Source organism: Danio aesculapii, chromosome 21 (genome assembly GCF_903798145.1).
Source record: "Danio aesculapii chromosome 21, fDanAes4.1, whole genome shotgun sequence".
In the NCBI taxonomy this organism is placed as follows: domain Eukaryota; kingdom Metazoa; phylum Chordata; class Actinopteri; order Cypriniformes; family Danionidae; genus Danio; species Danio aesculapii.
The window spans coordinates 5,199,259-5,266,952 of NC_079455.1; the positions used below are offsets into that span (position 1 = coordinate 5,199,259).

Here is a 67,694-nt window from a genome sequence, read left to right on the forward strand (position 1 = left end):
CGTACAAAGGCGGAGTTTTCCTGTCAGGTAAAGAGGAGACAAGATGCTTTCTTCCCTTACATTTGTTTTGCTATCGCGCTTGATCAACTCACTAAGAAGAAGAAAAAATGGATAGCAGACAGTACTGGTCAGTTGAGGACACCAGGGCTCTTCTGAACATTTGGGCCGAGGAAAATGTTCAGAGGCAAATAGACGGCGTTTGCAGAAATGAGGACGCCGAACTCGAATGTCCTTATCCAGGGATCGCTGTCTGGCCTTACACCAACAAACCACAAACAGTAAAAAAGCAATCGCTTCAGTGTTCTCCATCTTCCTGCTCTCGTAGTGATGCCAGGTTGTGTTTGTGGTTATAATTTGAGTTTTTTGTTTCCGCTGAAGTGGGCGGGTTGTGTGACGGGTTGTGTGACGTTTGATTCGGGGGACGTTCTGGGGGCGGTGTTTGCGTGACGCGCTGCGAGCAACTAGCCCGACAGTGGAAACGCGACATGATTTCGGCCTCATTTCTCAACCTCCCGGGCTATTGGCCCGGCCTGGCCCGATTAAAGCCCTGGCTCGCACTGGCCCGATAGTGGTAATGCGGCTATTGCATCCATATTTCCAATCAGTTCTTTTTTTTTCACCCTTAAATATTTCACAGTAAAAATATATCACTCAAGTAAATATAAGCAAGCAAATGCCGTTTCATATGGGTTTTAAACTGAAACATTTGATATCACATGCTACACTTCAATATTTCGCATTTTCACACACTTTAACCGTGCTAAATGCGAAACTAAAAGCACTTAATCCACTGTTAGTTTGCGCAAAAGAACACAATCACCTCTTTCTTGAAAAGTTTCTTGAATTAAAGCTGCGCAACCACATACAAATTACTGTCATTTTATAACCAAATTAGGACATCCCTCAGGGTCAACTGCGACCTTGCAGACGCCACCCTAGTGTGGCAGAAATGACCAAACAAGAGACGGCCAAGAGAATAGTCCAGTGTACAAGTTGCTTTGAATAGCTTCCAGCATTGTCCTTTTGCCTGTAAAAGAGCTCTCTGTTCTTGCTACTGCAACAAAATGGTGTGCTGGCCCTGGCCGCCAGACCGCTCTCACAGTGAACAGTAGAAAGGAGGAGGCTGCCAGAGCCATTTGAACACCAGCGAGAAACGCTCCATACCAGCCATGATGTTTCCTCTTATTCTTCCACTACTAGAGGCTAAATGAGAATGAATGCCAGTTCAGCGTGAGAATGAATGTGATCTATATCCTGTTGAGTATTGTGATATGTCTGGAATGTGTTTTGATTTGTAATAGGGCTGAGTGATATTAGAAAAAAATAGGTATATATTGTGACTGTATATAGTTGAAGTCAAAATTATTAGTCCTTTTTTTTCCAAATATTTTCCAAATTATGCTTAACAGAGAAGAAAAATTTTCACAGTATGTCTCATAATAATTTTTCTTCTGGACAAAGTCTTATTTGTTTTATTTCAGCTAGAATAAAAGCAATTTTAAAAATAATTTTAAGGTCAATAGTATTAGCCTTAAGCAATATTTTTTTTCAGATTGTCTACAGCAAGGGTTCCCAAGCTTATCAGCTCACGACCCACAAAATAACCAATTCCAATGACTTGTGACCCCCTTGAAGGTGGTTATAAAAATACAAACATGCACACCAGTAAGAACTATATAAACAAGCTCAGTGTTGGGGGTAACAGATTATAAGTAATGCGCGTTACGTAATAATACTTCTCCAAAGTAACGAGTAAAGTAACGCATTTTTAAAAATAAGTCATATTATTTGAGTAAGTAATGCGCGTTACGTAATAATACTTCTCCAAAGTAACGCATTTTAAAAATAAGTCATATTATTTGAGTAAGTAATGCGCGTTACGTAATAATACTTCTCCAAAGTAACGAGTAAAGTAACGCATTTTAAAAATAAGTCATATTATTTGAGTTACTTAAAAAAAATTTAACCCAAGTTACTTTTTACCTTGTTTAATTGCCTTTTACAAAATGTATTGCGGAATAAAAAGACCTTAGTCAGATCGAATTATACACTCAGTGAGAGGGAATAGACAGTCGCACTCATCGTCATCATCAGGTCTTTTTCACAGCATGAGTCCGTGTACTGTTCTAGTAACTGAATAACTCCGCATATTGGTTTATTTCGAGTCACAGGGCATATCTGGTATGTTAGTACTGAAGACGCAAACCATTTCACGACAACTACGTTCAATTTAATGAACTAGTTCGACCGGTTCACTTAGAAGATCCGGTTAACAAACACATTCATTCACGAATCGCCCATTATGATTACAGACAGTCAGAAACAAAAACAATGGCAGGCCAGAGACTTACATATTTGCAATGGATTCTTGTTATTTTGAACTCATCTAAGATAACAATGGATTTATCATTAAGTGTAGATTATGTGTAAGTAAAACTCTTGACAACTGTAAGAAACACGACGTCAAGGAAAAAAAAAAAAAAAACAACTGGATGCAAAGCACTGCACCTCCAGCTAAACAACAAACGATTGACATCAGTTCACGTTCTCCAGGTAAAACAATTAATTCGACTAAGATGAAAAAAAAAAGTTATTGCTTTTGTTGTTGAGGAGATGCAGCCACTGGCTACTGTAGAAGCGACTATGTTTTGTAATATAGTAAGATTTTTTCTCTTTTGGGAAACGATTTACACATTCGTTAAGGCCAGGTGAAGCAATTTATTCAATGTTTAAAGCTCAAATATTTATTTTGATTGATTTATTTTTTATCATCTTACTGTTTTTTATTAATAAACATTTTAAAGGTTTAAAATCTGTTTTTGCCCTAATATATTTTTCTTGTTAGTACTCTTAGGCTTTCTTGCAATTTTTATCTCAATAAACAGTGAATTTACTTAACTAAACACAAAACATTCAAAAGTAGCAAACACATTACATGCTTTCAATAATCTTTATATACAGCATGTGTAGCTCTGGTCTCAGAAAGTTCTTAAAATAAATTCTATTCTACATTTTCCAAAAATGAAACTGACCTGTAATGTGGACTGTAGGTTTACGAGACTTGCATTAGTCTTTACTGAGTGCTGTTTATATGACAACATGTAAATCAAGAGGCGTACTTTATAAACTGCATTCCATTAGCATTGTTTTACAAATAAAATGTGACTGGTTGTAGATTAACAACATACTGTATAATTGTCTGAATCGGCTTTGCTTTATTTCATCTTTTCAAAGTGATTCTTTAATTACGGTGTACATAAAAACAAAGTGTGGACATGGATTGTTTTCGTGCCCTTTTAAAACTTGGATGTATCAGTGTAAATAGGGCCTTGTGTATTTTTCGCGAGTGGTTCGGGAGTGCTGCTGAGACGGGGGCGGGGCGGAGGATCACAATGCCGGCTCAGCATCGTGATGGCTATTGGCGATGGACGATGGCATCATCTATCGGCCCGATCCTAATTATGCTTAAAATAACAAAAACTGCACAGTATTGGGATCGGATCTGTATTGGTTGATACTCAGAATATCAGTATCGAGATCGGATCGGTTCCAAAAAATGGTATCGGTGCATCCCTAATTGGAACCAAATATAAATCAGATGCAAGACTTTCTCATGCATAACCGTTGGCTAGAATTCTGCATTATAGGCTTCACATTATAAAGAGAAATAACAGATTAATTAGGACTGCAGTTCAGTTAATTTTCCTAACGGATAAACCGCTCTCGGTAATATTTCAGAATGCTTTCACTTTCGTATTTGACATTAAAACGCACATTTACCGCTAGGAATGATGACATCCGCCCTACTCATAATTCTCTCTTTATTATATATCCAGAATTAGGGTTGGGCGGTACACCGGTGTCATAGTCATCACCGGTGTGACATTGCGCCACGACATGGATTTTCTAATACCATCAATACCGTAATAAATCAATTTTGCGCGGCTTAAACGGCTGCATTTACATCAATAATAGCTAATTCTAAATAATAAGGCATTCAATTTTCTTCAAACGTTCAGTTGTGGTCTGAATACATGTCCTTATACTACAGGGCTCGAAATTGCAACCATTTTGGTCGCATGAGCGCCCGAAATTTAATCTATGCGCCCTCATAATATATTTGGGAGCATTTGTGTGTCTGAATATAATGGTTGTAGTGCAATCTGATTTGATTTTCTCTAAAAACTTGGTGAATCGCTCTACCCTGCTGCTGTATTTGTTCATATTAGCTGTCAGTCACTCAACGCTTCCCGCTGTCAGATAACAGGGAGCTTTTGTTACTGCAGGAAATGCAAACGGCTGAAGAGTGAAAAGTGCACAGGTTTGCAAACCTCACCTAAAGTTATAATAATAATAATGGCGCAGATGACAGCGATCATGACATGAGGTAAATGTTGATCCGCCAGCTGAGATCAATCGAGTGTTTTCGGAGAAGGTGCCCGAATCTCAATGCGTTGCATTCACCGCGTGTTCAGCGCAAATGTCCGCTAAATATAAAATCTAACACTGTACACATCATCGCCAAAGAAACTCACCTTTACTAAGTTTACACTGAAACTACAGCTCATAACAAAGAGCGGAATTGCGCTGGTGGTCATCGCGAGAATCCTGCTCTGTCTGCTCATAAATTGGTGCGGCTGACTCGCCTGCTTTATTCCACCAACACAGAGAAATGAAGATCAGCTCATAACGAGACTGAGCATTTACAATGACCCAAACCAAAACTTTTAAAGAGTGATAGAAGTGAGACTTTCTTTTGTCCGTTCTTCCTTGAGATGTATTATTTTGCTATTGAAAGTAATACCATGATATTATACCGTCACCGTTCAAATGAAAAATACCATGATATTAATTTTAGGTCATATCGCCCACCCCTATCCAGAATACACTGTGATATCGCCTGGTTTGTTACTTCGTTGGATCACTTTGCTTTCTGTCTAAAATAGATCGCTCCAGAGTTTGTTTCAATCGAGCCGAGACCACCTTATTCAGGCGATCTCGAACCGATTGTTTTGGCGTGGATCCGAGCGTGATTGCTGGATTCACATATGCCAGACGAACCGCTCTAACTGGGGAAACGCGCCAGGTTCCGAAACAAAAGTCCACGTGTGAAAGCACACTCAGATCTTCTTGAGGTTGTCACTCATTCATAGTGTTTTAAAGACTAAATGTTTGCACCTTGAACGTTTTGTTTTACTCTGAATTAGAAAATATCCTGAAATAAATAATTTAAAAGTAAATAATTTAACAGATAGATAATCTATCCTTTCTATTAAAAGTAGCATTTTACTAGGAGATGTTATATCATCTCGCAATGCTCAACAACAATATTGCATATTTTTCCAGTATCGCACAGCCCTAATTTACAAGATGTTTTACATAATAGGCACGGATCAGATCAACGTTATTAAGTGCACTGCAGTGCAAACTGTGTGAAGGCACGACGGCTAATTCCTATCTCCGCATTGAATGCCTTGAACTGCATTATGCAAATGAAAGCGCACACACACTGCAGACATGCTGTAAGGCTGAACAGTACTAGTTCCTTGGTTTAACATGTCTACTGAAAACACACATCAAGTCCACACAGTAGAGTCTACACAAAGTAATGTTAGCATGTTAGCATAATCTGTGTGAATGCTATTTAAAAAGAAGACCTATAAAGTATGTTGACTGTAACTTTATATAGTTACTCTGTCTCCATATCTGTCACTACAGACACTTGAATATGTTGTTTACAGGGAATATTTTGGTTTAGTTTGAATAATTTATTTTTTTGGCTTGGGTTTTTATGGCTTGGGTTATTTAGGTTGTACTAAATAGCATTTATTTAATGTAATTTGAAAAAGATTATCCATTTGTATATTTGTATTTTGTAAGATGGAAATTTAAAGGACTAAATATTCTTTTTTATATTCTATGTATCTGTCCCCTTTATATTATCTGTCCGTATGTCTGTCTGTCTGTCTATCTATCTATCTATCTATCTATCTATCTATCTATCTATCTATCTATCTATCTATCTATCTATCTATCTATCTATCTATCTATCTATCTATCTATCTATCTATCTATCTATCTACTATCTATCTATCTATCATCTATCTATCTATCCTTTTTATTTTATCTATCCTTTAATATTTTATCTATCCTTTTAATATTTTATCTATCCTTTTAATATTTTATCTATCCTTTTTATATTCTATCTATCATTTTTATATTCTATCCATCTATATTTATATTCTTTGTATCTGTCTCTTTTATATTCTATCTGTCTATCTCTCTATCCTTTTTATATTTTATCTATCCTTTTTCATATTCTATCCTTTTTCATATTTTGTCTATCCTTTTTCAAATTTTATCTATCCTTTTTATATTCTATCTATCCTTTTTCATATTCTATCTATCCTTTTTCATATTCTATCTATCCTTTTTCATATTTTATCTATCCTTTTTCATATTCTATCTATCCTTTTTCATATTCTATCTATCCTTTTTCATATTCTATCTATCCTTTTTATATCTATCTATCCTTTTTCAAATTTTATCTATCCTTTTTATATTCTATCTATCCTTTTTCATATTTTATCTATTCTTTTTATATTCTATCTATCCTTTTTATATTCTATCTATCCTTTTTATATTCTATCTATCCTTTTTCAAATTTTATCTATCCTTTATATCTATCTATCCTTTTTCATATTTTATCTATCCTTTTTCATATTCTATCTATAATTTTTCATATTCTATCTATCCTTTCATATTCTATCTATCCTTTTTCATATTCTATCTATCCTTTTTCATATTCTATCTATCCTTTTTCATATTTTATCTATCCTTTTTCATATTCTATCTATAATTTTTCATATTCTATCTATCCTTTTTCATATTCTATCTATCCTTTTTCATATTCTATCTATAACTTTTCATATTCTATCTATAATTTTTCATATTCTATCTATCCTTTTTTCATATTCTATCTATCCTTTTTCATATCCTATCTATCCTTTTTCATATTTTATCTATCCTTTTTCATATTCTATATATCCTTTTTCATATTTTATCTATCCTTTTTCATATTCTATCTATCCTTTTTCATATTCTATCTATAATTTTTCATATTCTATCTATAATTTTTCATATTCCATCTATCCTTTTTTCATATCATATCTATCCTTTTTCATATCCTATCTATCCTTTTTCATATCCTATCTATCCTTTTTCATATCCTATCTATCCTTTTTCATATTTTATCTATCCTTTTTCATATTCTATCTATCCTTTTTCATATTCTATCTATCCTTTTTCATATTCTATCTATCCTTTTCATATCCTATCTATCTTTTTCATATTCTATCTATCCTTTTTCATATTCTATCTATTTTTTTTACATTCTATCCATCAATCTCCTATGTTCTATCTACTCTCCCTTTTATATTCTATCTATCCTTTCATATTCTATCTTATCTATTTACACTCAAAAAATTATTTTTGCTGCTTGTTCAAGCTACTTATTTAAAATGAGCTTAAACACAATTTCTGAGATTTGTTTTTGAGTACTTTTATGTTCAGTCCACTTAGTTTTAAGTTAACTTAATTGATTTTTAATTCTGTGGAACCCTGCATTTTTTTGCAGTCTGTTTATCTGATATATGTCAATTAATTCTTATTATTTTATATGCATGTATGTAAACAGTATGTGCATGTATACGTATATGTATATGTTGTTTTTTTTCCTGTTTGGCATTGGTCTTATGCTGTTATTTTATGCATTTCAGCACTGGCACAGAAACTATGCTTTTAAAAAAAAATTACAGAATATTTTAAATTTTTTATTTGCAGCTTAGAATTAGGTAAAAGTGAATTTGGTTTGTCCTTGACCATATCTCTTTATTTATTCCAAATGTAATTTCTCTTGTTTTATCGTACATAAAGAACATTTATTTAGACAATTTGACATCTGTTGTAGCGTTGTAGCCATCATGCATCTCAGGGCTTAAAGAAATCCAAAGAAATTTCTTATTTTTTTCTTTACTTTTCCTTATATTATATGAATGCAACATTAATTACGTTTCAAGGTTTTGTCAATCTTCATTTTAATTTAAATTATTGAAACTTCAGGCGGTCGTCACAGTATCGCAGTGGGTAGCACGATCGCCTCACAGCAAGAAGGCGCTGGTTCGAGTCCCTGCTGACCCACTTGTCATTTTTGTGTGGAGTTTGCATGTTCTCGTGTTGGCGTGGTTTCCCCACAGGTGCTCCGGTTACCCCCACAAAGACATGCGGTATAGGTGAATTGAATAAGCTAAATTGGCCATATGTGTGTGAATGCAAGAGTGTATGGGTGTTTCCCAGTGCGGGGTTGCAGCTGGAAGGACATCCACTGCATAAAACATATGCTAGGTTAAGTTGGTGGTTCATTCCGCTGTGGCGACCCCTGATTAATAAAGGGACTAAGCCAAAAAGAAAACGAATGAATGAATGAATGAAACTTCTGGCATCATCATTGTGTGATGACGTTACACGGTGTCAACTCTATGGCCATCAGTCCTCATTCATCTCAGTATATCTCCCTCAATGCTTGATTCCAGGGAACAGGTGCCTTCCAGATCCTCTTATCGAAGCGTTTGTGCGCAGAGGTCATAGTCTGCATCTGGTATAGGAACTCGGGTCAGGCGTGCAGTTTTGTGATCTAGCCTGTGTTCTGTTCTTGTAAAAGTAACCAAACTAAAGGTATTTGATAGCGCTTGAAACCTGTGGCTTCCACCGCTGAGAACAGGCAGCTCCTATTCACCGCTATTTGCTCCAGCTGGTTGAATACGTGATGTGATTCCCAGCACTGCATAATGGTCGCTGGAAGTTTCCACAGGCTCTGTGTACTCTCAGCCAAGAATATCTGATGTTTGGTGTGAAAGCAAAGGCTGCCTCCGGAGGGGGGGCAGGACACACGCGCACACACACACACACACATTGACAGACTCACACATGAACAGGCACAGCCGAGATGTGTAATTAAGCAGTTGCTTTGGAGAGAAAAATGAGAAATGGGACACGCAATTCATTACGGTGAAGATGGTTATCATGACAAGGTTAGGTGATTGAAGACACTGTAAAGAAAACAGAAAAACAAATACGGCTGTTTTGTGTGTGTTTATTTTTTTATCATCCAAGTTGGCTGTTATATGCCCAAAGCTTAATTAACAATCAAGCTGACATGGAGACATTTTCTCTGATTGGATAGCTGTCTACTTTGTGAAATAGAAAACTGTGAAAATGGCTACTTGGGCTCCATGAATAATTAAAATGATTGTGATCTCGACTGGACCCTACACCACAATCTTAAAGCGGTCACGAAACACCAAAACCAAATTTTTTGAGCTGTTGACAGTCACATGTGTGTCCCACGCTGCTAACAACACCATTTAGGACACAAATATTCACAAAAAATGTGAAAATTGGTTGTTTTGCGTTATTTCGAGCAAATTCGTTGCTCGGTGAAACAATTTTTGAAGCTGCGTCACGGCCATGAGATCCTTGCGTGTATTCCAGCGTGGAGAGTGGACGTCTATACCTGCGAGTACATCGTGATGTCTCTCAGTGTGCAGCATTAATTCATGAGAAAAGACTTGGTTCAAACCAATCAGCGCACTCTATTGTGAATGAGGGTGCACCTTCATTAATATGCATGATAGCTTCGAAGACTGGTTTACCTGTACAGTGTTCAGACGGCAGAGAGACGCCACGTTGTGTTGCCAAACAAGTGGAAGAACAAGAATTGTTTGGAGACACTGGTCATCAGTGTTGCATTTATTAATGTGCTGCGACGAAGGTTTTGTTTTCATTTCCCGCTATGAGAGTGCAGCTGGACTCACGTGTGGATTACAGTGCACACGACAGAAATACGTTTGTTAGGAACATTTATTTTTTACCCGAGAGCTTTTCGCATCTGGAAATGGTGAAATCCCAATTTGCTGCTCGTCTCCTTTTAAAAAGACGTGGCTCCAGTTGGTGTTGTTTGTCCTGTCTCTACAGATTTGGTAAGTAAGCGATCAGTGTTCTTTGTTTGTTTATTCAGATGGCAAAGTTAGTTCGTATCGTCAGCAGTTTCAGTGTTTAAAGAAATACCTTAGGTCAAAATTATTTAGTTACTAAGTTTACAGTACGTTAATATCACTGCAATATTATAGTACGATATTATAGACTAAATGATCCGCTATAAATGCTGCTTTCCGAATGTAAACATGTAACACCGTAATTAACTATTACCATCGTGTAGGATTTTTGCCGCATTTTGTGACAGGATAGTCTATACACACACGGCTTTCTGATGCTACCTACCGAGTGCAGCTAAGTTACCGAAAAACGGGGAGGTTTTTATTTCTCCCATTGGCCGTGCGGTATCAAACATTCCATTAAAATTACGCATCCAATATCTCGTTTGTCATGGGGGCATGCATGAAATGTTCCTCAATGTAAAAGTGCCAAACTGCAGTTAAAGTCGAAAATTTATAATTTGTCAAATAATTTGATTACTGATGCCATGTAAACTCAGTGATTGTCTTTCTCCCCTGCGTCTGTGTTTGTTTTGCCTCTGTGAAAATCAGCGCGTGCTCAAACTCAGAAGCTGCAGTGTGAGTAGGTCACCAGAGGGTGATCAGGCTGGCCCATGGGATAATACGGAGATTCGTCCTTCACTGGGGTCTTTCAGGAGTCAGTCTCACGCTCTCCATTCCTCCATGACCACCATAGCATCTGCTCGGGGTACGGCCAGGTCCAGGATTATGGAGACCCTCGGGATAAGAAGAAATAGACTACCATAAGCATAGATGGGATTCAGATTATAATGTTTTTTAGGAAGTGTTCCTGGCTCCACTAGCCCTTATTAATGCAGCCTAATAATTAATAATATAAAAACAATGTGAAGACTTGTGTGACCGTCTTTATGCTTTTCTCATAACTGAAAATAAAATTGGCTGAATCATAGAATGCTGGATTAATATCATGCGGAGGGTCGAATCGAGATTGTGATCTTAATCATGCAGCCCTAAAACAAAGGCATTTTTGATGACGGTTTGATGACGCTGTGACTTAGTGGGGAATCATGGAAGTTGTCATCTTCCATACATCCTATGGAGCTCCTGCAGAAATCAGGGTCATGGATGTGCGAAAGTATTCAAAATGTAATATTATGGTAGTATAAAGCAGAGTAAGCGGAACGCCATCAAAGCCAAATGAGAGTGCTGAAACAATTGATGAGAGATGAGCATGGCACTGCACGAAAGCAGAGCAATTTCATTATGCCACAGTCCACCGCTTTCTGTTTTTCCAGTTGTGATCACAGGGGGAAGAAGCACTTATTAGACTAAATAGATTTTAAGGTTCTGTTATAATGCTGCACTTGGAAGTCTAATAAAACACACAACATATTAAAGGCTCTGATCAATACATGAATATACTGGAGCTGTACCGATATATCCGCACCTGTATGGTTGCTCAATGAGAGATGTTAAAGATTCGAAGGGAAAAGATCAAAAGAAAATCGGCACACTGCCATTTTAGCTCTCAATTTATTTCATATAACAACGTTTCGACTTGCATGGTCTTTATCAGGTTAAACGACAATTGGAGAACTCAAGAAATAGTGGTACAGCTCAACACCTGCAAACATTAATGAACCCAATCAACCAACAAACCAGTAAGCAAACACACACACACGCATGCAACAGAATACGTATGGCAATATGAGATGCATACACACAATTACAAAAAAAGATTTCAAATAAAAATCCAAATTTAAACTTCCTTGGAGACAAAGTAATCAGTGTATAAATATAACGCATCACAACTTCAACAAATAATCACAATCAACCAACCAACAGGCCAGTAAACAAGGGAAATTTATTTATTTTTTTAATACATATGACAATATCGGATACATACTTATAATTAGCCTTTGAGAATCCTAGATGTGCGCACATTGCCGTTTCCTAATTGCTTAAGATTCAAAGGGAGTCACACAATGGAGGAAAAGTGCCACCGCATCTTTTAATGTACTGAACGTTTTATATGGGTATAGAAAACAATGTAAATGTGGTGTGCTGACACGATTCTCATTTGGGGCTGGTTGTGTGTTTTAGAGGTACACATGGGCAGAGTAACACATTTACAACCCAGCCTACTGAAGCGCAGGGTGTTCGAAAACGGTAATTTGTTACTCAGCATTTTCAAGCTTTTTTGCCCTCAAACAAAGTATGTTGTTTGAAGTATACAGTTGAAGTCAAAATTATTAGCCCCGCTTTGAATTTTTTTTCTTTTTTAAATATTTCCCAAATTATGTTTAACAGAGCAAGGAAATTTTCACAGTATGTCTGATAATATTTTTTATTCTGGAGAAAGTCTTATTTGTTTTATTTCGGCTAGAATAAAAAGAGTTTTTAATTTTAAAAAAATCCATTTAAGGTCAAAATTATTAAGCTAAGATTATTATCTTTAAGCTATATATATTTTTCCCATAGTCTAAAGAACAAACCATCGTTATACAATAACTTGCCTAATTACCCTAACCTGCCTAGTTAACCTAATTTACCTAGTTAAGCCTTTAAATGTCACTTCAAGCTGTACAGAGTGTCTTGAAATATATCTAGTCAAATATTATTTACTGTCATCATGGTAAAGTTATTAGAAATGAATTATTAAAATTATTATGTTTAAAAATGTTTCTCTCCGTTAAACAGAAATTGGGGAAAAAAATAAACAGGGGGGCTAATAATACAGGGCTGCTAATAATTCTGACTTCAACTGTGTATTCAATATATTTGTATAATATGAATATTTTTTTTAATGCCAAATCAGAAATCGAGGATGTATGTTGCTAGTTAAAATTGCCTAATTCTCTCGGTTCTTCTAATTGTTTTTGGATAAAGCACATTAGTCAGGAAAATGTATAGCACTGTTATAGTGATTTTTGTATAATTTCATTTAAAAATCTTTAATTAAAAAAAAAAAAATACAATTGTCATGTACACTGAAGTTAAAGTGTTTTTAATAATAACCCACCAAAGTATATCTTTTTTTTTGGTTTAACTTGAAGAAAACATGATAGGATTATATTTATGTTATACTGTGAAATGTTTTTTCTTAAAATAGGAGTAATAATAATAAACAACGTAAAGTATAAACTGATATTAAATCTGCATATTTTAGCATTTTATTAGTAATAAAAACAACAAACAACAACAAACAATATCAGAGGGTTTCTAAAAATACCAATTTTTAAATCCGTTGTAGTTAGGAATGCAATGATTAAACAATTTTCCTTGTAACCACGCCTTAATTTGTCACGGTTAATCGTAAAGGCTTCTCAACACCGCGTTATTGTTGCACGGAACAAGCTGCTAAAACGAAACAAAAATTATGCCAACGGTGCGCTAGTTTCAAGTTCCAAGCTTGTACACCGAGACTAATACGCACATACACTGGATTAACCATGGCTGAGGCTATTAATTAAAGGACGTTCACATATCGTGCCTTTTGCGTGCACAAGTTCGTTCTTTATTTTCTTGCGTGCATATTGGGAGTGACGTGCACGGAATAACACTTTAAAATATAAGAAGTTTTCATGTCATTTTTTAAACCTAGTCATGTTTTAGAAATGAATGAATGCTTAATAAATGCTTAATAAAACTATTTCTCAGACGATAATCGTGCAACCAAAATCTATTATCGTTGCGTCTCTACTTGTAGTTTAAGTATTTCTGATAACTGAACATTCTTTTTGATTACTAAACAGTAATTTAACCATTAAAATGTTTCATTAACATATAAAGTTACATAAAATATGTATGTATTGCGTTTTGTAATAGAGCTGTTGTCATTACATAACACTGATTTAATATACAAGGAAATCCACTGTAGCAGCGTTCTTTGTAGGCTTAGCCAGTATTGTGATTGAGTACTTTCTGGGGAATAAATAGACCCTTTTCTGTCCTTCGGGTGTCTTTTGAAAAGCGTATACCTTTTCAATGATATTGTCATCTTTAAAGTGCTCCGGTGAGGAAAGGTCTGCTATAGAGGCATGGTCAGGGTTATTTAACGCCATCTATGTGACCGAGAACTCTTGCTACACATTAATTACTTGATCAGCAGAGTCAGTTGCGCTCCCCTGTGGAAAGTTTCCATACCCCCTGCCTTCCCAACCGTGTGGAAAGGCCAGATTAATAGGCTTTAGAGTGATTTGATGTGGAAGGATTTGAAATACCTTGTGCTGTGACAAAACACAAAAAAACACACACAATGTCAAGCCTCTGCCGCTCAATCTCCCCCCGTCTCCCTTTTCATTAGTTTAGCCGTGACATTTCAGATTAATGTCGATCCCGAAACACCCGTAACATGCCACACTTAATCACTCGCATCAGGGTGTTCCATCAAGGTCTCTTTCTGAAAAGCTCACCGCAGACTTTTTCCATATCGCTTGAACTATGATGACCTGAAAACATGCCCCTGGTGGGGTAAAGGCCTTTGAGTCAGCAGGCCCAGTGCACAGCCTAATTATAGTAAAACTGAAAATAGCTCTGGCTTTAAGGAGATGGAAATGCTTATTAACGCCTTCTTAATAAGCCATGTGTATAGAAAGAAGCTTGCACTGTGTGTGTGTGTATGATGGCATCTGTCTTTATGAACACTGCAAAAACTCTTCATCTAGTCAAAGAGTTACAATCTTATTAGCAGTGTTTCCCCTACCATTATATTAGCGTTGCGCCCCGCCCTCCCAACGGCTTTCCCCACCCCCTTGCAGTCTAGTTAATTTCTGTGTAGCGCCAGATCACAACGTATTTTAATTAACAATCTAAATAGCCGTATGTAATATCTTATTTACACAACAGCATGTCATTCCTGTCTACATCATGGCGCGTTTACAAATTTCTGTTCTCTGAATCGCGCATGGTGGAGTTCCACACGGCCACTCTCTGAATGAATGAAGGAATTTCAATGTTTCCTCTAGGATTTTTTCCAGCTGTGGCGGCAGACTCTGTTGGGCCTTCTACACAGATCTACCTACTACCTGTGGCGTTATTTAATAATAATGCATTTTATTTAAGGCGGCCTTTCATGACACTCAAGGTCACCGTACAGAGCAGCTAGAACAATCAGTTCAAATAAAAACACAATAAAATCAATAAAATACAATACAAACTTTTTTTTTAAAAAATGCAGTCGGGTTAAAGAGTATAAGCTGTTCTAAACAGATGTGTTTTGAGTTTGGATTTAAATTGTGAAAGAGAGTCTAAATTACGGAGATCAGGAGGAAGTGAATTCCAAAGCTGAGGAGCAGAGTAGCTGAAGGCTTTGTTCCCCATGGTGACAAGGCGGACAGAGGGAACAGTGCGGTGAATGGAAGAAGAAGACCTGAGTGTTGGAGAAGGTGTGGCGATATGAACAAGATCAGCAAGGTATGGAGGAGCGAGATTATGGATGGCTTTAAAAGTGAGAAGTATTTTATAATTAATTCTAAAAGATATGGGAAGCCAGTGAAGCTGCTGTAGAATGGGTGGGATTTGGCAGATAGAGGGGGGGTTTTTGTGATAATACGGGCTGCAGCGTTTTGTACCAGTTGTAATTTATGAAGAGTTTTTTTTAGGGAGGCCAAACAGAAGGGAATTACAGTAATCTAAACGGGATGTGACTAAACTATGAACAAGAATGGCAGCTGAATGAGGTGTGAGGGAAGGACGTAAACGATTTATATTTCGAAGGTGGAAATAAGCAGATCGGGTGACATTATTAACATGTGCAGTGAATGAAAGGGTGCTGTCGAAGATGACCCCCAGACTCTTAACCTGAAGGGAGGGGGTAATGACAGAATCATCTGTAGGAATGGAAAAGCTATGTGATTATTTAAAGTAGATTGTGTACCTATAAGTAAAAGTTCAGTTTTTATTTCATTGACAAATGTCGTGAGCGCAGTATTACAAGTCGAGATCGCATTCATGTAATACGAGCATGTGAATCTCTGTGCTAGAGCGGCAATTTCCTCTGTTCGTTTACAAAACTTCTTGCGCGCCCTCAAATATACGCTGATCAAGTGCCGATTTTCTTGTGCGCTCTCAAATATATGCTGCTGAAGTGCGATTTAGTGCGTTTATTTAATGCCTCTAACATTTATTAGATTTGCTAGCAATATTTATGAATGTCTCCAATAGACATACTGAGTGGTATTAACGCGTCCTGAAGTAAAGTGAAACGGTTATAATCTCCAGCAAGATAAAGTCATTGTATGCAGACCTTTAACTATAAATAAAATATAATTATAGGAAGTGTATTCGTCATAACTGAAAGCTACGTCATGTTTGCTGGCCTCACACATCACGCACCTGTCAGTCATTCAGTTAGTCAGCATGTCGCCTTAAAGGGTTCAACAAATAACGCACAGCACTACTATGATTACAGAAAAGTTAGCGCTGGTATAATTAACTTACATTTTAATACGTTTTGGTGCGATTATAACCCGCTATTTAAAAAAAAAACAAAAAAAACGACTGAATGTTTTGAATGAGAAGCTGTAATGTAGCCGTGGCGGGATGAATTTTGGTCTGACGCCCGGGCATGGACGAATGAATGTAGCGGAAACCATGAATTTATTTATTAAACAGTCACATGCACAAATAAAGAGAGTTTTATAGGAAAATAGATCTGAGTGTCGCCTGCATATAGATTGAAGGAAACTTTATATTTATTAAAAATGGAAGCCAGGGGGATAATATATACTGGGTGAACAATACAGCCCAAAGGATTGATCCCTGTGGAATAGGGCTGTGCGATTTGGGGAAAATCTCTAATTGCGATTTTATTTAATAATTTTTTTATTGCGTTTTTGATTTGCAATTTCATTGTGTAGTCAAGCTTCAGCTCAATATTCTGTATCATAGCTTCTTACTACTAAAATGCAGTGTGTTAGTTAAAAAAGGAATTGAAAAGATAATAACTACTATACTTTTTAGCAAGACACTCCTCATATAGCCGCCTGTGGTGCTATTTTAGGTGCTGGTTGTTGTATTTCCTAGTGTAGGGCAACAATTCTGTGACAGCGCTTACAAATGACCTGTTTTTGTTCAGTGTCTGACTTTGAAACCAAAATATTCCCGTATTACCGGCATGCTGTTTCGCTTTGGTATGAATTTGTCTAATAATTCTTCAGAAGCGGTAGATGCCATCATTCCACTTTTTGCCGCGCTTTCCTGTTTGTTTGTTTTATAGTTAACACTCCACATAGTTCGGTCACGCAATTCTAAAAGGGCAGAACAAAAGTGTGCTTACTGAAATGGATAGTAAGACTGTCACACACAGATGGCAGTCAAACATTCGCTCTGGGTGAGGGAAATTATATAATGCATATATATTTCATATCGCAGCCTCTTGCCGTTAGCTAATTGCAATATTTCAAATTGCGATTCGATTTCGATTAATCACACAACCCTACTGTGGATCTTCACAGCTGAGAGGAATACTGGGTTAGGATTCTTGGCCAATGCACACACTAAAACATCTATTGGTTAGATAAGAAAGGAACCACTCTAATACTTCGCCATGAAGGCTGAATGTCTCTAGACGTGTCAACAGGACCTTGTGGTCAATCAGGTCAAAACCAGAACTTGAATCTAATAAGACTAATGCCATAGGTTACCCAGAATCAGTTTCTGTAAAAAATCTTGCTTAATACTTAAAAAAAATCTTTAGAAATAGAAAAATAATACATTTAAATCCTTGAGAAATATTGAAAAAAATGTACAAACTACAAAATTTCAACAATTTTACTTATTTTGTTTTTTCTTGATTTATTTATTTGTTTTGTTCTATTTTTATTTATTTATTTATTTATTTATTTATTTATACATGTATTTCCCTAACATGCATATTTAAACTACAAATTTTTGAATCGTTATCATAAGTTATTTTGTTAGATTAGCTGCAGATTTGCCTTCAGTGCTAATCTAATGTTATGCACAAATATACGATTGTAAAGCATCCTGTACAAAATATTAATTTAAAAGAGGAATTTGTGAGGGGTGTACTCATATATGATGAGCTCTGTATAAATATAAAAATATATAAAAATTGCCTATATAAGTTTTCTTAATTCAAGAAATCTTACCAGATTTAATTATTTTAGAGCACTGGCAGATAATTTGACTGGTTTTAGACTGTATCTTCGTTAGGCATGGGACAATAACTAATTTCAAGGTGTACCGCGCTTTAGTCAAGTCAAGGTTTTAAAACCGCTAACATTTTCTATTATATCGTTCCTAAAGTATATGGTTTTTTATGTGTTGTAAAGAAATCTGTGTTTTTGAAACTAATAAAGAGAGCAAACGTCAATGATTAATTTTAATAATTTAGCCAGGCATGTTTACTGTTCCAAAATATTATAAAAGTATCCTAAAATAAAATATATTGTGTTTAATGAGGGGAAAACGTTTAGTAATCACAAGGAAAATGTGATTTTTAATGAAAAAAAAAAAGCAGTAATCACAATACCGTCAAACCGAGAAACCATGATATTTTTATAAATGGTTATCATACCATCAAAAACGTTTACCCGCCCAATCTTCTTAAATCATTCATTTATAACTTGTATTTAGTTAGTTATTTTTTTTTGAGCTGGTTCTTTATCAAAGGCCTCTCAGTGAAGTGTATGCAATAATTCTGAAGATGGCCTATGGCCCGCTCTGGTGTTCTGAATCCGTGCACTTCCCTGTGCTGTGGCATAAGTGCCCTGCGTGAACACTCGGCCTCTCGAAGCTGAGGGGGATGAGTGCTGCTCTGAAGATCACAGCAGATGCCAGATCGTGACTGAGCACCGGCAGATTGTACTCATCACACCCTCCAGTTCAGGTGGAAGCTCTGTTGTGTTGGAGATCAGGTACAACGTGGAATATAAATAGCTAGCTGAACTGATATAAATAGCTATCTGAAACTGGCCTATGCGTACCAATAGGCGGTTACTTCCATAACTGCGTGGGTGTGTTTTTCTTTGGCAGACTTGTGTTTAAAGCATTTTAAAAGATGGCATATTTGGTGTTAATGCCAATGATGGCAGTTTAAAAAAACAACATGATTAGTCTAAGTGAAGATTAACCTTGTAAATGGGCCAATTGAATGAGTTCATATGGCTGTTTTGTAGGCTTGGAACACACTCTATGCAATTGGGAACGCAAAGCTAGATTTCACACACAGTTCTGGCAATGTGTATTCCGCGAGAGTGTAATTCTTTGCTACAGTAGCTACAAATAAAAATGGTGCAATAACAGACGGTAAAAGAATTCACTGTACATGGCGTTTACATCTACATTTTCAATCCATTTCATTGTAATTTTGCCTGACACAGTGCTATAAAATTGGAGCAAGCAAGTCAAAAGTAGCAAAATCACAATTTCTTCTAGGCTCTAGTTTTTGCTAGAAAACTGTTTAGTAATGAGTTTCCAAAACTTATAGCACATGCAAATATGGATTTGACTTAATTAATTGGGAATCGAGTCATTCATACACAAATGTTCTATGCGCTAGGGATGGGCAATACCGCAAAAAAGATTATCACAATGTAATGTTTCATATCATTCGGTCTCGATAATTATTGAATATTTTTCTCACAATCCATTTAGGAATATTACGATTTTTTATTTATTTAACCACTTATTTTTAATTTACCAACATTACTAAAAGGTAAATAGTTTTAATAGTTAAAAAAATTTCTTATGTCTTAGTGCTAAGTGTTAAAGAGACTCTTAAAATTGATAAATAAAATGTGCAATGGTAAAGTGTACATGCTGAACAAGCAAAGCAAACTTTAGGGTAGATCAATATCTGTAAGGTGTCAATGATAGTGATACATGTAATGGAGGCCACGGTCTCAGCAGACACATTTTAATAAAACTATAGTCCTTCATATCGAAACTTCATACCAAACTTTTTTTATCGTTATTGACGAAGGTGTTCGGTCCATAAACACCATTTCATTGGCCCAGCCCTACTATGCGCTCTTTGTTTCGAAAAAAGCAGGGAAGTACAAGTTTAAATAGTTGTGTATCAAATGGCACAATGCACACTATGCACTCAACCATTTAGTGTATGGGTTTAGTATGGGTTTAGTGTCATCCCATATGGAACACAACTGTTTTTTACTAAATTAAAGGCGACGGCAACATTTCCCAGCTTTTATTTTTTTAGAATAAAAAGATTATTTCAGTGTGAATGCAGTACTTGTACTATTCATACTCCAACATGGGGTAGAGTAGTGCATATGTATGCAATTTGGGACACCATTTTTTAAATTTATTTTTTACTTTTAACCTAAACATAGTTTTCTGATTAAGCCATAATGCACTTTCGTGTTTTGTTAATTTGACAGATATTTTGACAAAATAGCGCATACATAACACATACAGTGCTTACAACTGTCAACACTCCCAAAGATTCATGTCCTCTGCAGACTCGCAGAGACTACAAAGCAAAGTGAAAATAGACTTAAATAAAAAGGTAATGCAAAAACGCACACGATTAATGAAAACTTTAGAAAGAGAAAACGAAAAAATGCTAAATCCCAGACATTTTTTGGAATGGTCAGTCGCATTTTTAAGTCGCATTTTTAACTTAAAAATGCGACTGACCATTCCAAAAAATGTCTGGGATTTAGCATTTTTTCGTTTTCTCTTTCTAAAGTTTTCATTAATCGTGTGCGTTTTTGCATTACCTTTTTATTTAAGTCTATTTTCACTTTGCTTTGTAGTTAACTCTGCGAGAGCAAGAGAAACATTAAATAAAAGTTTCAGGAGTTAATTTGCTCTCTGTGAAATTCTTTTTGTTCTATTTTTATTGAGGTTTTATGCTTCTAATGAAGTAACGTTTAAACCCCTTGCAGCAAACCATCATAAACTCATATTGATGAGAAAATCATGATCAGCCAATTTAATTTCCTTTGCGCTTGTCCGTGTATGCACTGCTATACGAGTTCAGTATGTTCACTATGTTATCTAACTGCCCCCTGCTGGTCATGTTTTTCTTGTATTAGATAATTTTGTGCTGTACCGCGCAGTACTGCAGCATTATGTGTGGTTATGTTTATTCACTCACACATTCTATATTTAGAATAACTAATCTTTATTTAGTTATTTAATAAACGATAGTCTGAGAGATACTCTGAGTGAACGAAATAACATATTTGCTGGCTGCAAAATATTTGTACACCATAAGAAATGGTTAATCAACTAATTTACCTTATTTTTAACAATCTACTTTCTTTAATTCTTGTAATTATTATAATTTTTAGCACTGTTTATATCCTTTTTAACATCATATATTTCACATTTGCTGTATATTTGATTAATTTGATGATGTTAATGTATTACATACTCAATACATATTTAAAATGCTTTGGCAATACCGTACTAATTATATTTCTTTCCTAAGAAAGGTTTAATTATGAGGATTATTATAATATTTTCTACTGCTCCATTTTCAAACACAAATGAATGTATTTTTGTGTGTGATATATCATAAAGAGTTACTTCACTACAAAAATGAAAATTGTCTCTTTTTTAACTCACACTCCTGTTGTTTCAAAGATGTAGATGAACACAAAAGAATACAAAAGATCTTAGTTTCCAGGAAAGAAAAAGAAAGTCATTCAGAAACCTTTATGACACTTAAGATGGGTGTGTTTGTATGCGTGTTATGACTTTGTTGATGTATTGAACACCATTGACTTTCCTTGACATGATGCGTACAGTTTTAAGATAACTTAATAGATAACTTTTGTTAATATTAGAAGAAAGTAGTGCAGATTGAGAACCACACAAGTGTGATTTAATGTTGATATTGAAGAAATATCTAAAGAATATATTTATAAGACAATTGTAACCTTGTAATCGTCCACTTCCATAGTAGGATAAACAAATACTATGGAAGTCAATGTTAACAGTTTTCCAACATGCATGGAAATATCTTCTTTTGTGTTCAACAGAAGAAAGAAACCCCTAAAGGTTTGGAACAAGTCAATGGCGAGTAAACAAAATCTTATTTTTTTGGTGAACTATAACCCTTATGTGGTTTGTTACAGTCACATTAACGCAAGAGCTGTCTAAGTATGTACACTTGAACTGTTGTAGTGCTTTTTAGGCTCGGTATTTGCGTCTGCGCTGACGTACTTGCATAGAATTGTCTTTTTGACCTTCAAGAAACAGGAAGACCGAGATTCTGTTATTGTTTGTTTTTGGTGGACAATAGTACGAAGAGTCTTGAATCTGAGGTATGTGTTGGATTCAAGTCACAGTTTTGAGATGACGCTCCAGTTTAAACACAAATGTGCTGAATCATCAGGTAAAGAGGAATGTTTTAATCCGTTTAAATGATATTTACATATTTACATATATCCGTATGAATGCTATTTACATTCATCTAGCTTGTTTATCCTCTTTTTGCAGTCTTTATTTTGGGGCTGAACGATTTGGCAAAAAAAAATCTAGGTTTATTCATAAAGATTGACCGATTTCTAATGTTTTTTTTTTTTTAATTGTGCAACTAGTCAACTTAAAACATTACAATAACAAAACTGAAGTAACATTCTCTTTATAAGTAACTTGAAAAACCATCTGGTTAAGGAACATTGTATTTTTAATGGCCTTGCCATACATAAATTGGTCAACAAGGTGTAAATAAATGTAAAACAAATTCACGAGTTAAAAATCGTTGCAGAAAATTTGAATGAAATATCAAAGTAAATATTGTGCAATTTGATATAATCATTAAATACTTCTGTTCTGAATATATAGTAAGAAAATAGCCATTTAACCAAATAACCATAAACCATAACCATAAATAACTCCAAAAGTTTATAAATTTACAACAGTAAAAAAAAAAAAGACCATCGTGCAAACATTCATTTCACTTTCATTTGTAGAGCGCTTTTACAATGTAGATTGTGTCAAAGCAGCTTCACATGAAAGATCATAGTAAACTGAATCCATGTCAGTTCAGTTTTCAGTGTTTAAGTTCAGTTCAGTTGAGCTCAGTTCAGTGTGGTTTAGTAATCACTACTGAGAGTCCAAACGCTGAAGAGCAAATCCATCGATGCGCAGCTCCTCAGATCCCGAACTATGCAAGCCAGTGGCGACAGCAGCGAGGAAAAAACATAAAGCATGTTGTTGATAAGTCACATGTAGCTAGCTGTTCTTTACAGGTTTCTTGAGAGGAAGACCAGTCTGTCTACTGTTTCAGGCTTTAGAGATGCTCTTTGCGATCATTTGCTGGCTTTGCACCACTCTCTGTATCACACTGCCTGGGTTTCAACCATGATTTCAGCTAGGTCCGCTGCTGACTTAATGGGGCGGGTACTTTTACTTTTCACTACTACAGCTGCTCACTTTTGCTCGTGTTCAAACCAAACTAAGATCGGCGCAGTTTTTTACATGGCAGGTTTTTCGTCCTTCATACATGTTTTGAGTTTATCGATTTGAAAAGGGAATATGTCTTGACAGTCCACACAGACGTGACTTAGTCATTTGCAATCGTTTTGTTTTTAAAACACTAAAAATGAGTGAAAACTGCAGCAGATATTCTGACTCTGATTGGCTGTTGTCATTTTCTTATCTCAACTCTCGTCATTAGGGTTTGTTTTCAGCTCTTGGTTCACTTTTGCACCCCTCCAGCCAATAGCAGAACAGCAACTACTAGGGAGGCGGGGCTAAAGATAGTAAGGCCCTATTGGTCAAATTTATATAAAGAACCAATGCATACAATAAATGTAATTTATCACACTTGTATGCGATATGTATATTGCATACTATTATCACGATAATGATAATTTCGTGATATTTGGAGTAGCTCTAATAAATATACACATACCATTTTAAATTCACAAAGAAAAAAAAGTTCAGGTTTAAGTAGGGCTGGGCGGTATATTAAGTTCTGGGGATATATCGATATGATTCCCCAACGCGATGCGGGATTATACAATATCTTTCATATCGATATGGTTTGAGGCCACATGTGCGCATTCTGCGCGAAACAGACCACTCCTAGGTAGCACACGAGCTCAACTTGCACAAATGTACGCATTCGCAAATGAATGATTCACTTCTTGAGTCTTACAAAAGATTTGTTAAAAATGAATGAATCTTTCCAGAACGACTCATCACTACACGCAACATGGAGGAACACGCAGTGCCGGTGTTGTATCGAAATCTGACTCACCCTCGCGTACACACAGCGCCTGCAGCTGTCACAGCAATTTATCAGAAACCTTTTTTCGGTCATTTCTTCCGCAATTGACAGCAAGAACGAACATAGAAGCTTCTCAAGTTGACAAGCAGCACCTGAATGTGTTCAAAAGAATAAAAAAACGCCAAAATGGGATGAATTTATACCACATTTCGAAAGTGAAACCACCTCATATTCACTGATTATAAGTACATTATTTATTAAACGACTGTCTCTCCTTTAAATTTACGTTATAACACATTTAGCTCTGCAATTTGGTCTGTTATTGGATATTGACTTCATTTACGATTATATTCTAATCATTGTATTTATTTATTACAATTATTTATTGTATAATTATTTATTATTATTTATTGTATTTTGTACAAACGGTTGGTGGTTTAAATTATTATTAAAACTTAATAAAATAAAAATAAAATAAAAAACATGCATTTGTCTACCAAACATTTCTTTTTCTATTTTAATAATTCGTTATTAGCTACTCTTTCAACAAATAACAATATAAGAATGATAATTATAATGATGATAATTACAGGGAGGGAAACCCCTGTGTTTGAATTATATTTTGCTCAAAAATCGTTTAATAAAGCTTTAATAGAGGCTTTGACTCTCAAGTAACCAATTATGGGAAAATACCGGATATATATCGTATACCGTTATTACTCTTAAAAATACAGAGATATGGTTTTTTTGCCCATATCGCCCAACCCTAGGTTTTAGTACACTGCTGTTTTGTAAACAACCATAGTATTCTTTTAGCCCATAGCTCAAGTTGACATACTATTTTATAAAGGATTGTGCTTTCTCAGCCAATTTGTGTTCAACCTTTGTGCATATGAATCATGTCAATCATTAGACTTGCCACATTAGACATTAGCCACATGATCCAGAGGTCAAGCGAGTAGTGAACCAATACGATTGTGTGTGTTTTGGTCTGGAGCCTCTGTTGAGCCTTTCATTTGTGACTTCATTCAACAGGATATAGTTCTTTGAGAGGAACAAAAGAACAAGAGCTTGAACTCTATTGTAGATGAAAGGAATACTCCCGCAGAGCCAAGGGATATGAGAATGCCATCATAGTTGTTTGTCTTAATACCCATCCTCCTTTTTTTTCCCCCCTCACAGGATCGTCCCCGCTCATTCGATGGCTTCAACATGCATTCTCTGGAGAACTCTCTGATTGACATCATGAGGGCTGAGCAAGACACTCTGAAAGGTAAGATAAGAGTCCACCAAACAAGCTCGCATCTCAAAGTACTGTATTGATGGCCAGAAACCTTTGTACTATGGGCACCTAGATTCCTGCATCTGCTCACGTGGTTTGTTGAGTTGCTTTCCCTGTAATCAAATAAAAGCTGGAGCTGGCTTGGAATCCAGAAAGGGGTCATTCACACCGAATCGTTTTTTTAGCTTTCTTTTTCACTTCTTATTATATGTAAACATGCTAGATAGGGACATTCATTTGTTTTGCTTGTGTTTTTAGAAGAATCTCATTCATATCATATCAAATCTCATTAATATGACATGAAAGCTATAATTAAAGCTACGAAAAATCGCTGTAGCAGTTAATAAACACATTTTAGACACAATATCACCTGCTTTTATTTCACCTTCCATAGACTTTCATAGACTTTCTTGTGCGTTTTACAAACTCTGTTTTGTTACACTAGTACTTGTGTGTATTTACATGTCTAAAACATAAAATAAGCATTGGGCGGTTAATTTTTATTGATTAATCCCTGCATAATTGTGATAATATGACACGTCTTTCTCTGGCTCAGCGCGAGCTAGCGCAACAAAGCTCAGTTTGAAATTTTCACGTCGTGCTTGTCAATCTGGATAACAAGTAAACACCAGCACCAGGAACATTACGTTCCTCACTTTAAAACAGAACAAAAGTAGGATTCTGTAGTGATTTACCATACTATTGCTCCCTTCCTCCTCATTAAACACTCCAACATGTTTGCGTTTTAGGTGCTTGATCATTGCCATGATGCTTCCGTTATCACTTTTGCATTTTTGGCCGTCAACACACTTTTTTTTTTGTTTAATTAGTGTGAAATTCGCCTTCGACATGTATCTTTCCTCTAACGTTACCTCCACTCGTTTTTTTGCTCCATCCTGTTTATGAGGCGCCGAACTCTGCGCGAGAGAGGCAGAGTGCGTTCGCTCCACTCCACGCTCAACTAAAGTTTTTTTTTATAATTAAACGTTTCCACGTAATAACATCTCCAAATAACAAAACGTTTAACACAACGAATTGATTTTGTAATTCGTTGCCAATGGTTTTAGTAAACGATTTTTTTTAAACGAAAAAGGCTTGTTCTGAATATATTTCATAAGGGCTCATTCACATTGAACTCACCTTTGCTTGTAGTTCTAGACCTGTGAATATTTTAAGTTTACTCACTTCATTCGCGCATCAAATTTACTTCACAATAGATGTGGATTCACGTTGTGGGCGGGGCTTCTGTTTGCCCGGTGATTTTAGCTTCATTGCTAAATGTCTTACATGGAATTTTACATGGACCGCTGAATGTCTATTCACGTCTTTGCATTGACTTAACATGTAAATCACTCATGCTTGACGCTTCATCTGCATCTCGTGTGAACGCATCATAAAAACGCAGCAATGAATAAATGCCACGCAAATAAATGTCACGCTGAATAAATCATGAGGGTATCCGGACACAGCCACTTATTGTCCCACTGATTGTCCCACTTCCGAACTCCTCTGATTGGTCCACTGCTTTGGAACTGACCGTCATGAGTAGCACTACAGCTAGAAGTTAAAGTTCTTTTAACTTGACATGGAGGCTAAAAAAATTTGTCAAACGATGTAAAGGTGATTGTCACACACGTCCATCAAGTGCGTGTTTACATAGAATAACAATAGAAATGCTGTGCATATTAAAGGGAAAAAAAGTGTTTTGTGTGAACGACCTCTAACACTGCTGTTTTGTTTCTGAACGAATAGCCACTTCTCATCTATTGATCCGAATGGTTCTCTTTGCTTAACTATTACATTGCATGTCGATCCGGGCTGGTCAGCACAGATTCATTTCATTTTCCATGGTGGTCCTGATACTTGAGCTCTTTGGAATGTAATACAAATGCGCCAGTCAATGCCTTGGTAATGTGTAATGTAATGTGATCAGTGATTTAGATATTTTGTTTTTGGCACTCTATTTTACTCTGTTTACCTCATTAAATAACAGAAGAAAAAAATTAAGTAGCACACTTCTGCTTAGCTATGGAGAAACTGGTAGCCAGGCAACAGAGTGGCAACTTCATATGCACACACACACACACACACACACACACACACTCGACCAGCACAGTTGTCTTAATCTGCCTTAACTGTGTGTAGAATTCCAGGCTGAGAAATGTTAGTGAATCATACCATGCTGTGCCACGTTCACATGGAAATACATCTGGAACCATTACTGACTGTTCTTAGAACCATTCGCCTGATAGTGGAAAATCTGTTATTTATTGTGAGAGATTCACCATTTATAAACTGATGTTCACATTTTATCTTTAAAAGATGTATCATGATTATCTCAAATATACACTACCTGACCAAAGTCTTGTCGCATATTCGAGTTTTAGAAACAACAAAAAATAATTTGACTTCTAGTTGATCATTTGGCATCAGAAGTGGCTTATATGAAAGGCAAAAGCCTCTAGATTACACTTATTTTACCAAAATAAAATATGGTCATGCCTTGATTTTTAATTATTTAATTAGGACAGGAATGTCGGACTTTGCTTTGACAAAAGTCTTGTCACTTAACTGAAATAATGTACAGTATATAATATAAAGTCATGGTGCAGTGGGTAAATAATGAATATTGTGTATGTCTCCCATGAGCTTGGAGGACTGCATCCACACATCTCTGCAATGACTCAAATCACTTATTAATAAAGTCATCTGGATTGGCAAAGAAAGCGTTCTTGCAGGACTCCCAGAGTTCATCAAGATTCTTTGGATTAATCTTCAGTGCCTCCTCCTTCATCTTTTCCAGACATGCTCTATAATGTTCATTTCTGGTGACTGGGCTGGCCAATCCTGGAGCACCTTGGCCTTCTTTGCTTTCAGAAATGATTTTTCCACTTGATGTTGAGGCTGAAGTATGAGAAGGAGTGCTATCCTGCTGAAAAATTTGCCCTCTCCTGTGGTTTATAATGTAATGGGCAGCACAAATGCCTTGATACCTAAGGCTTTTGATGTTGCCATCCACTCTGCAGATCTCTCACATCCCCCCATACTGAATGGAACCCTAAACCATGATTTTTCCTTCACCAAACTTGACTGATTTCTATGAGAATCTTCAGGTTCCAATAGATCTTCTGCAGTATTTGTGATGATTGGGATGCAGATCAACAGAGGGTTAATCAGAGATATTGACCTTCTGCCACTTTTTCAAATGATAAAGATCAAGTTATTATTATTATTATTATTATTATTTGTTGCTCTTACAACTGGGATCAATGACAAGACTTTTTTTTCAGATAGTGTATAGGTGTGTAATTAAAATATACATATTTGCCTATGTTACACCTGATGTAAAATAGGCAAATACTTTTTCCCCCAATTTCTACATTTAATACATTTGATTTTGTTTTAAATGTAAAACACATTCTGTGTGAATGGCCTCTTGTAGGAGTGTAGATTTTGATGAAGCTGATCGTTGTCCCATTTTCCTGAAAGTTGGTCTGGCGTTGCATCACTTTTATATCCCCTTTTCATAGCAGCTGACAAATGATCGCTAGGCACCTCACCTGGAAGCCTCACCTTTGATAACGGTTATAAACACACACAAGCGACTATTAATGAACCCGTGATGCATTTATTAAAGGAGCAGAATGTAGATCCAATCTGTTTTTATGATCACTGCTGCTGGCTACAGGCACCTTTTATTTCCCAACTGAGGAGAGCAGATTTATAAAAGCCATTATTTTTGTACTTTTGTGCACCTTGTGTTTTCTTGCATAGTTTTGTAGATTTCTTTAACGTCACATGTTGTGTTAAAATTGTTTGGTGTGAGAGTGAGCAGCTGTAAAAAGCCACCCATTAGCGCTGAATCATTGCACACCCACACACACACACACTCGTACATGCAAACAGAGCAAGGCGAGAGATAAAGCTCTGTGTTGACCTACAAATAGCTGTGTCTGTGCAGCAGAGCTTAGCCAGAGCTCCTTCCACAGCAGTAACTCTGAAGCAACACTTGTTTTTACAGAACGCATCAGCCTGGGTTGGGGAACGTGGGGAATTGTTGACTTCATTATGCAAGCTCTTTTCAATTTGTAATCCGCAGCTCACATTAATATTTTTTAAGGAAACCATTACATTTTGGGATTTTTTATGTGCGGGATTATTATTTTTTTTTAATTAAGAACACTTGCAATAAGCCAATCGCTGCTGGACCCCAACACATTTGACCAAATGTACTCTTAATTTACATATCTGGTTTTATTGGAGTTGATTCATTAGTTAAATTTAGCTGATAAAAATATAAACGATTAAACATTATTAATATTTAGAGTGTATAAATTGTATAAATGTTTTAAAGTTTAACAAAGTTTGTTAGTCTGATTTAAAGGGGACCTATTATGCAAAAATCATATTTAATAGGAGGTTAAACACCGTTGCGTGGCAACAGTCTGTGAATATATCCAGCTTCTTTAACGGTAAACAATTATTAATTGTATTTATTATAATCACAGTTGTTAAAAACAGTCTGCAGAAACGGTTTGATTGACATTCTCCTTTTGTACGTGTCATCAGAGGGGGATGCCCCGCCCATTAGTGACCGTCTCTCTCTCTCTCACTAAAGCCTGGTTTATACTTCTGCGTCAAGTGATCAGCGTGACCCACGGCGCATGCAACGTGCATTCATAACTCTGTGCGCTTTTTCTGTTGCTCTGCAATAACACTTCCGAAATGCTAGTTGGCGTGAGGTGAGGTGTTTATGTTCCTCTGTGTCGAGTTTCTTCGCTGGTGTTTTGTTTTTTCTAAACGCTTCCTTAATGTACAAGTGTTACAAACTTGCTCATTTTGAGGCAGGAACCGGCGGACGTGCAACAACTTTAACCGTGAAGTAAACCCAAAACAAAACTTTCCATCCGGCGCTCCTTCACGGGACTCCACACTTGTAAACAATCACTCCATCGGGCTCGCGGGACTCTCGGTCCCACCCACACTCGTCAGTGCTACCAAGCCGACCAATCACAGAGCTTGAGATACGCGTCGTTGCGACGTGTAGTTATATTTTTTTGAGAGGTGCGCGTAAGCAACGGCCACGGCGAGGGCTATGCGCCCACGCCTAGGCCGCGCCGTAGCAGACGTGTGCTTGACGCAGAAGTATAAATCAGCCTTAAGGGCGCACTCACACTATGCTATCCGGACCGTGCTCAGACCCGTTTTCTGGATCATTTGAGAAGTGTGAGTGCCCTGAATCGGACTCGGGTGCGGTTCAGTTGGCCGGCCCTGGCCCGGTTTGAAGAGGTGTGCCAGAGCACGGTTCATTTGGGCTCAAAAACACTTAGGCTTGAGCCCGAAACTGAAGACAAGACATGACTTTTAAGGGACTGTTTCATATGGATTTATTAATCATTTATTTATTATTAATCATTATTTATTATTTATTAAACTAATAGTAGTTACTATTTACAAACGTACTATCTACAAAGTGTTGTAGATTGTTAAAGACGCAAACCCCTCACTGCACGACAGCTGCACCTTTAGCAAACCTCTTAATTCCTGCAGCACGAGGACTTTATGATTGTTTATGAGCGTCAAAAGTGGCTGATCTGTTCTGCGAAATATTTGACTGCGTGTCACTGCGTCTCAAACGACTAAAACGATTTAACTAAAGAAATCTCCACTGTGCTGAGCAAGAGCGCTTCTTAAACTGAACAGCACATCATCGATGACGCAAGCATGCTCAGGCTTGAATGCAATGTGAGTGCGGGCCATCGGGGGAGACGGGAGGGGGGACAAGCGTGCTTCGGCCCGGTTCAAGGTAACTGTACATAGTGTGAGTACGCCCTAAGATGTTAGTCTTGTCTTTGAATCTGCCACTATGCTGACACACAGGCGTCTGTAGCTCCGCCCTCTTTTGAAAAAGAGCACAATCTCATTTGAATTTAAAGCGACAGTCACCAAAACGGCACAATTAGGATCAAATCCTAAAAGTGTCAGTTTCAGAGTTATAAAACATTTTTTGTGGGGTATTTTGAACTGAAACTTCACATACACACTCTTGGGACATTAGAGACTTATTTTACATCTTGTAAAAAGGGGCATAATAAGTCCCCTTTAAATCAAATGTTTTTTTTCAAGATACAACCTGAAGTATTTGTAGATACCTCAAAAATACAGATGCAATGCATCAGTTCAGTGGTAAAGCAATCAGTTTATCAATATTAATAGATTTACACTGTTTATTTAATCTATTTTAACTCATAAACTGCAACAAAATATATTCCATGCACATTTATTGAACTGTAAAAATGGTTTCAAATAAGGAAGTGAGTAAATGAATAGAAAACAAAATAGATATATAGTGTACAAAAAATGCTGTTAAACGTATTAAAATACAAAGTGTTTTTGACAAATTCCTGTTAATGTGGTGTTCTATTTTAATGTACGTTTCTGTAATTTCTATTTATTTATTTCGTATCAGCTCCTATTGAAATATGAAGTTGTTATTGAACTTGTTATTATGTAATATGTTTTTATCTATGTTGATCTTGCCATGAAATAGCCATCAGTTGCTGATGGATAAATAAACAATAAAACATTTCGTGAGCGAGAGAAACAACAGCGTGTGAGAGAGAGCGGATAGTGGAGGTGGAGAAGACGAGATGCGAACCCACTGGTTCGTGTTTAGGAACTACAGTCAGTTAGGATAAACAAGTCGCGATGGAGGTGGTTTCAAAGCCACAGTCTTCAGCTCCAGTGTGGGAACGCTTTGGCTTTAAACTGAATGGGAAAGGAGAGCCTGTTAACGTGGACAAGCTGAAATGTTGAATTTGTTTCCGAACAGTGGCAACAAAAAAAGGCAACACAACTAATCTTAAATCATAACTAAAACATAATCACCCTATACGTTTTTTCAACATGGGAACAACAATATCAGTTTGTACTGAGGAAAGGTCTTCCAGACAGTTAATCATATCGGATGCATTTACCCGCCAGTGAAAATATAAACGTGACAGCGTGAAATGGCACACACTCACAGACAGGTAACTTGCTTAATAGCTAAAGGGATGCAGCCATTAAACACGCTCGAACCAGCATTGAAAAAAAAGAAAAATATACTGCAAACCTTTACCAAACAGTCCTGTCTCTGAATCTGCCTGATTATTTAAAAATGGCCTGTTCAGGCACCTGAGATGCTTTTAAAGTCTATTGTTGACCTAAACGTGTTGTTTAAATCTTTAATTTTTTTATCATTTATTTGTTTTGAGATTTTTTCATGTTTCAATTTGAAACGTCTAAATATTCTAAATAATATAAAATATGAAGCAGTGTTCCTGAATAATTACACTTATGTTGTAAACATTTTATTAGTTATAGAAGTTATAAAGTGGCAAAAATATAATTCATCGCAATTAATTTGGGTGCAATATTATGCAAATAAAATATAAAATATTTCCAAACCAGCAATTGCATCAGACTGCAGAGACAAAGCAGCACATTTACTAACAGCTTGAGCCCGTACAAATCCCTTTTTTGGCAATAAAATACTGTTCAGATTTACTGCATACGCAGTGAAACATTAGTGTGGAAAAGGTGTGGATACATCGATTTTTCAAGGTGACCTGATTTTTAGCTTTAAAACGAATCATGCAACATGACTTAATGTTTGCCATAGTCCGTTTACTGGTATATGTGGCAATATTTAGGACCCCATGTTGTTTTTCGCCCTGTTGTTAGTAGATTTCTACTCAAGCTTCTTGTTTGCTACCTAATTTGCGCTGTTTATGTGCTACATTAGACATTATGAAAAGGAGCTTCTGCATCTGTGATCTTTACAGTAATTTACACATTGTTAGTAGATCACTCAAAGCTTTCTATTACGTGCTCTTATGCTCTTGCCCTCTCGCTCTAATTTGCCATTTATTAAATCTTGTTATTTGGAGAGAAAAAAAAAGAAAAGTCTGTTTTTCAGCTGCTACCACTACTTTGGTGTTAAACTGTGACCTTGTTGCAGATGACATGGTAAATAAAGAAGAATTCTTTCATTTGGCAGAAATGCTAGACTTGTGTAAAGTGTTATAGGTTATAATAGTTTTATAGGTGTCCATTTTCTACGCTCCATAACAATACATTGTATTGTTTGTCATTTGATTTCATCAATGTATCTATCCATAATCCATATTGTTATATCCTTACTAATGAGTGACTTAGAGCTTTTGAATGATTTGAAAAATATGGCTTGTTTTTTAAATTTTTTTTAATAAATGCAATTATCATTGTCTCGCTGTATCATTTGCTTGTCAATTGTATCGTACTGTTCTTGTTTTCTCACAGCAAATAGCATTGTTCAGTGTAAATTTATTATCTTAATAATAGTAAAAAATCTCTCAATATTTTCAGTGTAAAATTACTATTTGTGCGTTCGCATCGAAGGAGGTGAGAGTGTCACAGTTCGCTCTGGCCGCCCTGGCGACAACGCTGTCTGCCTTTACAGCTCTGGCGGCGAGAGCATCAAAATTCGCTACATTGATCTCGTATTTAAAGGAGCCATTGCAGCATTATCAGCAAATCAGTTACATTGCTGCATAAAACGTGCTTTCAAACGTGAAATTGTTGCACGCTTTTCATCAAATTCATTTAGCAATGGAAGAACAAGTTGTTGTGTGTCGTGTGGCTTTGCTCCGCTTATCCAATATGTGTCCATATGTCTGAAATAATCTGAAGCAGCAGTACTATTTTGTGCCGTCACATGAAATTCCTGCTTTTTTAAAGAAAATAAACAAACATTAATGCACATTAGTAACTCGCCAGTAACTTTTTTTTAATGTACAGTTGAAGTCAGAATTATTAGCCCCCCCTTTGAATTTTTTTTCTTTTTTAAATATTTCCCAAATGATGTTTAACAGAGCAAGGAAATTTTCACAGGATGTCTGATAATGTTTTTTCTTCTATAGAAAGTCTTATTTGTTTTATTTCGGGTAGAATAAAAGCAGTTTTAATTTAAGAACTATTTTAAGATCAAAATTATTAGCCCCTTTAAGCTATTTTTTTCGATAGTCTACAGAACAAACCATCGTTATACAATAACTTGCTTAACTACCCTAACCTGCCTAGTTAACCTAATTAACCTAGTTAAGCCTTTAAATGTCACTTTAAGCTGTATAGAAGTGTCTTGAAAAATATCTAGTCAAATATTATTTACTTTCATCATGGCAAAGATAAAATAAATCAGTTATTAGAAATTAGTTATTAAAACTATTATGTTTAGAAATGTGTTGTTCTCTCCGTTAAACAGAAATTGGGGAAAAAAAATAAACAAGGGGGGCTAATAATTCTGACTTCAACTGTATGTCCCTGTAAGAAAACATTGTAAGTAATTGGAAATCCGGCGACTGCAATAATCAAATCATTGGAAACGACTGTGGTAAGAACCAAAGTTCACAGTGACTGTGTTCTCTGGACTTCTCTCAAGCGCTGGACTTCTACATTCCGATTGCTCGCTGCTGAACCGCGTCATAGCTCATTACCATAAAGTTGACTTGATTTCAACTCTCCTCGACGCCCACACCGGCAAAGACGCACCGCGCTGCTCCTCACCACTTATCGCCATCGGCTCCCATTGAAAATTAATTACGGCTACTTTCTCTCTGCGCTTTCGGTGTGAATGCACAGTATTTCACTTATTTTTAAGTCCAAAGAGAGAAGTGGACTATTGTTTGTTTTTTTTTTAATTGTTATTTTGTGCTGTATTAATTGTTTACTGAGCAGCAATAAATAACACTTTAAAATATAAGGAGTTTTCATGTGATTTACTAAAGTAGTAGTGTTTTTAAATGGATGAGTGCATAATAACCGTGACAACCAACCATGTTTATTCCTCAGACTATAATCATGCAATCAAAATCTATACTCATTAGCCGCGTTTCCACTATCGCGCCTAAAGCGAGCGAGCCAGGGCGAGCCAAGGCCAGTCGCGTTTCCACTATCACTTCCGGGGCTTAATCGGGCCAAAGCGGGGCTACCTTGGGGCCAGCGTCCGGCCTTTTTCGGCCCGCCGAATACCTTGGGCCAAGGAGGGCCAACTGGGGCTTCGGGGCGGGGTTACGTACAAAGGCGGAGTTTTCCTGTCAGGTAAAGAGGAGACAAGATGCTTTCTTCCCTTACATTTGTTTTGCTATCGCGCTTGATCAACTCACTAAGAAGAAGAAAAAATGGATAGCAGACAGTACTGGTCAGTTGAGGACACCAGGGCTCTTCTGAACATTTGGGCCGAGGAAAATGTTCAGAGGCAAATAGACGGCGTTTGCAGAAATGAGGACGCCGAACTCGAATGTCCTTATCCAGGGATCGCTGTCTGGCCTTACACCAACAAACCACAAACAGTAAAAAAGCAATCGCTTCAGTGTTCTCCATCTTCCTGCTCTCGTAGTGATGCCAGGTTGTGTTTGTGGTTATAATTTGAGTTTTTTGTTTCCGCTGAAGTGGGCGGGTTGTGTGACGGGTTGTGTGACGTTTGATTCGGGGGACGTTCTGGGGGCGGTGTTTGCGTGACGCGCTGCGAGCAACTAGCCCGACAGTGGAAACGCGACATGATTTCGGCCTCATTTCTCAACCTCCCGGGCTATTGGCCCGGCCTGGCCCGATTAAAGCCCTGGCTCGCACTGGCCCGATAGTGGTAATGCGGCTATTGCATCCATATTTCCAATCAGTTCTTTTTTTTTCACCCTTAAATATTTCACAGTAAAAATATATCACTCAAGTAAATATAAGCAAGCAAATGCCGTTTCATATGGGTTTTAAACTGAAACATTTGATATCACATGCTACACTTCAATATTTCGCATTTTCACACACTTTAACCGTGCTAAATGCGAAACTAAAAGCACTTAATCCACTGTTAGTTTGCGCAAAAGAACACAATCACCTCTTTCTTGAAAAGTTTCTTGAATTAAAGCTGCGCAACCACATACAAATTACTGTCATTTTATAACCAAATTAGGACATCCCTCAGGGTCAACTGCGACCTTGCAGACGCCACCCTAGTGTGGCAGAAATGACCAAACAAGAGACGGCCAAGAGAAGTAGTCCAGTGTACAAGTTGCTTTGAATAGCTTCCAGCATTGTCCTTTTGCCTGTAAAAGAGCTCTCTGTTCTTGCTACTGCAACAAAATGGTGTGCTGGCCCTGGCCGCCAGACCGCTCTCACAGTGAACAGTAGAAAGGAGGAGGCTGCCAGAGCCATTTGAACACCAGCGAGAAACGCTCCATACCAGCCATGATGTTTCCTCTTATTCTTCCACTACTAGAGGCTAAATGAGAATGAATGCCAGTTCAGCGTGAGAATGAATGTGATCTATATCCTGTTGAGTATTGTGATATGTCTGGAATGTGTTTTGATTTGTAATAGGGCTGAGTGATATTAGAAAAAAATAGGTATATATTGTGACTGTATATAGTTGAAGTCAAAATTATTAGTCCTTTTTTTTCCAAATATTTTCCAAATTATGCTTAACAGAGAAGAAAAATTTTCACAGTATGTCTCATAATAATTTTTCTTCTGGACAAAGTCTTATTTGTTTTATTTCAGCTAGAATAAAAGCAATTTTAAAAATAATTTTAAGGTCAATAGTATTAGCCTTAAGCAATATTTTTTTTCAGATTGTCTACAGCAAGGGTTCCCAAGCTTATCAGCTCACGACCCACAAAATAACCAATTCCAATGACTTGTGACCCCCTTGAAGGTGGTTATAAAAATACAAACATGCACACCAGTAAGAACTATATAAACAAGCTCAGTGTTGGGGGTAACAGATTATAAGTAATGCGCGTTACGTAATAATACTTCTCCAAAGTAACGAGTAAAGTAACGCATTTTTAAAAATAAGTCATATTATTTGAGTAAGTAATGCGCGTTACGTAATAATACTTCTCCAAAGTAACGCATTTTAAAAATAAGTCATATTATTTGAGTAAGTAATGCGCGTTACGTAATAATACTTCTCCAAAGTAACGAGTAAAGTAACGCATTTTAAAAATAAGTCATATTATTTGAGTTACTTAAAAAAAAATTTAACCCAAGTTACTTTTTACCTTGTTTAATTGCCTTTTACAAAATGTATTGCGGAATAAAAATGACCTTAGTCAGATCGAATTATACACTCAGTGAGAGGGAATAGACAGTCGCACTCATCGTCATCATCAGGTCTTTTTCACAGCAGATGAGTCCGTGTACTGTTCTAGTAACTGAATAACTCCGCATATTGGTTTATTTCGAGTCACAGGGCATATCTGGTATGTTAGTACTGAAGACGCAAACCATTTCACGACAACTACGTTCAATTTAATGAACTAGTTCGACCGGTTCACTTAGAAGATCCGGTTAAACAAACAATTCATTCACGAATCGCCCATTATGATTACAGACAGTCAGAAACAAAAACAATGGCAGGCCAGAGACTTACATATTTGCAATGGATTCTTGTTATTTTGAACTCATCTAAGATAACAAATGGATTTATCATTAAGTGTAGATTATGTGTAAGTAAAACTCTTGACAACTGTAAGAAACACGACGTCAAGGAAAAAAAAAAAAAAAAACAACTGGATGCAAAGCACTGCACCTCCAGCTAAACAACAAACGATTGACATCAGTTCACGTTCTCCAGGTAAAACAATTAATTCGACTAAGATGAAAAAAAAAAGTTATTGCTTTTGTTGTTGAGGAGATGCAGCCACTGGCTACTGTAGAAGCGACTATGTTTTGTAATATAGTAAGATTTTTTCTCTTTTGGGAAACGATTTACACATTCGTTAAGGCCAGGTGAAGCAATTTATTCAATGTTTAAAGCTCAAATATTTATTTTGATTGATTTATTTTTTATCATCTTACTGTTTATTTTATTAATAAACATTTTAAAGGTTTAAAATCTGTTTTTGCCCTAATATAAATTATTTCTTGTTAGTACTCTTAGGCTTTCTTGCAATTTTTATCTCAATAAACAGTGAATTTACTTAACTAATAACACAAAACATTCAAAAGTAGCAAACACATTACATGCTTTCAATAATCTTTATATACAGCATGTGTAGCTCTGGTCTCAGAAAGTTCTTAAAATATAATTCTATTCTACATTTTCCAAAAATGAAACTGACCTGTAATGTGGACTGTAGGTTTACGAGACTTGCATTAGTCTTTACTGAGTGCTGTTTATATGACAACATGTAAATCAAGAGGCGTACTTTTATAAACTGCATTCCATTAGCATTGTTTTACAAATAAAATGTGACTGGTTGTAGATTAACAACATACTGTATAATTGTCTGAATCGGCTTTGCTTTATTTCATCTTTTCAAAGTGATTCTTTAATTACGGTGTACATAAAAACAAAACTGAACTTATAGTTTCCATACAACTGCGTTCATAATCTTGTGACCAGGAAACCTGTTATTCTACTATCTAAATCACTCTTGAATGCAAGTGTGCTTTGTGTAGTTTCAACCATGCAGTTGATCATTTTATGTCCTCTTCTCTCTCAAAGGTCGCCTCGGATTCACCCATCCAGGAGGAGACAGCCCCTTGCCCATAAATGGTTTGTACATGTATTTTATTGGTTTTAGTGTGCTAGTGGCTGAGCAGGCCGACTGGCTGTTGAAATAACCAGCAAGACGAACTGTGTGTTTTTGTGCCTAGGACTAGCACTAAAATAGATTTAGTTCAGGGCACTTTGTCTCACTGGTTTGTTTTGTCCTTATTAGTACATGTCAAGACATGCCCTTTTAGCTGAAACAATCTATTTTAATGTCAAATATTTATAATTTCCCCATTTTCAAGTAAGTAGTAGTTAGTGCAAGGGTTTTGAATATGACATATATGCTTTAGATTAGTAAAAAAGATATTTCTATATTGATATATTGATTTATTGACTCATGGAAAAGTAAATGGGTCAAAGACAACATTTTGGTGTCCACATCAAATCAATGTGCAAATAATTTTATTTAATTATGTAAAAAAAAAAAAAAAAATAATATATATGTGTATATATATATATAATATGTATATATATATATAATATGTATGTATATATATATATATATATATATATATATATATATATATATATATATATATATATATATATATATATATATAGTTTCATATATATATATATATATATACATATATATATATATATATATATATATATATATATATATATATATATACATATATATATACATATATAGTTTCATATATATATAGTTTCAGTTTAACCATAATGAAGTGAAAGTTTATCAATTGCTTGTGTTTTTAGGGTCAGCGTAAATTATCTTAAACATGTTTAAAATTTTGGGCACCAGGAATTATTATGTTTGTAGCTTAAACATAGATTATTTGTATATAATTATTAAAACAATGAAGAATATATGTAAATATATATATATATATATATATATATATATATATATATATATATATATATATATATATATAACAAGTTGAAGGCAGAATTATTAGCCCCCCTTTGATTTTAATTTTTTTTTCTTCTTCTTTTTTTTATATTTCCCAAATGATGTATAACAGAGCAAGGAAATTTTCACAGTATTTCTGATAATATTTTTTCCTCTGGAGAAAGTCTTATTTGTTTTATTTCGGCTAGAAAAAAAGCAGTTTTAAATTGTTTAAATCCATTTTAAGGTCAAAATTATTAGTCTCTTTAAGCTGTATTTTGTTTCGATAGCCTACAGAACAAACCATGGTTATACAATAACTTGCCTAATTACCCTAACCTGCCTAGTTAACCTAATTAACCTAGTTAAGCCTTTAAATGTCACTTTAAGCTGTATAGAAGTGTCTTGAAAAATATCTAGTCAAATATTATTTACTGTCATCATGGCAAAGATAAAATAAATCAGTTATTAGAAATGAGTTATTAAAATTAGAAATGTTTTGAAAAAAATCTCTCCGTTAAACTGAATTTGGAGAAAAAATAAACAGGGGGGCTAATAATTCAGGAGGTTTATTAATTCGGACTTCAACTGTATATTTTATTTGTTACATTTATTATTTTATATTATATATGTAATTTTATTTGTATTATTTCAGGGTGCTCACGGGGTCTTAATGTCTTAAATCTCAAAATCCAAATTTTAGGTCTTAAAATGTTTTGAGTTTACTGAAATATTGTATTTACTGCTGAGGACACCGATCTGGACAGATTGTTGTGCATGCAGTTTGTTTGTTATAGCTTTTAAAAATTTGTTCATTTTTTAAAAAAAGTTTTAAGTGTTTAAGTGTTATTTATATTGAAAAAAAAATGTATAGATAAGTAAAGCTTGCTTGTTTTTACACAATAGTTAAATTATATAGCTAAGAATTATCTATAATATTGTTTTATTATTAAATTATTATTGTATTAAATTGTGTGTTTTTTTTTTGTTGTTTTTTTGAAAAGGCAAATAAAACTTTAATCTGGGCCATTTTAAAATTCCTTAGCGTTTAGCCCTTTATGAGTCTAAAATTTCATTCCTAATGGTCTTAAAAATGTCTTAAAGTCTTAAATTTAAGTCTTTAAAATGAAACCTGTAGAAACCTTCTTTTTGTATTTATTTATTTTATATAAAAAATGTATTATTATTTGTGTGCATAAAGAGGGCATAAAATGTTTACGTTAGGGTTTTGAAATAAATACTGTATATATACAAAATTTAGAGGTCACATTTAATTTATATTGATTTATATTTAAACAATTTTCTTTATGAACATTTGGTAAAACCAAGGATATTGGCAAAGTAAATCAACAAGTCTTTAAAATAAATGTATTGTTAAACGATTCCTGCTATCAATTCTGTTATGGATTTTTAAAATTGTAGCAGTGGAAAATAAAGAATTGTACATTTCTGGTGTGTAGTCATTTAGTGAACGACAAATTAATTTAAATGCTTAATGTATAATTTTTTTATTTATGCCTAAATGCATGCATGTCTCGAAAGATTGGATGAGTGTATTTTCTGACAGCCAAATCCATCTAGAAGTTTAGTTACACTGCTTTGTGGCTTGTTAACAGTGTTTAAGCTTTCGTCAACCAACTAATGTACCTGATGTGCAAACTGTACTATTTGGGGATATTGGTTTTGCTCATTCAAATTAAGGGAAATAAAATATCCAAAGGGACACATTTTCTTTAAATGCCTCAAAATGTGAGTCCGATTCAGTACTAAAGCTCAGTTCCGCTGTTTATTTATATGGTTTAGTTCATTTTGATTGGGAATGTGTTACTTCATTTGTGAACATCTTATTTTTACATGCAGCAAGGAATTATGGGAGGCGACGAGGTAAAGAACTTTTAACAAATCAAAAATGAGAAAAAGTATCGTAATTAAAAAGAAAAAAATCATCATAATAATTACAAATGAAATGATCCAGCATCTGCATGAAATGTTCTGGGGCATTGTTGATTGTTTGCATGCACATACGAAGCCTTCATTTTCATTCGTCTATCTGTTGTGTGCCTCTTTCCTGCTATAGTCCAGATTTTTATTTGTAATTTTTTTTGGTGAAGAGTAAATGTGATTGGGCCTTTTCTGTGGTCTGTGCAATCGCACGCACGCACACACACATATACATGCAGCACATATTCAGGCCACAGTTGTGTGACTAACTCCCTTGCATAAAGTTGTGTAAAGCAGCTCAGGTTTGTGTTCTGTCACGTCAGGGAGAAATTTGCTGGAGTGGCTTTAGCCAGAGTGCTAATGCTGCATCCTGTGTCAATACTGAAGCTTTAAGCCAGAGCTACATATCCACATGCTGGACGTTAGCACTTACCTTAAATATATTTTTCTCTCCTATAACCTAATATATAACCTAGTTAAAAAACAAAACAAAAAAAAACTGTGTTTTCAGTAATCTACCAGTGCAGTAAACAAAATAAAACTATTTAAGATTATTTCACTTACTGCAATGGCAGATTATATTGCATGTTAATTTTGACTGACTATTTCTAAAAACAAACATTTGTTATTATCTAAAATAAATGTTTTGATTAAAATTGTTTTGATATTTGGACTAGAAACAAGACAAACTCTAAATCAGGTCGCACACCGGAAGCACCGCTTGGCGCCGCGCTGCGGCACGCACATTACAGTTAAAAGTATCACACACCAGATGCACACATTCGCATGATATTTAACATGAAACTATTCAGATGGCGCTCTGTGGCGCGGCAGAGAAATGAACAGTGTCCTGAGTCGTGGCTGGGCCGGTGTGTGTACCCTGATAGAAACCTATGTTTAGAATTCTGAAATGTATGGCGCTGTGTGGCTCTAGGCGGCGCTTCTGGTGTGCGACCTACTTAATGGTGTGTTCACACCAGATGCGGATGAAGCTTTAAGCTCAAGTGATTTACATGTAAAGTTAATACAAAGACACATAGACATCCTGCGGCACTATTCTCAGACTCAACGGCTCTTATTCAATTTGAGCGATTTGCGTGAAACTCTTAATACACGCTGCTTCATTCGCGCGAATTGCGTCATTGCGCTCGAGTTGGAAAATCTGAACATTGGCGCTGCATTAACCAATCAGGAGCTTGATGTTGTAGGGGCGTGATCATGACGTAGCACCTGTTGTTGGTGTTCCGAGAGGAAATCCTTCTGCCAACATGGAAAATAGCTCATCAAACTGGGCTCGGCTTAGTTGGAAACACCGCTGGAAACTTCCATCATCCGGGTATAGTTTCTGGAGGAGTTGATGAACTCGCAGAGCTGGGTGCACCTCTGAAAAGATCTAGTGGACTCGGACATGGTGCCGAATCTACGCTGCTTTTCAGTCATTCTAAATCACAGCACAGCTAATCTCTCTGGATATTGTTATCCATTTAGCAACAAAGTTGAGTCACCAGGCAGACAAAAGCCCTGCCCATGACGTGTTGATTGTGAAGCAAATTTAATGTGCAATTGAAGCGAATTTGAGGTGAGAGAACTCAATGTTTATGCGTGTATTTACGCGGTTTATGCGTTTAAATCGAATTAGCGTGATTAATTTACTCAAGCCGCGTCTGGTGTGAACGCAGCATAAGTAAGGATCATATTTTTTAGCAGTTTGAGAATGATTTCTAAAGGATTATGTGACACAGAAGACTAGTGTAATATATTGCTCAACATTTTTAGATTTGCTATCACCGAAATAAACAGCATTATAACGTATACAAGATATGGATATGTAGTCAATAGTCTACTGGGTAAATGTGCCAACACGTAACTCTGAGGTGCTCAGGGTGACCAGAGGTCAAGTCCCGGCTCGAGGTCCTTTGGCGATCCTTCCCCTTTCGCTCTGCTCCCAATGATTTCCTGTCTATAATCTCCACTGTCCTATCCTAAAAATAAGTATATAAAAAATAAATAGGAGACTTCTTTTAAAAAGAAATGACAATAACAAAAGCCCACATTTTTAATCGGTGTACACATTCATCCTTTTAACTAGAGCTGCACGAAATTGGAAAATTTTGACATTGTGAATTTTTGTTTTTTTGAGATTATATATTACGAAATGAATACAATTTCATGAGATAACTTGAATATTTCTATTTGGAAAGAATAAAACATAATCAAGCTACAAGCATAGATGAAATAAACAGTGTTTTATGGTTTTCGGAGGAGTCTAGCAGTATTCAGGTACAGTAATTGAATAATCAAATGTAAAATAATACTACATAGTCTTCATTGTATGAATAATTCAATAAAATCAATCATTATTAAAGGTCCTGTGAAATTAAAATAAAAACTGCATGTTAGTTTCAGTCTGTTACTGTAGTTTTAAGGATATCTACTAGCTAGTGTGCTAGTATGGACGTAGTATCCGTGACGTCACTCAGCTTTCTGTAGAGCGCAAATGAAGCTACAAGTGGGCGTGGCCAACCATCGCCATTTTGTTCAGACCTCATCGCACTGACCGTGGGTAACCTAAAAAGGGCAAAGAGGCGGAGCATGAGTGGAGTTACAGATGCCTGATAGCATTTTGCTTAGATTATCAAGGCCACTTGAATGGTTTGTGCACACAGCATGCCATGTTATATAATTTTAGGAAATAATTCCAAAAGGCAACTGACTGTGTAAAGCCACATGAAACAAAAAAAAATATGATATACATGCCGAGTTCAGCGGCTAATCAGCCGGAATCAGCTGAGGTAAAGTGGCGCCGTCCACCAAGACCTAGCTACCACTCAAGTGGCCACACCTTTTAATTATGCAGACTCAATATAACTTAATATAAATGAAACGGATGTGTTATTAAAATATTCACCCCCTCACAGTTGTCATGAAAAGTAATATTAGCTGTAAACACAAATCGCTTTTGTACCAGGCTGTAAACACCTTTTTTTTTCTGCTGTAAAATTGGCCATTTTTAACATTCGGGTCAATAGAAATGTGCTCTAGAGTGGAGCCAGGACTAGCAGAATTTCGATGAATTGCAGATTTAGTTACTTCCGTATTAGCTTCATGAGTGGGAGGTTGCCGCTTGGTCAAAATAGTGACAATTTTCGTTTAGAAAAAATAAAACTGAAATAAACAACACAAGCTTGCTGTTTCTGCCTAAATGGACTGACAATTCATACTTTAGTTTACATCAAATCTTGACCAATCAAATGCTCTCTAATATCTGCCATGCCCCGCCCCCTTCAAGACTCTTCTCATTTAATGTGCGCTATCTCAACCACTTTCACTGACAAAATGCTACTGGCTGTTTTTTTTAAAAGGGGAGGAGCTATACTATATGTCCCACCCTCTCTTCATTATTTAGTTGAAATTATATCAAACATCTAATCAAAAGTGCATATTTCAAAGCATTTCATGGGACCTTTAAAGTACAGTTTCTTATGCCTGAATGCATTTAAAATCCTTATACGTCCTCATTGCAATATCGATGCTGAAACGATATATTGTGCGGCCCTACAGTTAACACAACTCTCTGTGTAGAATATGATAATAACCTGCTTCATCTTCGGACCAAAACTGTGGGCTATAATTTGTTTGATTTACAAGACCACAGTAGCCATAATTCCGAAATCCCAAGCAATCATAATTGCACGACCGAGATGATGCAATCTTAGTGTTTTCTTGGGCTCAGAATAATCCATCAGTGTAATTCATTTTCCTCTGTGGTGCAGGGATGTAGTATAAACAGCGATACGCAGATCATAATCTCCACCTTCTCCCTGTACCTCAGGACACTCTTCCCTGTTCCCGATGGAAGATGGCTTCCCGGATGAAGAGCGGGCCGATCAGAGCCTGCCAGGCCTCAGCTCCCCTCACTGCTTCCCACACCAGAATGGAGAGCGGGTGGAGCGCTACTCTCGCAAAGTGTTTGTGGGTGGCCTTCCTCCTGACATCGATGAAGGTATCAAGGACGTTTAGAATGCTTCAACTTTGGCCTGTCACGATAAGGAATTGTTGTTGTGCGACATACTCTCCCAGAAATTGTTACGATAAACGATATTATTGTCAGTTTGAGATCATTTGATGCCATTGATTATTTAATGATTATACGACAGCATAATAATGCAAATACCCATAAACACTTTCAAATACTTAGCATTCTTAAGGTTATTTAGATTGTATAATTTGATGTTAATGTCCTATTGTATATACAGTACTATTAAATATCCCATTAGGTAAATGCCCAATTATAAACATTGACACCGGTGAGGTAGAATGTAAATGTCATTGTAAAGTGACTTTAACGTTATTTGTAAAAATATATTGCAATGCCAACAAATGTTTAGGTCATCTCCAGGTACTGCATTATATATCGATATATTAATTATTGTGACAGGCCTACCTCGACTCTGCTGCTGTGCAGTTTCGTGCAAATGTCAACCTTGCCATGAAAAACAGAAAGTTTTCACCAAAACAGCAAAACCATTTCTAATAGGGATGCTCATAATAACCGATTAATCGTTAACCGGAAAGGTGCGTTTTTAACTGATTAATGGTATCAGTTAAATAATTGTAAAATATTATTATTTTTTAAGTTTTGCTGCATAAACGTGTAACAAATATTTGTTAACTCACGGGACAGTAACAAGTGCAACCACACGTGCCTACAGCATACTTGCCAACATTCAGATCTAAAAATCCGGGAGATTTTATCCGGGGGTGCGCGCAAAGTGAAAAGGGGGGGAGGGGGGTGTTGGGGTGCGCGGTGGGGGTGGAATTCCGGGAGTTTTCCGGGAGACGGAACAATACGGGAGATGGGCGGGAGATGGGTCTAAAATACGAGAGACTCACGGAAAAATTGGAGTGTTGGCAAGTACGGCCTGCAGACGTATTTTGCCGAAGAAGGATATTGCTGGTCACAGTTTGACATAGACGAGTTGATGCCAAACCAGCGCTGATGCTGATTGCCTCTGTCCTGGATCCGCGTCACTAATGCATCCGTTTTTGGAGAAAGACCCGCAAAATAAAGCTTTCTGAAATGTGCTCTCCTTTGGAAACAAGCTGGCCACAAGTCGGAGCATCTGGGTTTACTCTCCATCAGAGCGCGCTCCGGCACCGCTCATAAACACTATAGTTTTGATGATTTAGTGTGCAACCAACAAACAAAAAATACAGTAATTAATAGTTCTTATAAAATATACATTTTTAAAATAGCCTACATAATCTACGAATCAAACAAATCCAATGATTTTCTTGATTTTATTTTTATTTATTTATTTTTTTTTCATAATAATAACTCCGCACCAAACTGAGGCTTTCATTTTATGTTTATTTATCTTATAAACTTGTATGCAAGTTAATGCAATATCATATATAAACAACAAAACTTATATGCTATAGTAGCCTATACGATTACAAAATTATCTGTAATCACACAGCGTGCACGCACATGAATTGCGAGTGAGACGGAGAAAAAAAACCCACACAAGCTCTAAGGTAAAATCAGATGCTCAAGACGTAATCTTTAAACTTAGACACAAAATAGACACATAATTTTTTTTTATTAAATAATAACTTAATATTAATCTGCCCAATTAACCGTTAATATTCGGTTAACGAACGGTGGTTGTCAGTTGGCAAAATGAACTGAAATGAGCATCCCTGAAATCCCTGAAGTGTTTTTGTGTAGGTTTTTTCTGTTTCATATCTATAATGAAGCTTTTCCCTCATAAATGTAAAAATTCTGTTTTTGTTCTATTGTTAGCCAACCCTTATCCTGTCGATTTAGCATTATTGTTTCTTGTGCCGTTTTATTCACAGAATTTCTACAAAGTATGTTGTATACTGCAAACTTGCATGCGTTTTTGTCACATCTATAATGCATATTTACTTTCCTCATTTAAAATATAAAATATGTTTACAGATTGATCCCTTAAATCTGTGGTTGGTAGTTTTGGAAAATATTAACTTAATGTTTAAATATAATGTGAACATGTACTTTGTCTGAATTTTTGATTTGAGGTTGTACTGCGAATGTCACACCCATCATGCTTGATTTGCTCTGCTTCTAAAAACAAAAACAACTTTCAAGGTTTGTTGTTGTTGGCTTTAAACCTGTTTTCGCGCTAGCTCCGTGCTCTTAACCTGCAACATTATCTTTCCTAGATGAGATAACCGCTAGTTTTCGCCGCTTTGGACACCTGTTTGTGGATTGGCCTCACAAAGCGGAGAGCAAGTCATACTTTCCCCCGAAAGGTGAGCAAAGAGTTTGGCACTGGCAGGTTGTCCACAGGGTATTAAAAATGTTCAAATTGTCTACCCTTTCGTTATGTTCGGTATTTACTTTCAGTATAACTAGCTTTGATTGCAAAGCTATGACACCAGAAACAAGACAAAAACTAAAGTAAATAATGGAAGGGACAATTTATTTGACCAGTTTCAGAGTGATTTCTGAAGGATCATATGACAATGAAGATTAGAGTAATATAGCTCAACATTCAGCTCTGTTATCACAGAAATAAACAGTATTAAAATATATATAAGATATGTATAGAGTTTGGCACTGGTATAGTGTCCGCAGGGTCTTAAAAACGTCTGAACTCTTGTGTACTGTTCAAATCGACTACCCTTTCATTATGTTTGTGGCTGTTTTAGCCCCATTGACCTCCATTAAAACCAAATTTTTTAATTGCAAAGACATGACGCCTAGAAACAAGACAAAAACTAACACCAACAAAACCAAAAACTTAACACCAAGACTAAAACAAGACACCAAATAATCCTGCATTCTTGATTGTTGGTGGTTTACCCTTTTAGGAAGAGGTAAATTTTGTAATTTTTACAGTTGATCATCCGTTGGCAGCATTATTCCTTTAGATAGGCATGGGCAAAAAAATGTCTGCCTTATATATGGAGTTCTGTGGAGTAAAACAGCATATTATAGTGCGTGTATGTAAATATACTTACTATGTTTGCTATGTTCTGAGATCTGAGCTGCTTATTTTTTCAGATATATCATGGTAAGTGTGCAAAGATTTCTCACACACGCTGTACTTCAAATAAAAGCTCGAAACTAAGCTTTTTTTGCACTGTAACTGATGATCAACAGTAAAAATTTTGCAACAAATTTTGCCTCTTCCCAACAGGGAAAACCACCAACATCAAGAACGCATGACTATTTGGTGCCAAGGCTTTGCAATCAAAAAATGTCATTGTAATGGAGGTCAATGGGGCTAAAACAGCAGCAAACATAGCAAAAAGGGTAGTCAGTTTACCCAGAGTGTGTTGAATTTCAAATTGAATTGTATTGAATTTCAAAATTACAAAGCATTTTTCCAAAATGTGACAAAAGAGGATTCCACCAAAAATCATTCCATTTGCTGAAACAGAGACAGTTGTGGCCAAATTAAGCCTCAAAACCCCTCAAGTATGAATGAAAGCATCCCCAACAGCAGGTTAAATTAAGAAAATAAAAATAAACAAGGTAATTAAAAAAATTCACTTAAATATTGTGTTGTGGATTTTTAATCATTTTAAAAAGGTCTTAATTGTCTTATGCCTGTTTAAAGCTACCCAGTAGGGCATATGAGAAATGGTCGTGCCCAACTGAGCCAGGTTTCTCTCTAGGTTTTTTTTTTCCTTCACTTTCGCCCATTGGTGAAGTTTTTTTCCTCGCCACTGGCTTGCAAAATTCGGGACTTTTAGAGCTGCGCATTGATGGATTACTCTTCAGTGTTTGGAGTGAATATTAAAACACATTGAACTGAACTAAACTGAACTGAACTTAAACTGAAAACTGAACTACCCTGTTTTAATTCACTATAATCTTCTATGTGAAGCTGCTTTGACACAATCTACATTGTAAAAGCGCTATAGAAATAAAGATGAATTGAACTGAATTGAATAGGGCCAATCACCAACAATACATCTCAATATAACATTACAACAACTCTGTTGACCAATTTGGTCTAATTTTCTTTCACGCAATCGCATTTGTTAACAGTTGTGTTTACAGATACCTGGTTAGGACACTGACCTGGGGTCCATACATTTAATTTTAGTTTTAAAATTTGTCCTTTTTATGTAATATTTAGTATTGTTGAAACAAAGTGGATGAATGCATTAGAGTTTGCTTGTTTTGACACATTTAAAATAGGTGGCTAAGAAATAACTAGTAACAGTTATTCACATTTGATTTCACATTTAGAGAAACTCCTTAGCCTTTAGTCCTGTGTAAGTCTGAAATTTAATTCAGAAAGTCTTACATTTGACTTGGTGAAACCCTGACACTAGATCACTGTATAAAAGCTTTCTTTCTCAGGGATCGAGCATAAGAGAAACATTCATTTTTATAATAAGCAGATAATGATATATATTTGTGGCTTACGTGATTGCTATGACAGCACTTGTTTACTGAACTGAAGGGATCATTTTGTCATCATTTACCTCAAGTTTTCAACCCACAAGACTTCCGTTGGTCTGTGGAACACAAGAGTGTGTTTTTGAGGAAACCAGAGATATTTCTGTCTCAGATGTTCAGATGAAGGAAAAAAATGATGAAAAATCAATTGATCACGTTAAAATGAGAGTTAATATGTATGTATTTTTACAAATTTATTCACTCATTTGCATTACTGAGAGCAGGAAAGAGACAGGCTGCACTGTAAGCAGTATCTTCCTAAAATAATTTTATTAAAATAAATGATCAACAAATTAATCTGTCATGATGGTCTCTAAAAGGACATTATCTACACCAAATTATAAAATTCCAAATTAGAAAAATACTACAAACTACTGTTTATGAAAATACTTAAATAACAGACAAATCCAAATCCCCAACGCAAACAGGCTATGCGTTCCAGACCAGTTCAGCTCGATGACATCTCCTGTAGTCCTATTTAGCAACTTGATAGCAATCGTCTTTATAAAAAAGAAGCGTAGCTGATTTAAAAAATATATACAGTGCTCAGCATAATGGAGTAAAGCCCATTTGGTAAATGAGTATTTATATCTATTTCTCAGTGAATATAGGCAATGTATTTTGATGCATTGAAACAAAACAGATTTATTAAACCGATATATTTATTAAAATAATATTTTTGTCAGCAAACATATTGAAAGATAATACAATTAAATTCGAGCAAAATATTGCAAAACAACAATTTTTTTTTTTTATTTACATTTTTTTGCTTCTCCTGATTATTTATTTTTTGTATTTTTTAAAATTTGTATTTAATATTTTTCTATAACATAAATTTGGGTGTACTACTTTTTGGACCGTTATCGTAAGTTATTCGTTATATCGTAAGTTAGATGAGCTCCAGATTTGGCTTCAGGACTGACTAATGTATATGCACAAATATAATATTGAATAGCTTCCTATTACAAATATGAATTTAAAAGATAGATTTGTGAGGGGTGTGCTTGTATATGCTGAGCACTGTAACTGATGTGTTTTATGTTGTACAATTAAACATGAAAGTATTTTGAGTTTGTGGCTGCCACAAACCATTTTTAAGCGATTTAACCGAAGTCCCATAAAAACAAAACAAAAAAAATTTACTTTTGGGGCGAGGGAACCAGAACTGCTAAAATCTTAACTCGCTTCTGGATTTTTGCATACAAATTGACGTCATAGTTCCTCCATTCAATACTATCAGCTTTTTTTTTGTTGTAATTTTGATCTCTAGTTATTCTGCATTTCCTGCTGTTTACTAACTCATTGCATTTTTATTTCCAAAGGTTACGCTTTCCTCTTGTTTCAAGATGAGAGCTCTGTTCAAGCCCTTATCGATGCCTGTATTGAAGAGGACGGAAAACTCTACTTGTGTGTTTCCAGCCCCACCATTAAAGACAAACCTGTAAGGATCAATTGCACTACTGCAACTCAGTTCAAACAAGTATATAGTACATTGGTTTTACTTTTGTATAAAGTCAAAACTAGCCTGTATTCTGTTGAAACGTTGGTGCAACTAAGGATCTGTTGTGTTGAATTAGTATTTATTTATTTGGCTTATTATTACAGGTCCAAATTCGCCCGTGGAATCTTAACGATAGTGACTTTGTGATGGATGGATCACAGCCGCTGGACCCCAGGAAGACCATATTTGTGGGTGGAGTGCCACGTCCACTGCGTGCAGGTGTGGATGCTTTGTTTATGCCTTTCCATTTGCATAAACACACTGTGATGGAGTAACCAGGGCTTATTTTTGCACCAGGAAATGTCAATGTTACTCCTTCACAATTGAATTCAGGAGCCATTGAATAGTTCCCCTATAGTCTAATTTACCTTTGTAAGCACTGAGGGAAAAACCTCATCCATTTTCTTGTTGTTCTTTTCATCAATCATTACTGGTTATCTCTCTGTGGGTTTTGCAAATGGTTAACATATGAAAAGTATTAAATAGAGTTGGCCACTCACACACATTACTCCATTCGATGCTCAAATTGTAAGTTAAACCTCATTGTTGGGCCATTTTGAACGTTGTTGTATGCAGTTAGGATTGCGTAAATAAGTAACTCTCACTCAAAAATACTTTACAAATATGTACGTATATAGGGTTAGTGTGATTTAAGTAGGACATGTTCCTGAATAAACGTCTATGTCGATCCTGGGACAATATTTCAATCAGCCAATCAAATTGAAGGGATAAGTTTACATTTTATGTTTATTTTTGGCTTACAGTTAGGATTGTGTGCTTCTATATCATCTTCTGTGAATTATTTTTATATATAAATATTTCCCAAATGATGTTTAACAGAGGAATTTTTCACAGTATTTCCTATAATAATTTATCTTCTGGAGAAAGGCTTATTTGTTTTATTTCGGCTAGAATAAAAGCAGGTTTAAATTTTTTGAAACTCATTTTAATAGCTCAATATTATTAGCCCCTTTAAGCAATATTTATTTTTGATTGTCTGCAGAAGAAACTACTGTTATACAGTGACTTGCCTAATTACACTAATTAAGCCTTTGAATGTCACTTTAAGCTGAATACTAGTATCTTGAAAAACATCTAGTAAAATATAATGTGCTGTCATCATAGCAAAAAGAAAAGAAATCAGTTATTGGAGATGAGTTATTAAAACTGTTAAGTTTAAACTGTGCTTTAAACATCTTCACTGTAAGAAATATTTTAGCTACAAAAATCCTTCAGTCAAGAGCAGTAAGGGATTTTCTCCTTTTGTTGTTTGATTACTAATAAAAACAGGCGGCAGCAGGAATATTGCGCGCTGTCACTTTAAGAATAGTGCGGCTCTGATATGGTTTCTCTTTCACATGTCTTTTGATTCTCAACTTGTTTGTTTATTACACAAATGAGGGTTAATATGATTAATCACTAAACACCGCGCTCTGACACAAACGTGCATGTATTTAAAGCGTACATCAAAGCGCTTACATTAAGATGCCGTTAGATGTGTGTGCTCTGCTCGCTTCGCACTTTTAAAAATATGAATGATTCGCATCCCGTGCTGCAAACGTTACATTACAGTACATGCTTTGAGTCGTTTTCACGTGGAACTGAGCTTTGCAGAGCAACAAATGTGTACAACTGGAAAGGGGGCGGTATATGATGGAATAATCGTTTATCTCGATTAATGGTCTTTCATAATCTTTACAAGCTAAAACCGAAATCGAAACCGGATTTTCGATTAATTGCACAGCCCTAATATGACTCTTTGGTGGTGGTGTTGTTATTTGTATGATTTTTTTTTTCATACAATGAATGTTTATTAAGAAACTGATATGATTGTATGTTATATATTGTGTTGTGAATAAAGCCAATGCTGCTGATATGGCATTAAAACATAAAAAAGATATGTACACAATGATTTCAGAGCATTAACTCCCGTGTTGTGTTTCTGGCAGTGGAGCTGGCGATGATCATGGACAGGCTGTATGGCGGCGTGTGCTACGCAGGCATCGACACAGACCCAGAGCTGAAGTACCCCAAGGGCGCAGGGCGGGTCGCCTTCTCTAATCAGCAGAGCTACATTGCTGCTATCAGTGCTCGTTTTGTACAACTGCAGCATGGAGAAATCGATAAACGGGTCAGTGGCAACTTCCACCAAAAACACACACGCACACTCCCCTTCCATGAAATGACATTGATCTTGCGAGCCTCACAAACACTTAAGCTCAGTTTTTGGACTATGATCTTACCCTGTTTGTCACATTATGGCTTGTTTTTTGGCTGATAAACAGAGTTTTTTTGCATACAGTATTCAACATTTGATGTGGTTCAAAACCTTTCATTAAAGTTGTCTTAAAACTATTAAACAACCCCTGTTCTTACCTTAGGACAATTTTTATTACTGTAGTTATAGTGTAAAAGTAACGCAGGACTTTTTATTGCAAGAAAAATTGGAAATGGTTCTTAATGATCTGAATCTGAAATCTCCAGTGAAGGAAATGTATTATGAAACCCTAGTGTGGTTTTACTTTTTAGTTTTATTTTCATCACTATTTTCCTCAAATTAACTTTTAAAATATGTCAATTTTGCATTGTGGTCCATGTTTTTAGTATCATAGAGATACTATTGTATTGTTTTATTAATATATATTAGTTTGTTTTATTTTTTTATGCTTTTCAAATAGTCATTTTGTTAATTTTAGACATTTAAAAAGATTTTATTTAGAATAAAGTCATTATTTTATTTATATATATTTATATAAAAAGTTAAAAGTAGTTTATGAGCACTGCTGTGATATTTATCTTGCGTGTTAGATAAAACCTCAGATGAACAACAACATAGCATTATAGCATTAGCAAAAATAAGTCAGGCACTGCTAATCAAATGTCTGAACTGAAGATTCAGCAATTGTTGGTGACCGCCAATGCCAGTCCGACTGCTAAAGTTAGCTAAAATTGGGTCATGCAACACGACAATGATTTAAAATACACCAGGAAATCTACAACAGATCAGCTGAAAAAGAAGAACAACAACAAAAATCAAGGTGTTGCAATAGTCCAGTCAAAGTCCAGAGCTCATCCTGGCTGAAATTCTGTGCATAAAATACTCCAAATCTCCTCCAGAATCAGAGCTCAACACTAAGGATAAGTTTTGGTGGCCTAGTTGGGCCAGGGGTAAAGATTTTTTTTTGCTCTAACAAAATTTTCTCTGGCCCTACAAAAAATAAATAAATAATAAAATTAGTTAATTTTATCCATATATTTTAAATGTGTCAAAAACAAGCCACATATTGTTTTATACATACACATTTTATTCAAAATATTGATACCTTTTATGTGTTATTTCATAGGAACACAACAAGCGTAGTCAAACCCTATTGAATTTCACTTCATAAACTTATTGGTTACACTTACATTTGATCACCCACATTAAAACATTGTAGTAATTGATAGTATGTACACTGCAAAAAATGTTTTTCTTACGTTGAATGTTTTGTCTTGTCTTGCAAATACTATAACATATACTTAATTATGTACTTTTACCTTAAAATGGTTCTAAAATACCATCGAACACTGCTTTTCTTACATTTTTTTGTCTTGCTGCTTGTCCAAATATCTAAAAAATTCTTAAATCAACATGCTTTTTCTAGACAAGCAAAAAAACTGTTATGTTTTCAGAAGGATTATCCCGAAATGAAATGAGTTGTTCCTTAAAACATGCAAAACAGTCTGCCCAGTGGGGTAAGCAAAGTATTCTAGTTTTTCCTCTTGACATAAAATTATTATTATTTTGCTTGTTTAGGGGAAAAAACGTACTTTTTACTTATTATTTCCTAAAACAAGACAATCTAGAAAATGCTTCTTGATTTAAGATTTTTAAAAATATTTGGACTAGAATCAAGACAAAAAAGTTTAAGTAATCTATGTTCTACAGTGTTTTAGAACCGTTCCATGGTAAAGTACATAATGCTGTATATGTTATGGTACTTATAACATTTTAATAAGTGCTACAGTATACTGTAGTATTAACTATCATGTCATTAACTGCTAAACTGTATTGAATGTTGTACTAGACTTTGGTTTCTAGTATATTGTAAAGTCAAGCTGTTCATTTGTTTCTCTTGTCAAAGCTGATATTTAAAAATCAGGGCTGACAGTGGGTGCTATATGAATATTATTATATATATGTTTTATTTTGCAGATATATTTGACTGATTTTCTGTTTCCCTCGTCATCTATTAAATCTGTTAAGGAATTTTAGGTTAAACAAAAGATTTTACTATTTATCGAGAATCATGCCTTTTAGATTTTTGGCATTTGTCAACTTTAACTGTGCAATCATTAGTGAAAAATAGAAAAAATTGTAAAAATACCTACAGTGGGTGAAATAAATATTCAACACATCCCCATTTTTTTCAGAAAACATATTTCTAAAGGTGCTGTTGACTTAAAATTTTAACCCGATCTTGGTAACAACCAAAGAAATACATTTATGCAAAGAAAACAAATCTAATTACTTTACAAATGAAGTAATGTGGAATAAAATAAAATGACACAGGGAAAAAGTATTGAACACATGAAGAAAGAGAGGTGTAGAAAGGCAGTGAACGCCCAGACAGCAGCTGAAATCTCTCAGTTGTTCGTCATAAACCCTTTGTCCCTCCTAATTGTAGATTAATATCTGCTGCTTCAGTCCAACATCTACGTTAGCAGGATGATGAAGGCATTTCAGCAAGACAATGATCCAAAACACGGCCAAAGGAACTCTCAAATGGTCAAAAAAGACTCTTATTCTTGTTTTAATTTTGCTGTGGAGACATAATATTGAGAACTGAAAATGTCATGAAAATGCGCCATATTTGACTAAATCTATTTAATAATGCAAAAGCTCCAAGCATTTCGTAGGAAGGACCCGCATTTAACCATGTGCTGATCTCTCTGGGTTTAGGTGGAAGTGAAGCCATACGTCCTGGATGACCAGCTGTGTGATGAATGTCAGGGGACTCGCTGCGGAGGCAAGTTTGCTCCTTTCTTCTGCGCTAACGTGACCTGTCTCCAGTATTACTGTGAATATTGCTGGGCGGCGATCCACTCACGCGCCGGCCGGGAGTTCCACAAGCCCCTGGTGAAGGAAGGAGGCGACAGACCTCGTCACATCTCCTTCCGCTGGAACTAAAGCCGGCGGGGACGGGAGGAGAAGAGCGGGAACGAGCAGGAGACGGAGGAGCGTAGCCTAGGAGGAGTCGCAAAATCATCATCTAAATAAATGCACTTTTCTGTTGCTGGTTCCTTTTTAGTTTAATTTAAGAAGAAGAAAAAAAGACAAACGACAAAAAAAGGATTTTAATTTGTCATTTAATATATATGGAAAAAAAAGAAGATTCAGGAAGAAAAAGAAAATGTCTAATCCATCTCTCTATTTTTTTATAACTCCATTCTATTTAATTTTCAAGTGCACAGAGATGTGAATATATTGAGTATTAGTATAATTTGTCAGTAGGTATCTGCATGACTTTAGAATTGGCTTTTTTTCTGTTTAACCTTGCGATTTGGGAAGTATTACGTCCTATTTTAATTTAACGGAAAAGGCGAAGGAGCAAACGCGAATAGTGAGAAAAGGTGCGGGAAGAGTGCACTTATTTCTTTACAGATGTGTGGTTTAAGATCTCAGTTGTTAACCAAAGCTTGGGATTTGACGAAAACAGAAGAGGCGAATTCTCTCGACGCTCTGTTTTTATTTCGTGCGTGTGTATACTTTAAGACCATGCTAATCTTTAATGTTGACAACAACTGATTCCACAACAGCTGTCTGGATTTGATCTCCATGCAAGAAAACTAATACCTCAAGCTTAGCTGCTAGTTTAAGTCGAATATATATTTAAAAACGACAAAAAAATAGATAAAAATCAAGCTGGTCTAACCCGTTCCCCCCAGGACGGCAGGAAAAAAAAAGGAAGTGACATCAGCAAACAGCACATTGAGAAAACCTGCTCTGTCGCTTCCTGATTAGAATTGGAGATTCAGCATCCTTGTGGGGAATGTACGTTGGTAAAGTTGCAGTAGTCTGCCTGCGAAGCTGGTTCGAACGCGTGGAACTTGATTTCGTTTCTGGTCCTGCTTAGCGTCCGCGTTCTTTCAGGCTGTTAGCGGCAAGCCTTCATTTTTAATTTAGTTTTATTTTAACTCGCAATATGTCTCGTAAGCCTTTCCCCAGAAGCCCCCCCGAAAAGAGGTGTACGTACGAGCAGAACAGCTACTTGAAAGGGAGGAAGACAGACGAAACGATGAAGCTCCCGTACCGCAGCCGCAGTGTTGAAGTGTGAAGCATAACTGAAGGTAGTCCATGCATCTCTCCTCCCCCAACACTCACTTTCAGACATTAGGGAACCAAAGATGGCTGTTTCAGTAGCTAGTAAAACCATGGACGTTTGCAGATTTAATTTTGCCCCCCCTCCACCCAACCCCTAGTCTTCATCCCATTCGATATTTAAAGACCAGACGGGCTCCAGCAAACCAAAGATTGGCCTTGAATTCATCAGTCCTAGCTACACTAGTGAAAATCCTCAAACGAAGAAGACGCGCGTAATTCGTCAGGTAACGGCCAATTCTCGGAAAACCGATTAGCGCTAAAGTCAGGGAGTCAGTGATCAGTTGATACACTAGTGAGAAACTGCGTCACTCGAGCTGGTGGTGGTTGAACGTTTTCAAAGCGAAACACTTTTTGACGAATTTGCTGTTAACGAGAAACGAAAAAACGAAAAAAAAAAAAGATTATTTTATACATGGCCTGCTGATTTTTTGGTACAGTGTTTTCTAGCTAAATTATTTTGTCATGCACATATAAACATTTATTATGCACTACTTTTCTAAATACGTTTTTGTTTTCGACAGTCATTTTAGGCACATTTTTCACGAAACGGAAAAAAAAAACTCCTTTTTGCAATACCTCAATTTTTCACATTGTGAAAGGTAGCTTTTGTACTTTTGTTACTGAGAGATCTGCATATATGGAAACTTTCATTTGAAGAGAAAAGTGAATTTAATATATCTTATTTTCAATTATGCTTTTTATACATTTCAGTGCTGAGGAATCTTTACAGCTAAAGCAGCACGCACTTGTGTTGACGCGACAAATCTGCAGAGGAGAGAGAGCGCTCTTGTACACTAGATTTCAATTGGGAAAAATGATCCGACAGCAGCATGGTAAGAACACGTTGTCGTTCATGTCAAGCAAAAGCTCGTCTTTTTGGTTTCCTCTCTCCATAGCTGGAACATAAACTATAATATAAGGAGAATGCTAAATCTGGTCAGTTCACGAGAATGGATGTTTGATGTTTAGATATTTTAACATTTGAAAATATACATATATACATATATATATATTCTTGAACTGCCAACTAGTTCCTATTGTAACCCTTAGCATGCATGATGAGAAGAGAAAATAAAAAAACCGTACATGAATTAGCTCTTGAAATTAATCGTTGTGGTTGTGCACCAGATGTTTCTAAAGCTTTGATTTGAGGCCACCCCCACTACCTTGTTATTATTCTCTATGCCTTTCCCCGTAATCCAGTATCGATAGGATGCACAGAGGAAAAATACAGATATATATATACATTAAAAAAAACAACTATTTGCAGTGCAGGACGAAAGCATCTTCTTTAGTACGCTGTGTCGAAAAGACTTGAGAACTTCATCCCCACTGTCTGTTTGAAGTAAATCCAAACCCGTTTGGAGGAAGGGGAACTTAAGACTTGAATGTGGTAAATATGTTGCAAGTTAACGTCGAGTTGTTATGTGCAATACTTTTTTTGAACTTTTTTCCAGATAAAAAAAAGAAAAAACAAGACTCTTTGCAATGTAATTCTTTAATGCCATTTTTAATTGCCGACATTTAAAGAAGATGTTAATATGTTTTTCACAGTCATTTTCTACTGTTATTGTAATCCTTTTCATGCTGGTGTTTGTAAAAAAGAAACAAAAAAAAGACGAAATCAACCTATTTGTACTAATATAAATGATCGAAGTTATTTTTAAAACATTAAAGGTTTTGTGCTCATTTCGCTTATTTTGTTTCTTTGGAGCTACTGTGATTGATCGCATTGTAATTATTAGGTCAACGATGTATCTAGCTGTTTATCGGTCTATTTTTAATTGGAATGTATAATTAATTTTTATAATTTTGATCAGATTTTTGTTATATTTTTGAGGTGAAGCTTTTAATATGTTAAAGTGTCTAGTTTTTACTAATTGCTATATTGTGCTCCACAATATATGGTTCACATTTTCTGAAGGAAAATAAATATTTAAATATCTGTCTGTTAACGATGTTACTTAATGGCGAAAATTTCAATAGTTTTTAACTGTGTATGGGAAGGTTGTCGTATTTATTAATAGCATTTTTTTACTTAAGATATCACCTTAATTTTTATTGTCATTTCACTTTATAAGTTCCTATTTTTGTATTTTGCTTTCTAATTAAGTTATGTTATACGAAATGTTCATATTCTAGGAGTTGGTCTGTAAGTGCTAGTGAAACGAAAAGAAAAATCTAATGTTATTTAATTGTTTGCAGCCAACTATTTATAACAATATGCATAATTTTTAAATATTTGTAATGTGAAATGTTGAATGAATAAAACTTAACTGTGACGAGACATCCGATTCTCTCTTGATTTATTGCGTTTGTGTTTTTTTCTGAACTGTCGTCGCGATTACAGTTGTGCATTTCAGCTGTTCGTTTGGAATTGTAGTTATTATTTTTTGACCTCCCTAGACTCATGTGACTGGAATGTTTGTGTACACATGTACAAAGTAGCCTGAAGCAAGAACTGCATTTATTTTCTCCACAGAGAAATTGATTTTTACCAGTAACCTAAACCATTGAAGGGATAATTCACCCAAAAACCTAATGACCTCATTGTTTACTCTCTCCCTCATGTGGTTTTAAACCTTTATGAGTTTGTTTCTTGTGTTTAACACATAGGAAGATATTTTGGGGGAATATAAATAAATAATCTACCATGTTTTTAAATTCATTAGATCTCATAGAAATTAAGCTTTGTAGTCAGTGAAAGTCAGGGAATTTGATATTCGTTTTAAAGTAAGAACCCTGATTTTGTAATATATATATATATATATATATATATATATATATATATATATATATATATATATATATATATATATATATATATATATATACACAGTCAAGCCCAAAATTATTCATACCCTTGGCAAATTCTGATAGCACAATGAAACAGTAGCAATACATCAAAAATTCTCAACAACATCAGGCAGCCTGCAGAGAAACTTTTCAACATTTCAGTATGGCAACGACGCAAAACACACAGCAAAATTGGTGAAGTCATGGTTAGCAGTAAAAAAAAAAAAGTTTTGCAATGGCCCAGCCAGAGTCCTGACTTAAATCCAATCGAGAATCTGTGGAGGGGGCTAAAAATATCAGGGTGGTGTCAAGCAGACAATCCAAATTAAACATTTTGTAGCTCATCGCTAAAGATGAATGGGCAGAAATGCCAGCAGAGACATGCAAAAAGCTGGTCAGCAATTATAGGAAGCATTTGATTGCTGTAAAATAGCAAACAAAGGATTTTCTATTGATTATTGAGAAGGGCATGAGCAACTTTGGGCATTTTATGTTTAAATGCAGATAAAAGTTGAGAATTATTTTTATTTTTCCCACAATAATGTCTCGTCCATCGTCTCATTTTCTTGTGGGAAAAGTCAGTCATTTCAGGTTAAAAAATGCTAGTTGATTAAATGTAATTTAAAGTCAGACTTTACCAGGGTACGAATAATATCAGGCTTGACTGCGTATGGGTATATAGTTATAAATACAGTAGCCTATTTTTCCTTTTTCAATTACTGTGCTCTCAGTGGCGCCATCTGTTGTTTCTTAAAGGCGCTGTTTATTTGTTCTGATTGCATTTCTTTGACTCAGTCAATTAGTCATAAATCAGTTGTACCGTACTCTCTGAAGTGTCATACAGGATAAAAAGAATTCAGAAGCAATATAAGACCATTTTCACTTCACAACTCGTATGCCAGCCAACACGAATGTTATTAGATCTGTTTTTTTTTTGTCTCTCACTATTTTATTCATCTTTTTGAGCTCCACAACAGATCAACTTTTACCTTATAAACATCTTCATAAACATACGACTGCTTCTGTGAATTTTTTTTTTTTTCTGGGTTGTCAGCCATCTTGCTGAAGTAATGAAGTATGATCCGCCCTAATAAACCACTGAACATGCCTCAATTGTTCCCTTATATCTCTCCAGCTCCAGGAAAGGATCTGTAGAATAATAGAAAGAGTGCAATGAGATCATCCTCGTCTCTGTCTCTGGAAACAAAGGTTGAGCTCTGTGTGTAGTCGGGTCACAGTCTAATTATTTATTCCCCATGAGACTGTGGGACAGGAAATGTATCTCTGTGCTGATGAGCGGTGTCAGTCACATCACACTCATTTTGGTTTATCGGATGGTAAACGGATCGATTATCAACTGAAGCTGTGCATGATGTGACATCAACACCACACCTATTAACAGGAAATGTACATGAGTAAAGACTATTTTCTCTTAGGCTTCGTATCTTAAACGAATGAGTAGGAACACTCCTCTCCATGTGCACCGTACACTTCCATCTTACAAGGACTCAAAGAAAGCAATGTTTATTTGTGAGTGTACCACAAATCATGTTGCACTAGTTCTTGTTGAACTTTAATACAACCCCAAATCAGAAAAGTTAGGACAGTAATCGCAAATAAAAAAGTAGTGATTTCTAAATTTACTTTGACTTGTATTTCATTGCAGGCAATACACCAAATATTATTTAAGGTGTTCCTCATGAATTGTATTCTTTTTTTCCCCAAAAAACAAACACGTTTTCCAATTTTAGTTCTTGGTACATTCATTCATTCATTCATTCATTTTCTTTTCGGCTTAGTCCCTTTATTAATCCGGGGTCGCCACAGCGGAATGAACCGCCAACTTATCCAGCATGTTTTTACACAGCGCTGGATGCCCTTCCAGCTGCAACCCATCTCTGGGAAACATCCATACACTCATACATACACAAATACACTACAGACAATTTAGCCTACCCATTTCACCTGTACCGCATGTCTTTGTACTGTGGGGGAAACCGGAACACCCGGAGGAAACCCACGCGAACGCAGGGAGAGCATGCAAACTCCACACCCAGCTGATGCTCGAACTTGTGACCTTCTTGCTGTGAGGTGACAGCACTACCTACTGCGCCACTGCGTCGCCACGTTCTTGATACACATTTGAAAAAAAGTTGAAACAGTAAAGCTAATTATCTTCTTTATTCTCCATTTCCACCTGGGGATACTCTTCCCGAGGCCCTCAGACTATGCAGAGTCACTGATTCGATCCAAGACCAACGACGAGATGATCCCAAGGTTTCCATATCCTGGACCAGGCCGTATTCTGAGCAGCTACTGTGATGGTCATGGAAGAGTGGAGAACATGAGACTGATTCCTGTGACGCTCCAGAGACAGACGAGTCTTCGCTGAGGCCAGCTTCCAGCCTCCGCCACTGAGACTGCAGCTCTGCACAAGACGTTTGGCCAGCGGAGCCTGGTTTCTCTCAAGGTTTTTTTTCTTCACTTCCGCCATTAGTGAAGTTTTTTTCCCTCTCCGCTGTCGCCACTGGCTTGCATGGTTCAGGATCTATAGAGCTGCGCATCGTTGGATTTCTCTTCAATATTTGGACTCTCAGTAGTGATTATTAAACCACACTGAACTGAGCTAAACTGAACTGAACTTAAACACTACAAACTGAACTACACTGTTCCTATTTACTATGACCTTTTATGTGAAGCTGCTTTGACACAATCTACATTGTATAAGCGCTATACAAATAAAGGTGAATTGAATTGAATTAAAGCATTTACCATTTTGTAATGTTGCCATTCCTTTTCACAACACTTAAAAGATGTTTAGGGACTAAAGACACCAAGTGATGAAGTGTTTCATGTCTTAAGGTGGGCAACAGAATGGGGTGTTTGTTGTTGCAGTTTGCACTTCAAAATGTGCCGCAGATTCTTTATTGGAGACAGGTCAGGACTGCAGGCAGGCCATTCAAGTACCTGTATCCTCTTCCTCCTTAGCCAGGACTTTGTGTGGTTTTGCATTGTCTTGTTGAAACATGAATGCGCATCTCTGGAAAAGCAGGCAGCATGTTGTTCTCCATAATCTCTATGTACTGTTCAGCATTAATGCTGCCATCACAGAAGTGCAAGTTACTTTTGCCAAGGGCACTGACACAACCCCAAATCATGACAAACGTTGGCTTTTGGACTTGCTGGTAACAGTCTGGATGATCTTTTTCTTCTTTAGTCCAGAGCACACAGCCTCCATTTCTCACAAAAGTACCTGAAAAACTGATTCATCTGACTACAGTACATGTTTCCACCGTGTGATGGTTCATCCCAGATGCCTCCTAGCCCAGAGAATTCGTCTGCGCTTCTGGACACTGTTAACATAGGGCTTCCTTTTGGCACAGTACAGTTTTAACTGGCATTTGTGGATGTAACTACTTATTGTGTTTAAGTAGTCCTGAGCCCATGTGGTGATATCGCTTATGGATGAATGACAACTCTTGATGCAGTGCCACCTGAGGGATCGGAGATCGTGGTTGTTCAGCTTAGTCTTGTGCCCTTGTCCTTTACCCGCTGAAATTCCACCAGATTACTTGAATTTTTTAATTATGTTATGCACTGTTGTAGGTGAAATATTCAAATGTCTTCCTATCTTTCTTTGAGGAGCATTGTTTTTAAACATTTCAATAATTGTCTTACATATTTGTTGGCAATCTCGTGATTCTCGGCCCATCTTTGCTCCTAAAGGACTAGACCTTTTTTGGATGCTGCTTTTGTACAATCAGCTGTTGACATCACCTCTTTCAAATCACATCATTATTTAACCAGTTCACCCGATTACTAGCCCTAAACCACTCCTGCACCTTTTTTTTAATGTGTTGCAGGTCTGAGTGACAGGAAAGGATGTATATTTACAAATGAAATGAAATTGACCAGACAAAACATGAAATATGCAATGAAATACAAGTCAAAGTAACTTTAGAAATCACTACTTTCTTTTTATATTTGTGTTTTTCATACTGTCTCAACTTTTTCTGATTTGGGGTTGTACCTCTATCTTGAACAATATTATAGTATGTGTATAGTATTATTAGATTACCGCTCTGGTATGTTAGTTATGTATAGGTTTAAAAAAGCTCTTACATCCAGTGTTGTGTTACAGCATACTTCTAAAAAAAATTTTACTTCTAAAGTAAAGTGTAAAAGTTTTGGACGTGTACACTCACCGGCCACTTTATTAGGTACACCTGTCCAACTGCTCGCAAATAAACTAGAAATTAACACAAATTTCTTATCAGCCAATCACATGGCAGCAACTCGATGTGTTTAGGCATGTAGACATGGTCAAGATGATCTGCTGCATCTACCGAGCATCAGAATGGAGATATAATATCCATTTTACATATTAGGCTACTAAAGCACAACAACAGCCTTATTACGTTCATTAGATGTAATGTAAATTAAGTTTTTAGTCAGTGAAATTCAGCGAGTTTAATAGTTCTGGCTTGAAGCCTGGGAATCTCTTTCTCCGTTCTTCATGCTGGAGAGGATCAGACTGCGCAAAAGGTGTGGAGAATGGGTCACATCGAATACGGTCCCATCTGATTGGCTGAAAGGTACGAGTCGCCTGCTTCTGCCAGGAAAGTTTCAAAACACATACACACACGTATCCAGGTGGAGTCGTATGTGAAAGAGGATTTGCACATTCTCATTCAGGATGAACTCGCAAATTTTAAACATTCAAAACTTATTGTACACTCTTATATGTGAATTTGGTTTCATGCATGGCTACGCATGTGTACATCGTGTCTTTTGCGTGTTTATTCGTCTTAATAAATGTGACCTTCTTTAGCTGAAAAATTTATATGTTCCTTTTCCTTTGGCTTAGTCCCTTTATTCATCAGGGGTCGCCACAGCGGAATGAACCACCAACTTATCCAGCATATGTTTTACAGTGGATGCCCTTCCAGCTGCAACCCAGTACTGGGAAACATCCATACACTCTCAAATGCACACACATACACTATGGCCAATTTAGCTTATTCAATTCACCTATAGCGCATGTGTTTGGACTGTGGGGGAAATCGGAGCACTAGGAGGAACTCACGTGTACACGGGGAGAACCTACCGTGGGCTCAAACCAGTGATCTTCTTGCTGTGAGGCGACAGTGCTAACCACTGAGCCACTGTGTCGCCAAAAATATAATTATTTTGCAAAATATATTTGTATTTTGTTACTCTCCTACTATGAATTGGTTAATCCAGAACTATTTACAGAAAGCACATTAAAAGTAACTAATTAAATTTCTTCAAAATTAAAAAGTAATCTTTTACTTTTTTTGCGGAAAAGTAATCTACTTTACTTTGTAACTGATTACACCCAACACTATATTATTGGTTCAGATGATGTATAATTCATATATGTGACGCCCTCTGGTGGCTAGAGATAAAACAGTCAAATCAATATACACTCCCCGGCCACTTTATTAGGTACACCTTACTAGTACCAGGTTGGACCCTCTTTTGGATTCAGAACTGCCTTAATTCTTCGTGGCATAGATTCAACAAGGTACTGGAAATATTCCTCAGAGATTTTTTTTCTTTTTCCATATTGACATGATGGCATCACACAATTGCTGCAGATTTGTCAGCTGCACATCCATGATGAGAACCTCCTTTCCACCTGGTGACTGTGGAGGCTGTTTGAGTACAGTGAACTCATTGTCATGTTCAGGAAACCAGTCTGAGATGATTTGCGCTTTATGACATGGTGCGTTATCCTGCTGAAAGTAGCCATCAGAAAATGTATACACTGTGGTCATAAAGGGATGGACATGGTCAGCAACAATATTAAGGTAGACTGTGGCATTGACACAATGCTCAATTGGTTCTAATGGGCCCAAAGTGTGCCAAGAAAATATCACCCACGCCACCACCAGCCTGAATAGTTGATACAAGCCAGGATGTATCCATGCTTTCATGTTGTTGATGCCAAATTCTGACCCTACCATCCGAATGTTGCAGCAGAACTCGAGGCTCATTAGACCAGGTAACATTTTTCCAATCTTCTATTGTCCAATTTTGGTGAGCCTGTGTGAATTGTAGCCTCAGTGGTCGTCTGCTGCTGTAGCACATCCGCCTCAAGGTTGGATGTGTTGTACATTGGGAGATGCTCTTCTGCAGACTTTGGTTGTAACGAGTGGTTATTTAAGTTACTGTTATCTTTCTACCAGCTCAAACCAGTCTGGCCATTCTCCTCTGACTTCTGTCATCAACAAGGCATTTGCGCCCACAGAACTGCCGCTCACTGGATATTTCCTCTTTTTTTGGATCATTCTCTGTAAACCCTAGAGATGGTTGTGTGTGAAAATCTCAGTAGATCAGCAGTTTCTGAAATACTTAGACCAGCCTGTCTTGCACCAACAACCATGCCACATTTAAAGTCACTCAAATCTCCTTTCCTCCCCATTCTGATGCTCAGTTTGAACTGCAGCAGATCGTCTTGACCTTGTCTACATGCATAAATGCATTGAGTTCCTGCCATGTGATTGTCATTTTAGAAATTTGTATTAACGACAGCTGTACCTAATAAAGTGAACAGTGAGTGTAGGTAGCAGTCCCATAATTGATCAACTTATAAATATGATTAAAGTTGATTTGATCATTATAAGTACACTTAATTGCACTTATTGTCAATTCTGCATGAGCATTTAATGAGTGTTCAA

The 67,694-nt window shown here is 36.1% G+C and overlaps 1 protein-coding gene across 2 annotated transcripts; it reads left to right on the plus strand.

Moving 5' to 3' along the window:
• The first annotated feature begins 25,356 nt into the window (after positions 1-25,356).
• Positions 25,357-60,481, plus strand: LOC130215261 (cytoplasmic polyadenylation element-binding protein 4). Of its 2 annotated transcripts, XM_056447181.1 has the most exons (9): positions 25,357-25,483; positions 39,018-39,068; positions 41,788-41,811; positions 45,701-45,871; positions 48,076-48,165; positions 51,652-51,770; positions 51,935-52,049; positions 53,780-53,961; positions 56,773-60,481. In XM_056447181.1, exons 1-9 carry the CDS (start codon positions 25,423-25,425, stop codon positions 56,998-57,000), a joined length of 1,041 nt encoding a protein of 346 aa, XP_056303156.1. In that variant the 5' UTR covers positions 25,357-25,422; the 3' UTR covers positions 57,001-60,481. The 2 variants fall into 2 exon arrangements, with proteins under 2 accessions (XP_056303156.1, XP_056303157.1); XM_056447182.1 differs by lacking the exon at positions 41,788-41,811.
• Positions 60,482-67,694: the final 7,213 nt, after the last annotated feature.

Coding starts and splice junctions, on each gene's coding strand:
- LOC130215261 (XM_056447181.1), top strand. CDS start 25,423: ATGCATTCTCTGGAGAACTCTCTGATTGACATCATGAGGGCTGAGCAA. Junction 48,166..51,651: donor GTCATACTTTCCCCCGAAAG/GTGAGCAAAGAG, acceptor TTATTTCCAAAG/GTTACGCTTTCCTCTTGTTT. Junction 53,962..56,772: donor ATGGAGAAATCGATAAACGG/GTCAGTGGCAAC, acceptor CTCTGGGTTTAG/GTGGAAGTGAAGCCATACGT.